A 72089-nucleotide genomic window follows, 5' to 3' on the forward strand; every position below is an offset into this window, starting at 1 on the left:
CTTCAGACGCCCGAGACCCAACCCGCCATACTCAATCGGAGCCACAACCTTGTCCCACGCCACCCAATTAATTTTGGCCTTTTCTTCTGATCCACCCTAGAAAAACATCCTCCTCAGTATTTCATGCTTATCTATAACGGCTTCGGGAGCTTTAAATAACGAGAAGTAGTAAGTCGGTAAAGAGTTCAGAACCGACCTAATTACCGTGACACGACCTCCAAACGAAAGATTTTTGGCCTTCCACCTAGACAAAAGCTTCTTGAACACCTCAACCACGTGATCCCAAGCAATAATGCCACTCATGTTTTTTCCAACTAGAATACCAAGGTGTATAAATGGTAACTCCCCAACCTTGCATCTTAGAGTTTTTGCCATCAGATCCAACTCAGCCCCAACTACCTTAGTTCCGAAAATCTGCTCTTTAGAAAGATTTATTTTCAAACCCGAGACCATAAAAAAGACCTCAAAATTCTGCCTAATTTACGTACATTCCCGATATCCCAATCACCAACAAAAACCACATCATCAGCGTAAAGGAGATGCGTAATAACTGGTACCGACAACCCACATTTCAACCCATTAAACCAACCCTTTCAGCAGCCCTCTTCTTCAAGCTCGTTAGCGCTTCCATTGCAATTATAAATAAAAATGGTGATAAGGGATCACCTTGTCTTAAGCCACGAGAATAGTGGAATCCATTTAGTAAAACTGAAGCCCGACTCGCCGAAAGAATGGCCAAAATCCACATGCGCCATCTCTCCGGGAAGTTCATTTGGTCCAAAACTAAATCCAGAAATCTCCAATTAAGCGAGTCACATGCTTTCTCAATATCAACTTTAAAGATCCATCCCCGTTTCTTAGATTTATTCAGCCAAGTCAAAACTTCATTAAGGATTAATGGGCCATCAAGGATACTACGGTTTAAAATAAAAGCTAACTTGCCAATCCCCTTTTTAACCTACCTACCAACACCTTCGATATCACCTTGTTTTTGCATCCAATGAGGCTAATAGGATGGAACTCATTTAGGGAAGCCGGATCCTTAACTTTCGGAATTAAAGCAATAAACGACGATAAACATCCGAAGCTAAACGAATTGGCGTAGAAAAATTCTTCAAAAACTTTGAGCAAATCCCCTTGAAAACAGTTCCAAAACCTTTTCAAGAACTTGAATTTAAATCCATCCGGCCCCGGTGCTCGGCCCCCCTCTCAATCCCACACCGCGTCTTTTATCTCCGACAACGTAAACGGGGTTACCAACGCATCCGCCTCCGACCCATCTAACCTGCTAATATTAGACAAAAGCACTCATGGTCTGTTTCTCACCGGTTCATGAAGCCGAACTTGGAAGAAATCAAACGCTAATTCTTTTAATAAGGCCGGATTTGAAACCCACACACCTTCCGCTTGTAAGCTATGAAGACGGTTACTACTTAAATTTGCATTTATAACACTCTAAAAATACTTGGTATTCTCATCTCGATCTACAGCCCACCGAACCCTCCACTTTCGTCTAAGATCCCGTTGTTCCAATTTTCGACCCCTTTCACAAAAGCCAAACACTCCAACCTCTCCTCTATCTCCTCCTCCGACATGGGTCTACTCTCCCCCACCAATTCCAACTTTTTAAAGTCTCTTTCTTGACAGCAAAAATCACAAACTAAAACACACATGCCCAGGATCAACCTCCTGACCTCCAATAGCTCTGGCAAAATTTTCTTCTCTCCGCAGAGTCATTCGGAGCATAAACATTGTATGTTACGCTACCGAACGATGGTAACCCAAGCGTTGTCGGTCCGATCACTGAGAAGGTAAACTGACACGAATTTGGTCGATTTTGATTACGTATGTTACGCTACCGAAACTAAAAAAATGAAAAATATAAAAATTGAGGTGGACCAACGACCGATTGGTGTGGGGGGGGGTTGTTTCGGTCGATAAACTTGCACATTGGTAAAACCCAAGCGATCGATCATGGGCTTTAAATAATACCGCGAGTGCAAAACTTGGTCTTTTTCTTTCAAGTTTATTATGGTCTTGAAACTAAAACAAAAAAGTTATGACCATTTGGTCAGTTTCCATTACGTTTATTTTGGTAACTGAACTAAAAAAAAAATTAATCAACCAATATGGTGCCGCCAGTGGCCCAATAGGCCACTTGCGGCACCAAAGTTCTTGTTTATATATAGTGGTAATCTCTCTCTCTCTCTCTCTCTTTTTTAATTTGGATATTAATTTTTAGTATACCCCTATTTGATATGATAATATTTGGTAAAATTAATTTTTAATAAAATGAGAAGTTATAACCCGTTTAAGGCTATCTGGGTTTGGTGAGACGCATACCCATGAATTCGGGTCAAATGCATAAGAAGCCTCCATTTACAAATAAAACAATCAGGTGGCTTAGCAACCAGAGAGCTTATAAAGGTTTCGTGTATATATATTTAAGATTAAGATATACTGGGTTTGTATCAAATACAAATGAAATTAACATGCTAATTGTGACAAACAAGTTGAGTAATTATATATACAAGTAGAGTGATTATATAATTAACATCTCTAAAATTTTGGGTTAAAAATGTCAAGCTTAGAAGTCAAGAGTCTAAAATGAAAATATTTGAATTTTAGTCACTTCGCGAGACGCGAAGAAATCACTTACTTTACTTCGCGCTACGCGAAGTAGTCATGAAGTAATCGTACCATGCAACGGCATGTGGCAACGCGTCATAGGACACATGTTACCACGTGATGACACGTGGCTAACCTAGATGTCGACTCATCAGACCTACTATGTCCTTTGCGCTATGTGAATGAATCCTTCACGATACACGAAAGACAAAAGTATTCGATGGCGGTTAGCTTGTGCTTTGCGCTACGCAGATGGACAAGATTGAAATGCTTCGCGCGACGCGAAGAAACATAATTTTAGCCTATAAATAGGCAGCCATGGGGTGATGTCCCATTCATCCATCCACACTTCAAAAACACTCACTTAACCTCAATTAACACGATGGAACATAAAGTTCATTTCTCGAAGTACGAGCAAGGAGTAGAAGTGTTGTTCGATTGTTTTCCCGATTACCCGACAACAAGTAGGATTGATGCCCGCATCAAGCCTATGCATTTGTTATAATATAGCCATACAAGGTAGGGTTCTGCCCGAGTATTTTATTATATATGGCTTAGACTATAGTCGGGGGTATATTCTATACGTTGATTATATTATAAGTGAAATATAGTTTTCATATGACAAATGTATAGTTAATAAAAGAGAATGGAGTAGATCCCTTTGTCACTTGGACCCATTAGGAGGGTATGGCATGTAAATATGTCCTTCACAGCAAAAAAAAAATAGAATGAAACTCAAAGAAAACGTTATTGTCATGACAAAACTTTTGAATAGAAAGAATGTTTCTTTTAATTTGTGGAACATGAAGTATATAGAAACTGAAAAAGTTTTGGTTGGAGAGTGAATTTTGGTGGAACCAATGTGTAAAATAGATAAACCCTCACCGTTGCTGACATGAAGAGAATCTTCACCGTATTAAGGTTCTGAGTGATCAAGACTGTGGAAATCAGAAGCCACATGGCTGCTGGAGCCGGTGTCAGGTAGCCAAGCTGTTGAACCTTGTGAACGACCATCAACATAGTTGCCAGTAGGTTGTCTTGATCTTATGGTGTTGGGATCACGGTTAGGACAAAGAGATGGTATGTTCCCGATGTCACACCTGTTACATGTACCATGTGTCATATTTTGAGCTGTTGCCCAATTTAATTAGCCACGATTTCTGCCATTGTTGTTGTAGGAACAAAAATTGTTTCGACCACCACGACCACGATTGGAATAATTGCGACCACGACCATAGGATACATAATTAGCTTGTGGTTGTGAAAATTGTGGCAGGTCATTGAGACCAATGGAAGACATAAGTTGTTGAAGAGCAGTAAGGGTCTCAGTAGGTATGGATGGAGCCGCAACATGTGATGGCGGTGTACAGGTAGTGGCGGCGGCAAAAGCTTGAGCTGCAAGTGGGGCGGGTCTCTTGATCATGTAGTCGTGATCACAGATTAAGCTTTTCAATTCAGAGAAAGCTGTAGGGAATTAACGTCCCCATATGGTGGATTTCAAGTTGTTGTATTCTTCACGAAGACCAGTCAAAACATGCATGACTAGGTCTTTTTCTTTAACTGGTTCCAATTTCAGCCAAAGCATCAGCATATTCTTGTGCGCGTGTGTGATACGCCCTAGTAGATTCATCACCGCCATCTGAATTCGTTGTAGTTGTTGTTTTAAGGTGCATTCTCGAGAGGATGTATCGGGGGCAAAGGCTTGTTCCAAAGCTAGCCATAATTCACAAGAAGTGGTGCCCTTAACATATTAAAAAGCACCTTCAGATATTGTGGATAGAAGTAGCATACGCTCATGGGCATCGTTAAACACCCACGTGTCATGGTTCGGATTTGGTTAGGTTATGGGAGGGTTGTTTTTGTCGGCTAAGGGGGTGGTAACAGTGGGATCTGGGCATGGCATGGAATAGATCTATCAACATAGCCAACAATCGATTTGTAACTAGAAAGGGTTGAATCATGGTTTTCCGGTAACCATAGTTGGTGGAGGTTAGGGTAAAACCAAACTTGTGAGAATTAGGGTGGGTTTTCTCAATTGTGGAGAAGCAAGCAAGCAGAGCCATCAGATTTTGTGTTAAAGGGTGGAGGGTGGCAGCAACTTTTTTGCGTCGGCTGTTTAGGGTTGCAGAGAAAGGCTCTGATACCAAGTTAATCTTGGTAATTGTATATTGTAATTGGTAATCTTGGTAAGTGTCTAATACCGTTTCAGTCTCATCTTTTTAGTCTTGTTTTAGTCCGGTTACCTTTATTCAGTTTGTGGATTTAGGTTTACAGTTTTAGTTCGGATTCAATTTTTTTTATTTCGGTTCGTTTTCTTAGATTCGTTTCGGTGGCCATTTTATTTGGTTTTTGGTTTCGTTTTTTAGTTTCATTTCACTCAATTTATCTAAATTTCGGATTCAGGTTTTTAGTTTCAGTTTGGTTTTTGGATTCTGGTTTTTAGTTTGGTTTTAGGATATTCAGTTTCTAATTTCGGTTAGTATTTTTTATGTTTTTGATTTAAGTTTAGTTCGGTTTCATTTTATTTTGGTTCAGTTTTCTTTAGTTTCGTTACACTGCAGTTTCAATTTTTATTTTTTATTTTTTTACGTTTTGTTATGGTTTTGGTTTCATTTCGGTATGGTTTCTATTTTTTTCATGTTGCTTTTGTTTCTGTTTGGGTTATAAAGTTTTGTTTAAGTCTAGTTTCAATTTTTCGAATTTTGGATTCATGTTTTTAGCTTCATTTCGTTTCCATTTAATTTTGTTTCTAGATTCGGGTTTCTAGCATTAGCTCAGTTTTAATTTATTCAGGTTTGAATTTTTAGGTTGTTTCAGCTTAGTTTCAAATTATTCAGTTTTTAGTTTCATTTCGGTTTAAGTTTATTCAACTTTTGGGTTTGGTTCATTTTTGGTTTTTTTAGTTTCATTTCAGTTGAGTTCAGTTTGTTCAGTTTTTGTTTTCAGTTTCGGTATTATTTTGGTCCGGGTTTCTATTATTTTGGTTTTCTGATCCATTACAGTTTCCGTTTTTTTAGGTTTAGTTTGCTCAGTTTTTTTATTTTGGTTGTTTTAGTGGTTGGTTTCGTTTCAATGCAATTTTTTAGGTGTTGGTTATGGTTCGGTTTCAATTTTTCTGGTTTTTGGATTCGGTTTGTAAGTTCGTTTCGGTTTTCTATTTCAATTTCAATTTCAGTTTGGTTTTAGTTTATTTGCTTTTCGGTTTCATTTTGGGTTTAATTTTCAAGTTTTTTTTTGTTTCATTTTGTGTAACATTCCGAAATTTCTAGAATAATATTTAATATAATGTTTACGTTGGGTGAACTAATTGAGTTAGCGGGATAAAATAAAATATGAGTTGTTATGAGTGGGGCTTGTGTTGTGTTAAGTAATATGGGTAATGGACTTGGGTTAATAAGGAAAGGAGAAAGACCATAGGCTAAGCCCATGACCCATGGTATAAGTATCATTAATATCCATTTATTTATTCATTCTCATCCATTCTATACACCACCCAAAACACACACTTAAACTCTCTCTAATACTTCTCTCTTTCTCTAACCGAAACCAAGAAGAAGAACCGATCCCGACCAGAGGTAATGATAGTATGATATTGTATGGATCCAAACCTGCTAGATCTAGTCGCGAAACGACTAGCCAACACCCTAAATCGTTAAAGTCACGAGATCCGGATGGAATCGGGTATAAACCGATCAAAAGATGAGCTTAGGGGTCACCCTAGCTCAGATCTGCATCGAAGAGACGAAAAACGGTGGTGAAACAAGCGAGATCTCGCTTTTCCGGCGAGATCCCGTTTTTCCGGCATGACGGCACCGGAAAGACGGCGTATGAGGATAAGGGTGTCAGAGAATGTTTCTGACATTCTCTGACCTAACCCTAATTCGTTAACGAAGGAATATCGAATTAACAGCATTTCGTTATGTCCATTCGTTAAGGAAGAATAACGAATTAGCAGTAATTCGTTATTCCCATTCGTTAAGGAGAAATAACGAATTAGCAGCAGATCGTTATGATCATTCTTTAAAGACCGGTTCGTTATAAAGACAATTCGTTATGAGGGTCAATTCGTTATAAAGTTAAGAAGTAACGAATGAACCTCATTCGTTAAGGGGATGGATAACGAATTAAGTTTGAAAGAGTGACAGAAAGGTCTCTGGACTTATAATAAAATGGATTAATTACAAAGAGGCCCTCGAGCTTTATAAATTAGAATTCTAATGAAAAATATGTTAAGACAGCTTAACCTCAGCCATGGGCTCTGTCCCTTAGACCCTGCTAGGGGCTGCCGCCCCTAGGACCCCGCTGCCAGGGGCGCTTCCCCCAACCCCGTTCATTAAGGGTTATAAATAAACTAGAAACACGATTTGGGTAGTGATAGTATGCACACAAGCTAAATGAGTTTGCATGAGGATGACACATGACATGGATTGAATGACTGGCATCTAAAGATAAAAGATATAATGTTTAAACACGATGATTTATGTTATGATTTAAAGGCAAGTTGGAACGTTTTGTAACCGACGATTGTAGTATTATGTAATCTGCGAAAGTTTTTATAAAACTCGGATTTGTAGAACTATGTTTATGAGTAAATCCGACGTCCACTGTAGGGCACCGGTAACGGGTCTTACATTTTGGTTTTAGTTTTTAATAGACCCATAAGAAAACTTGCAAGAATAATATTCAAAATAGTAGGTGTTACCGCAGGTGGTGTTTTCAACCACAACTTGTATGACAGAGGAGACCGTTAGCTGCGACTGCATTGTCTTGTGCTTGAGACTGAGGAGATCGTAAGCTGCTACTGCATTGTCTTGTGCCTGAAAATGGAGTTGGTGACAGGTGGCATACATTCTTAAGGTTGTAGTCATAAAAAACACACCAAATAAAACTCATATACACAAATGAATAGTGGGAAAAAAAAACAAACTAAAAATTGAGGTAAATTAGTGTAAAATTACCAGGAAACATGGTGGCATTTGGCGGGAGTTATTACCATGAACAACAAGAGAACTGTAACATGAAATATGTAATAAGTGTAAATTCACTACAACCATTATTTATGAAATGCAACATAAAAGTAAATTATAAAACTTCCAACATGTACCTGTGACAATAAATACAACTGAGTTTGTATTAACAGGTCTAGCTGTACGGATTTGCTGACAAGTAACACAAAGAAAATGTAATTAGAAGAATAGTATGGTTTTGTGCATGAATATATAACAAAACACTAAATTTACATGATAACTAAAGGAATATTTTACCTTAGTGGTTTTAACCGGAATGGCTTATGCCGACTTTTAGGCCCACCATCATCTGTCAATCTCTCTCTGTCATCGCGTTTTATTGAAACTAAGCAGCAGTGGATGAGACTGATTTGATAACGATTCATCAATCAAGTATTATGATGCACAATAAATCAATTAATTACATAACTGTTCAATTCAATTGGTTTCACATTGAATGTTAGCCAGAGATGAATTGTAACTTATCGCATGAAATGAATTGTAAGACGCCGTGAATTAAATTTTAACGGCGTCTCCTTTGGTGGCATCTTAAAGGGGTTAAATTACGGTCTTGTCCATCAAATATGATTTATATGTAATATAGATATAGATAGATATTCAACTCTGGTCAAGTTCGCTTATGAAGTTTAAAAAAAAAGAAAAAATAAGGTGACAGGTGATATTGAAGAACCAAGAACGGGAGTAGATTTTAAAGAATCATGAATGATTCTGATCAAATATTAAACATGAGTAAATGTACCAAACCCAATAAGTTTAACGCCAGGTTGTTATATTCTCGAGTATAAAAAAAACACCCCATTGGAAAAAATTAGTGACTCCGCCACTAATAGGTGTCCACTAATATAGTCCCTTTTATAGAGCAATGTTATAATAATAACTAGATTTTTCATAAGAAGTATAGAAAGTGTGTTTTCACCATTAGATCTAATAAAACACACCGCAACTAAATAAAAACACCTCACAATAAACACACTTTCCATATCAACCGTTTGATCAACATATCTAACGCACCATATTACTTCTTACACTTCTTATTATAATCCCACCCCCTTTTATATGTTAAAACTTTTTTGTCATACTTACTATAGGAGCTATATTGGATAAGTAAAGCATTGAAATTTGTGAGAGTTCATCCAAGGTTTAAAATTATAATCATTTGTAAACTAAGAGACCACATACTAGCCTAGGCTAAAACTAAAGTCACAACATAAGATTTTACAAATGTAGTATCACTTTGCAACGCCAAAATTAATGAAGTGTTGACGTCGGAAATCATATTCTAATATGAACAAAACAAGCATGAGTGTATATCTTGGCAAGAACACATCGACTATCGTAATACCCATTGGTAATCAACAAATATGGTTCGAAGTCGAGAAAAGATCAATAACATTAATACTTTTGATTGAGAAAGCAATGCTTTGATGCAAATGGAAGTATTCCATCTTCTTCCCTAATATTTCTTCTTTCTAAAAACAGTACATATGGCTTATAATTAACATACAACCATTCAAGAATAAGCCCACATGAATAAAACGCAAGTCCACGATTTCACAAAAATACTGTCGGGTTTTCCAACTATAGAACTCAGATCTAAACCAGCAGCAGAAACATGCAAACCTCATTTTGACCAGATGAATAGCAGCTTCAGGAATTAAGGTCTCATGAACAACATAAATCATCTTAATCAGAGTTTTCAACTTGACCAAAAATTCAATGCTGACTTTTTCTCCAGCTTCCAGTTTTCTTCAAGTTTCACCAGTGTTCTTGACATTAACATTTTTTTTTATTTTTTTATTTAAACTTCTTTCATTATATAGAAACATAGATATTACATCAACATAGCAGGTAGGCGGGCAACAAGCTGCGCCGCCACCCCTTTCTGAATTGCAAACCCTAACCTGCTAAAGACATACCCATGCCCCTTTGGAGTCGACACATTGCTATGCACAACCCGTTGGACCCTGGTTAGGAAACAGATAGCATGTTGGTTCTCTTCGCAGGCTTTAGCATGTTTCTCCACCTTCTTTGTTTCAGCCCTTTTCATTGCTTGCCCAGCTACAAACCCATTATCCCTCAAACCAGCTAAGGAAGATACCCTGTGAGGTCAACACAAGCGTGTTTTACCTCGGCCCAACCAAAAACGAGCAAATCTGCAGGTCGTAGAGTGGATCTCCCTTCCGTGGGGTCTGTAAGGAAGTTTACGGGGGCTTCCTTTTTAGCTGATATCCCAGCTCACCTTAAGATGTCCCAAAGAACATCCCGCACCCAATCATATCGGTATTTGAACCCAGGCATCTCCATGCAATGAACCGCATGCTCTCCGAATTTATCCAGGCAAGCCTTACAACAAATCGGACATGTTTCGTCTTCTGGGTACATTGGGACCATCAAACGGTACTTAAGAATGGCCCTATACTCGACCGCAGACATGCTTTGGCCCAAGCCGTCAATCGGGATAACGGTCAGAAAATCTTGGACATGAGGACCTTGTAAGCATTCAATAACCGCCTTCTGTCGGGGGACAATCAAAAACTTCTCCCAGGTTATGAGCGATTTTGCCAAAAAGGGTATTCGTCAAAGTTTTTTGAGGCTTTGGTGGGGTGGTGTCCTTATTAGAGAAACCGCCAATGTCAAAGTCTGGGAGAGCGCCGTTTGGGCGTTCCAGGCCTGCACGTAGTCTGAGTCCAGGTCGACAACTCCGCTATTTCTTAAGATGTGATTCTGTAGCTTCCAAGACTGAGCCCTCGACGCTACAAAAGCGTAAACCCCAACATCATGAGCCGAAAGAAGGCCTAAACCCCAAGCGTATCGGTAAAGATGCAAGTCGCCACTGAAGATCACCAAAGAACGGGCCTCCACATACAACTATGTCTTCGATGGCTTCTCGAAGCCCCTTATCAAAACAGGATACCGCATCATCCATCATATGGGGGTGGCATGTTCGTAACCCAAAAAGAAACTTAGCAACCCCATGCAAGACCTACGATCTGGGATCCCTAAGGCAAGGTAAGAGTTTCATAAGATCAACCGCACGAGATGCTCTCCGCCTCGCCAACTCCTTAATAAAGTAGGGATCTCGACTAACAGCCCCTCCAAGGAGCTTTACCCCTCTCTGGTCTACCAATCCCACTAGGGAAAAGCCCATCTTTGACTTTCACCCCATTACACACTGAAAAAAAACCTTGGTTTTCTTAATATTAAGTTGCAGCCCCAATGATGGCCCTTCCAAGCTGATAATGTCTAGGGCTTTAGCGACTTCGTTGGCACCACCAATAATAGTCCCATCATCCAAGTACCAAGCATGAAATGGGTGGTTACAGTCATTTTGTACCCGGAGAACAAGAGGGTGTAATGCTAAGGCAAAGAGGAGGGGCCCAAGGGGTCTCCCTGCTGAACCCAGTAGTAGTCCTATACAGTCATCACCAACGTACAACCTAGCCGGCTGGGCAAAAAGGAACTGGACCCATAGATAGATAGACGGGCAATGATGATGAACCTCCCGGAGAAGGGCTGTGCGGTCGACCATATTGAAAGCGTTGGAGAAGTCCACGGTAAGCATAGCTAAAGAACCGTCCGCATGAAAGGAGTTAAGAAACCGGTTCGTGCTGTGAAGCACCGCCTCTGCCCCATTAGGGGTCCCTACCCCAAACTAAAAGTCCCCTAAATACTAAGTCATTTCTTTCCCAACCATCTTCATAGCCACTTTAGAAACCAACCTACGCCATATAGCTCCCACAGCAATGGGCCGAATTCCATTATCCGGCTTAAATAAAGGGGTAAGAGGGGCGAAGCAATAAACTCAGCGAGCACCTTGGGGCACAGACCCCTAAGGTTGACGACTTTAGTGATGGCTGAGAGCAGACCCATGGAAGTCACTGATCCCTCACCACTAAGAGTGTCCAACAAGTGTTGCGCCCGCATCCCGTCTCTCCCGCATGAGGTCCCTTTAAGAAATGATCGGATACATCTAAGCACACAGTCCCATCCACAAAGAGTGTAGGCAGGGCGACAGAGCTAGAAGGCAAGGACGGAGGCGGCACCACTGGGTGTTTATCAATGAGGGCTTTCATGGTTGAATCTCCAAGAAGGGCAACCCCACTATCAAATCCATATTTTCTTTTTCAGACTTTCCTTGAATCCAACTACAAATATTGGAAAATTCCATTGTAAATATGCTTGAAGTTATACAAAACCTAAGCAATACACATTTGTATATATTGGTATAATCCTTTAACTAATATACCATACATTATAAACGAAAATATTCTGAAAATCACCGAAACCTGATGACATTGCTTGAACTTGATTGATTGCCTGAGAACATATACTAACACTGAGTACTTCAATATCTGATTGTCTGAAACCACATATTAAAATACTTAAGGGCTGATACACTCAGAAATCACAAAAGTAAATCACAAAATTGTTTGAACATCAATTAATAAAAATGCATTCATTTTTAAAAAATTATTTGAAATCACCGGTGCTTGATGATTTGAAGAAAACAATAATAGGGCGCTTGATGAAATCACAATCGATTGCTTCAACGTTGATTACCTGAAGGAACATCAATCACACACCCACTAGAACTTCATTGATTAATGCTTGACTATGGACTGCTTAATACCTACACAAAATGCCGACTTCACATCAAAATTACTCTACCATCATCAAAGTTGAAATAAAATTAAGACAATATTTTACAGAATTTCGCAGGAGGCTGTGTATGCTGACATTTATTTTAAGGGTGTAAAACCTTATGACTCAAGCCGCCACGTAGACCCAACAATATATAGATCTTTCAATTGAAAAATGCTCTGCGAAAGATGCCTTATGCCTGCACTGTAGGTCCCAAAACGACCACCGAACGGTTTTGCTCTCGATAAACGTTTCGAGACGGGCGCGGTAAATCAAACGACAGAACATAAATAATATAAAGATAAGATGAATGTATGATCTCGTTGTCGCTTAAAAGATTGATAACATAAACAAAGAACCGACCCACCCAAGGTGAGCTCTCCTTGGGTGGATGATTTACACAATACAAACACACACATAAATGACAAAATAAGGCTCTATTTATAGCCAAACAACTAACATTCTAGAAGATCTTCTCCTGTTGAAGTTAAACGCGTGTCCCGAAGCTCTCGTTTCGTGTCCGGTTTCTTCGCCGGCTTTAATTATTCATTTGACCATTAATATATAACGGGTTTCGTAATTTGATATCGCAAGTCACACTTTTTAGCCCTACAATCACCCCTTGGCTTGTGATATCAAAACATCGTTGAACCGTGTCTCGCATCTTCACGAATCAACCCGGTAAAGCCGAAGCCTCTTCAATCACCCCTAAAGGTATGATCCACAAGGGATAACGATCAAATGAACAAAGCTTGTTATTTCCTCTTTAAGTCCAAATTCGTATCCAATTTGTTTAAAGTTTCTCAACTTCTCGAACGCCTCGAAAATAGCATAGAAAAAACATGCTTTGAACACGGTCAAACAATGAGGAAAACCGATCAATTTTGACTTTTTTTCAGTTTGGTCAACCACGGACGACAGTTATTTCTTGGCCCAAAAGTTATCTTTGTTGAATCATGGCCAAAAATTAATTCTCAACAGCCCAAAACATTTAAACCAGCCCATAGTAGAACATCCCATGTAGTTAGTTCAAGAAGCCCAAGTAAAATAACAAAGTTGGCCAAAACCCATTTTGAGCCCTAACTCCATCATTCTTTTAAAAACTTGGATTAGGGCACAAACCTTAAAACTTTTGTTGAGAACATAAGCAGCCGCCACCAACATCATCAGCTGCCATTCCGGCCGCCGGAAAACCAAATCTGGTGATTGTCGCCGGATTTTTTTTGTGAACTCTACCTCCGGTCACCACTCCATCCCAACATCATCACCATCAGTCGCCATCTCCATGATCTAATGGCGCAGGAAAATCGATTCCGGCGATCGCGCCGGAAAAAATTAAACACCAACACAAGCCCGTCACTGGCCATGTTCGTTCTTCTTCTTTCTTTCTTTCTTTTCTCTGTTCACCGCCGCCATCCATGGTGACCCGCTGGAAAAATGCTTCAGATCTGCAACTACCGTAACCCGAGGCTTGCCGGAATTTTGGCGTGTGACTGAACGGTCCCGAAACGCCCTGATCGGGTACTTGTAGATCCCGAACATTCGAATCTACAAGGAGAATGCTTCAAACACGCTTATTTCCCACTTTATTTTCATGATCTTCAAACTTTATTTTCAAAACTTCTAACTTTATTTCAAACTTCAACGGGGTTTAACGTCTCGGTTCGGGTAATAGCGGATATAGAACTCGAATATCAAGAGCAAAGTTGAATCATAAGATTTGACCCGCTCTGATACTAATTGTAGGTCCCAAAACGACCACCGAACAGTTTTGCCCTCGATAAACGTGTCGAGACGGGTGCGGTAAATCAACGACCGAACATAAATAATATAAAGATAAGATAAATGTACGATCTCGTTGTTGGTTAAAAGATTGATAACATAAACAAAGAACCGACCCACCCAAGGTGAGCTCCCCTTGGGTGGATGATTTACACAATACAAACACACACATAAATGACAAACATAAAGCTCTATTTATAGCCAAACAACTAACATTCTAGAAGATCTTCTCCCGTTGAAGTTAAACGCGTGTCCCGAAGCTCTCGTTTTGTGTCCGGTTTCCTCGTCGGCTTTAATTATTCATTTTACCATTAATATATAACGGGTTTCGTAATTTGATATCGCAAGTCACACTTTTTGGCCCTACATGCACCTTCTATATTAATCTCTTCCACCTTCTATATTAATCTCTTCCAGACTTTCCAAACGTCGAAGTTCTTCTGGCAATTTCTCAACTAGAATATACAAAAGCGGAGATCTAAATATATCAAAAATTTTCATGTTACATATGCTGCTCGGGAATCTCCTAAGGATATACAATCTGTAAGGTGTAACTCCTCTAAATTCTCTAATCTGCCAAGATCCTTTGGTAGTTGCTCGAGAAGCTCACAACATCTAAGTTTAAGAGATATCCGATGTTTCAACATGCAAATGCTATCTGGAAGATGCTTGATCTCTTTCATTGTCAAAGTTAAGTGCTTTAGACTTTCTAACATGTACAAATCCTTGGGCACTTCTGGGATACCGCCTTATAGTGTAAGTTCTATAGAATGTTGTAAATTACAAATGCTTGCTGAGAAAGCCTCAAGGTTTGTGCAAACACATAGACCAGAAGAAAGAAGCTTCTCAAGAATTCCACTTGATGAGGGCAGATCTTCATAATATACACACTTAAACTGAAACTTTGGCAAATTGTTGTCGGGATGCAGTGGGCATGTATCTAGAGACTCTACAGTTAGATTTTACATGAAAACTGCATAATCAAGAGCAGTAGCAATCAACCTTGAACAACCTCTTAAGTTTAAAAAGACAAGCTTTTTTAGGCATCCCATAGGATCGTGAATTTCTTGAAGAAAATAACATTTGAAGATCTAACCTCTCCAGATGTGTAGTCAACTCAAGGTTAACATTGAGACCTTAGAACTGCCAAGGTTGAGGAACTTAAGCTTTGGAAGTTCAACAAGCATGTGCAGTTTTACTAACTCATTACAATATGCTAGTTTCAATGTCTCTAAATATGGGGCCGACCCAATGTTAAAGCTATTCACCTTAGAACCATAAAGTTCGAGGAATTTGAGCATTGGACATTCAACCGGCATGTTCAGTTCTACTAAGTCCTTGCAATAATCCAGATATAACTTCATTAAATGTCATACCCTAACCTAAGGCGAAAATGTCGGGGCGTGAGCTGATTGCTCACAGCTCTCAAGGTACCATCATGCAATAGTTTAAAGGTGACAATATCTGTTTAATTTAATTAAATATTCAAATAAATTCAAATACAAAGTACAACTCATTAAACAAACAATGAATACAAATCTAAGTCTTGATTATAATTCTTTTAACTTAATTCTTCACTACGTCTTCACCAAATCTTACAACTAGTTCAAACAATAACTTGCATATGCGTATAAAATAGATTTTTTTTCAACAACACATGTTGAGTGAGTAGAATACCAGATTTTGACACTACAATAAGAATATATAATAAATAAAGAAAGGTGCAAATTGTTGATAAACAGTTAAGCCATATCATATAAACAAATCACACAAATATAAAGATAGGGCTAAAACGTTGCCATGCGTTGGACATTGGTTACCAAAAATGGGTTGTCAGTTAAACCATTGTCATGCGTCAGACGCCGGCCACTATGATGGTCGCATGATGACCTCTCCGAATGTATTCGAATAAAGAAAGTAAGCAAATAACAAGTTAGACATAAACTGATATACACACAAGAATAAACAATTGCAGTTTTGAATGCTAGATAATAGATAACTACTGTAAATACGTATATGTCCTCAAAAAGGTTGAAAAGAGGTAAAAATGGGAGTGATTACTCACCTGATCAAATAGGCAAAGCGATAATGATTTGATAATAAAAAGAGGTAGATCAAGCTTTTCAGGGGCGAGAAATCCTTAGTAACAATAATTGGGAGAAATAAATATGATTTGAAAACATATCTAAAAACTAGATAGAGATTCAGAAAGTTGCTGATGATTGGGTGTGTTCTTGCGAAAGTTAATTATTACATAGTTTTATTATTGATTTTATTATCAAAGTTTTATCGTAAATAATATGATTTTATTATCTAAAATACATAAAATACTTAAATACATATTTATAAAATTTTGGACAGATTATATAAAGAGATTTGTTTTAAATGTTTATTTGAAACTAAAAATACGTTTAAAATATACATTATTAATAATAATAATATAGAATCGTTTATAAATACTCGAGCTTATAACCATATTTTGATATCCTAAATAAAAAAATTATACCATTTAATTTAAAAAACCTTATCAAACCCTTTATTATAAAAACCTTTATTAATTTAATACATAATATATTCACATATATACATATAATTATATTTATATAGTTCAAGAACAAACCCTAGAATCATCAATCGTTTAATCTCGTTCATATACGATCAATTACCAATAGGGTTAATGATCCAGACTCTTAGACAAACTAATCCATATAAAATAATTACCTTAACGATGATTAAACAGTGGTTAAATTGGAACGAACAGGGTCGGCCAAGAACGATGACGGTACAATCCGATCGATATAATCAAATTAGTTATAGGGGTTAGATTGGCGCTGATATGAGGATAGTGTACGCAGTTTTAATTGTGTTATGGTGCTCGTTAAGGAGTATATTCATGAATGCGCTATGGCGGTTAAGTACAATTAGGCATTACGTATCAGTTTGATTAATTTTACAAATTAACGAGTGTTGGTAGGCCGTAAATGGAAAGATTAACAAGATCCTTGATTCAATTACCAAGTATACAACGAGAATTGCGGTAAAAGATACGATCTGGGTAATTGGGTTGCGAGTTTGGGGTGATAAACGGGTTGGGTAAATGGATTTATGGGTTAAAGGTTTATAATATTCATATATTGCAAATCAGTCCCTTTACTATTGAGGTGGATCCAAAATAGGGTTTAAGTTTAGTTTTGGGTTAAATTTGAATATAAATCAAAGTTATTTTATATATATTAAATTGATATAATAAACAATATTAATACAATAATAAAAAACTCGATAGACGTGATTATTTTCTCGGTATAATTTCTCGAACATAAAAGCAGGTCGGGTATCAGATATAACATATAAGTTTGAAAAATTAGAGTTGTTACAGTCTCCCCTACTTTAGGGAATTTTGTCCAGAAATTAAAGAATACCATAACAAAACCATTAACTTTTGAGGAAAAGAAAACTTTTAAATATAATTTAAAAATTTATCATAATACAGAACTTTGGATAGTCAAAACAACGCTCCAAATGAAAATCCGATGAGGGCACTTATATATAAGATGTACCGGCAGCGTATCCACCATGTCCTTATCATCTTTACATTTGTACCGTTATCCCAACTACTTTTGATTATATATCATGACACACAATGGTACACATCATGATTTCCATGCGAGAACTTCGATAATTATGTTTTGGACCACAATTACTTTCATTGTCGGATGGTCCACATAACTCGTCTCATCGTGTGGGTTACAAAACATTTGAAAGACATAACATGGTGATAAAGTTTTTAAACATTTTCCTTGTAAACTAGAATGTCATATTTATATAAAACATTGCTAAAAATGAATTGAACGGTTGAGTTGATTTAATTAAAATACTAAAGTTTCTAAAATCTCCTTTGATATAAGGATTTATTTATATAAGGATATAAATCTTAAGAGTTGGAAATGAAAGGATTCCTTGCAGTGGGTATTGAGATGGGTTAGGATTGAATTAGGATACACAATTTAAACAAGAGGTACGGTATTGTAAATGATTGTCTTTGGAAAGTAAGATTAATTTTATTGCCTGAGATAAAACGCTTAAAACTTATGGGTTATTCAAATTGTATTGTTTCAAAACCAACAAAAAATTGCTATAGTGTATGATTGATTTGACAAAAATATCTTTAGATAAAAATGACGAAAACAACAAAAGTCTTCTTTGAGAAAACTTACTTACGATTGATTTGATTCATCTTGATTTAAAAGACCTTGATTAATTGAATTTACAAAAATTTGAATAATTTGGGGTTAATTTATTTGAGATTGCTTGATTAGGTTGAACTTGTATGTGTTGCAAAAGCGGTGTTTGATTTGAGTTGGTTTGATAAACTTGAGCTAGATGAATATGAATAATTCGAGGACACACATGGCGTAGATGATTAGGGTTTCCATAGTGGTAGAAAGCACATGCAGCAGGTGTATTGGGTTAAGTATACGACATATACCGTTGTGGGACGTCTTGTGCACTAAGCGATGTAGGGTAAGTATTTGTAGGGATGATCGAAGAGATTACATTGGGTGTAAAAACGACATGAGGATTGAGTGGAATGATGAAAGTTACTAGTTGAGCATAACGAGAGGTAAAGTTTCTTGCTCAGGATACTTTGATTTTGCCGAGATTGATGATTGATTTGGTTAACAACATAGTTTATCTTGATTTGAATTGCGCTTGTTTTTGTTGTTGTTGTCATGAGGATGAGTATGGGTAAATGAATTTAAACAATCAGCAAAGAAGTTAATGAACATGATTGAATTTGTTGTATTAATGTTTTGAAATTGAGTTCACATTCTAGAGATTGCAGCAGTTAACTCCTTGGCTATACAAGCAGCCATACATCGGTTATAAGAACCAAATGATTGATGTCGAGGATGACGATGATTTCTTTGGGAAGACATTCTATGATGATAAAAAATAAAGATTTATAAGGTGAATGATACGTTGAGGAAATCATATAAATAATAAAAGAATAATTGTTTTAGATAACTTATAATAACTTAGCTTTTATGAATAGGGATTTGCGTCGTATCAAGAGGAGTAGAGGTAAAAGATTGTAAGATGAGGGGTGCATTGCGTAAATACATACGAGTTGATGTAGTCAAAACGATTAATGCGTGATAACTAGATGAGGAGATAAGGTCAGTTTAAAAGTTAATTTTTTATTTGATTAAGTCAACTTAACAAACAACTAACGAAACAAAGTTTGTGTGTTGGCCTCCTATGAGCTTTCCATGGCAGTTTGAATGCCCAACAAAACTAACAAATAAAAGTAACTGAGTTGAACCGCCATGAGCATTAAATGACATTTTAAATGGTCCAACAAATTAACGAATTAACAATACAATAGAATTTGTCGGGCCATGAGCATTACATGACGTTTTAATCGACCAAACTAAATAACGAATAAACGAGAGAAAAATATGAGTAGTTGGAGCATCCCGTGAACCACCACGTATGATGAACTCCAATAAAATAACATTCAAAACAAGTTGAGGAACGGATAGTAGGAGTGCCCATGGATACCATGGATTTTTCACCTAACGAACCATTTAAATAACAAAACACAATAATCGAAATTTACCGAATTAAGCAATGAACCACCGTGAATTCGGTTTAAAATCAACCTAAGGTGTCGGTCATATAACAGTGGTGTTTCACTTCGGCCTAGAGGAACTTGTCATACTACCTAGACTTAAGGTGAAGGAGTAAAAACAAAATTAGGGAATTCTAAAGGAATTTCCCAAATATGAAAGGCAATATGATTTAATTTAAATTATTTAAGAAAAATTATCTTTGAAGGTTGAGGCATAGCCTCGGAGTTATGTGTGTGTGCATGAAAATATAATAATAAACAATCATTAACTAATTATCTAAGAAAGCTGTAAATAATAAATTTTGAACACATAAGGCAAACAGATAAGCACGTATGAGGCTCCTAAGCATGTTATTAAGGTACCACTAACGACCTATCTTAAACCTTCGGCTCTATACCAACTAGTCACACCCCAACTTAAGGCAGAAATGCCTGGGCGTGAGATGATTGCTCACAGCTCTCAATGTACTATCATGCAATAATTTAAAGGTGACAATATCTATTTAATTTAATTAAATATTCAAATAAGTTCAAATACAAAGTACAACTCATTAAACAAACAATGAATACAAATCTAAGTCTTGATTATAATTCTTTTAACTTAATTCTCCACTAAGTCTTCACCAAATCTTGCAACTAGTTCAAACAATAACATGCATATGCGTATAAAATATAAATTTTGTCAGTAACACATGTTGAGTGAGTAAAACACCAGATTTTGACACTACAATTACAATAAGAATTTATAATAAATAAAGAAATATGCAAACTGTTCCTGTGAGATAAACAGTTAAGCTATAGCATATAAACAAATCAAACAAATATAAAGATAGGGCTAAACCGTTGCCATGCGTCGAGCATTGGTTACCAAAGATGGGTTGTGTGACAATCGTCAATTTCAGGTTAACTCCGTTAACTCAACTCCGTCAATTCAAACTTTAAGATCGTTGAATCTATAACGCACACTTCATTACATTTAAACTAGGGTTTAAATGACGCTTAACACTTACTACATGTGTAGTCTTTCGGGATTTGCACCGAAACGCAAACGAGTTGACGCAAACGATTGATAAATAAACGACAAACGTAAAAGCAATAATTATGTGATTATTATGTGTTAGGATTATGTGCTATGTGATAATACTATGGTCATGTTAACTTATTGGGCAAGTATGATGGAATGTTCTAGAAAAACAACACTTGGAAAGAAGAGGGACTAGAATGTAACTTGATTATCTATAAATATAAATTAAACACTAAACCCTAACTATTATTATTATTATTAAACCTCCGATCGGCCTCCCCTTGCTCCCCTCTCCACGGCTGCCGTCCACAAAGATCACACACACACACATCAATCAAGAGATTAATCCAAGAACTAGGTGCTAGGAAGGTATACTTGATCATCCCTTACCTCCTTGTTGTGTAATTTTGATGTTTAATGGGTTGTATGTAAACCCTAAGTAGGCCGATTATATGTATGTATGTGATCAATATGATTCTTGTTAGTTGCATAATAGATTGATAACTAGATTGATGTTGTTGCATGATTCATTGTTGTCTTTGATTTGGATTAGAACACAAACCCTAATCTTGTATGTATGGTGTGATTGATATGCATGGATAGTAGTTATAGTGTCTAGAAGGTTATATGGATGCATGATAGTTCATAGGTTATGATTATGTTGAGTTTTGATGTGAACAGATTCTGGACAGAATGTATATACGATGTTTAACTGACTGTAACGAAGTGTAAACGTGAAAATTGATTGAGATTGTGGGTACTGCAGTAAACTAGGTTGAGTCTAGTTTCTATAAAGTATAAATTCGTAATTTTTGGATAAGTGGAAGTATACTTTTATGATTTTACAAAAACGTGATGCAAAGCTGAGCTGTTAGACCTGCTGTTAGGTTATGTTGTAAATGTTATATCTCATGAACTACGAGACCAATTGGGTTGGTTCCACTTCTGGAAGATGACTCACTGAGTTAGGAACCAAACCCAAGTGGTCTTGCATTTATTGGATTTTTCGTTTAACGGGAATCGCAAATAACATTCTGTTGCGCATGAATCTGACTGATATGAGTTTACTGTAGTGTTTTGATCATTATGAGTAATCTAGATGGAATAAAAATAAGATAAAATATGTTCTGGAAACCTAAGACATGTATGCTTCTGTGGTAAATTTTGGTGAATTAATTGAGATGATATGATCAGTGAAATAGTACAATCTTTCAAGTAGAAATTCTGTCATAACGAAACTAGCTGCTGAGTTGTATATGAATGCATGAAATATGATAGTTTTATATAATTGTTGTATTTTGACCAAAATACCCTTGTGGGGAATAGTTGTTGGTTGATTGCCATGAATTGACCAAATTGCCCTTTTGGGAATAATGGTTAGTTAGTCTTTGTTTGTTGACCAAAATGCCCTTACGGGAATAATTGCTAGTTAATTGTGGTGTGTGACCAAGTTGCCCTTACGGGGAGAAATTGCTAGTGATATACATTATTAGTACGTGACACGAAAGTAATTGCTCACTCACGTATCGTATCACAATTGTACTTGTTTAAGCCACACACGATTCACAAACGAAACACGAAACATGTTACGTGCATAGGTATTATGTGCCGAGTCTAGAGACTCGTTAAATGTTCCGATACTTAGAAAATCTCTTTGTTATTTTAGAACGCTAGAGAGTTTTCTACGACGCGCATCACTTGGTGATCTAGATCGGATATTCTTCGCAAACAGTGAGTTCACTTACCCCACTCTTAAACTGGTTTCATACGTTTTTCACTTGGGGGAGATAACATACTCCGATAAACATATTTTCTGAGATAAACGCATATGTAAGATTTTGTTATAAATTATATATCACTTGTAAAGGCTAAGCGGCATACGTAACATTTGAAGTCCCACACATCGGACCGGTTAATATTTGGAATAGCGAGTCTCTATTGAGTAGTACTACTGGGTTTGACAAACCCCACCCGACGCTAAGCTCAACTGGAGGTTGAGTGGGTGTAATTTTGGCTAACACTTACCATGGTCTGGAGGACCTGGTGACGGGCACTTGATAAACAGTCAGCTTCGGTCGCGAACCACTTAGCGATACTTGTTGTATAGATTAGCTACCTATCGATATATAATTTGACATAACACTATCTGGTAATGCAAAACACTTTAACGTTGTAACGTGGTTACACAACACTTAAACGTCGTAACGGGGTTACGCCACACTTTAACGTTGTAACGTGGTTACACAACACTTAAACGTCGTAACGGGGTTACGCAACACTTAAACGCCGTAACGTGGTTACGCAACACTGAAACACCGTAACGAGGTTACGCAAAACGCTAAACGATTTATATTATATAACTTGTGAACTCACCAACCTCGTGTTGACCCCTTTTAGTATGTTATTCTCAGGTAGCCGAGGCGGGCGCGCGGTTTAGGAGCATGCATTAATTGAAAACACCTTTATTCTGCAAACTTAATTTTAACAGTTACATTTGGTTTTAAGTCGTCCTGCGTGACGAAACCTGTGAATTAAGGTTTTACGCTTCCGCACTTATTTGCATTTAAACGTTTTTATGGTTTGATTATAACTGATGATTCCGATCCTGCCAGTTCACACCCTCTGACGGTAAAAATCCGTTAGTGGATTTTGAGGGTGTGACAGATTGGTATCAGAGCCATTGGTTATAGCGAACTAGGAAGCTGCATGCATACTAGACTATAACCGCGACGACCCATTAGTTATAATAATACGCACTGCATAGGTTTGTGTAGTCTTGAAATCTTATCTCTTTACCTCTTTCGCTCATACGCGCGCGCATACACGGCTTACCTGTAGGAATGTCGACGCCACCCTCATCATCATCCGATTCGATGACGCATGCTCACGGGAAGGAACCTCAGTTACCTACCGCCTCGCCACCCCGCGTAGTCCCGGAACTCGCAGCTCCCGCACCGAAGAGGTACCGCCTATCCGGAGGCCTTTACGAAAACGACGTTAGCTGGGATTGGTACCCTAACATGATCAGACGTATGGTCTATCGCGAACAAGTTCCCCCGTTGCCTCACCCGAACCACCCTGCTTATCCCAACACCCTACCACCCATAACCGAACACGTAGAGAGAGTTCTCGCAGCTGTTGTTTCATGCTTGGAGCGTGATGTGGGTTACATGCGCTACACTAGAGAAAATGTTGCCAGACTGTTTAAAGACGGAACCGAGACTAAGGAGGAGATTGCCCGCATGGCAGCGGCAATGAAAGATATGCAAGAGACTAGTGAGCAACAAACGAAGGTTATGATGAAGATGCAAGCCGAGATGATAGACTTGCAAGAGCAACTCCAAGTAGCAAGGACCCGAACCGAGATAGCTTTAGAGCGCTGCAATGTCTTGCAAATGCAGATTGCTCAGAACGCAGCCGAGCCTGAGGCCGAGCCTGAGGCGGAGCCTGAGACCGAACCTGAAGAAGATCCCGAAGAGGAGCCTGAAGAAGATCCTGTGGAAGATCCCGAGGTAGAACCCGAAGAGGAACCGGAGGAAGAACCGGCTGAGCCAGAGGCACACTCAGAGGTGTCCACAGACGATGTACAAACGTCCAGATCCTTGGATTGGAACTGGCTAACGCGATGAACTGGGAGGAGTTCAAAACATGATGCGAGAGGAGTGCTGTCCGAGGGAGGAAATTTCGAAGTTAGAGTCGGAGTTTTGGTCGTTGAAAATGGTGGGTTCAGAGATTGAAGCCTACACTACTCGTTCGCACGAGTTGGCAGTGATGTGTCCGCGGATGGTGGACCCGCCGAGCAAAAGGATAGAGATGTACATTGATGGGTTAGCACCACAGATTCAGGGTATGGTGACGTCTTCCAGACCAGCCACGATCCAACAAGCGATCCGTTTAGCTCACAAACTAACGGATCAGGCTGTGAACCAAGGTGCGCTACCACCTAGGGGTTCGACCACTAAAGCCCGTGACAACCCGAGTAATGACCACGTCAGCAACAGTAACAGCAACAGCAACCCGAACAGCGGGAAGAGAAAGTTCGACAACACCAGATCTTCATCCTCGAACCTCCCACCGCAACAACACTACCGTAAGCCCGAGTTCACTCGGAGCTTTAACACTCAGAATCACAACAACAACAACAACAACGGTAGCGGGCAGGTTTCGAGCGGATATGCTGGGAAATATCCAAAGCGCAACAGGTGCAACTTTCATCATGTTGTTCAGTGTGACCGTGTCAAGTGTCAAAGATGCGGAAAGATAGGTCACCAAGCGAAGGAATGTAGAGTTGACCTTGCGGCGAAGGGTGCTCCTAAACAACCGATGACGACTAAGGGATGTTTTGAATGTGGACAGGAAGGTCATTTCCGGAAGGATTGCCCCAAGCTGAAAAAGAATGACAACAATGGGGGTAATGGAAGTGGCAGTAATGGTGGAGGCAATGGCAAAGGAAGAGCGTTTGTGATTGGATCGGGTCAAGCCCGCAATGATCCGCATGTGGTGTCCGGTAAGTTCCCTGTAAACGATTATTTTGCTTCTATTTTGTTTGACACTAGAGCTGATAGGAGTTTTGTGTCGAAAGCCTTTAGCCAACTTTTAGACCTTACTCCAACCCCGTTAGACGCTAAGTTTCCTGTTGAATTAGCTAACGGTAAAACTGTAGTAACAACTCATATACTTGCGGGATGTAAGTTAAAACTGTCAGGTCATGTCTTTGACATCGACCTTATTCCTTTTACGCTTAGTAGTTTCGATGTCGTTGTCGGCATGGACTGGTTATCCGAGAACCGAGCGGAGATTATATGCCATGATAAGATAGTTCATATTACCACCCCTTCCGGCGAGATCATTTCGGTCCGAGGCGAGAGAAGCGGCACGACCACTAGCATCATCACCCTTATGAAAGCACAGAAGTATCTACGAAAGGGTCATCCGGCAATTTTGGCGCAGATTATTGAGAAACCCGCGGAGGAGAAACGAATTGAAGACATACCAGTTGTACGGGACTTTCCGGAAGTTTTCCCGGAGGATTTGCCCGGACTCCCTCCCATTCGTCAAGTCGAATTCCAAATCGAGTTGACACCCGGTGCAGCACCCATAGCACGAGCCCCGTATCGACTCGCACCGGCGGAACTTCAGGAGTTGTCCACTCAGTTGCAAGATTTGTTGGATAAGGGTTTTATCCGACCTAGCTCATCGCCATGGGGAGCCCCTGTCTTGTTTGTCCGAAAGAAAGACGGGACTTTCCGAATGTGCATCGACTACCGGGAGTTGAACAAGGTGACGGTCAAGAACCGTTATCCTTTACCCCGAATTGATGATTTGTTTGACCAGCTTCAGGGATCGAGTTACTACTCGAAGATCGATCTACGATCCGGTTACCACCAGCTGAGAGTGCGCAAAGAAGATATCTCAAAGACGGCTTTCAGAACACGGTATGGTCACTACGAGTTCTCGGTTATGCCTTTTGGCCTAACCAACGCGCCAGCAGTATTTATGGATCTCATGAATCGAGTATGCAAGGCGTACCTCGACAAGTTCGTGATTGTTTTCATCGATGATATTCTCGTCTACTCCCAGAACGAGACTGACCACGAAGAGCACTTAAGGGTAATTCTGGAGCTATTGAAGAAGGAACAACTGTATGCTAAACTCTCGAAATGTGAATTCTGGCTTCGCGAGGTTCACTTTTTAGGACATGTGATCAATGAGAATGGTATCCATGTCGATCCCGGTAAGGTAGAGGCCATCAAAAACTGGGAAGCACCTAAGACTCCGACTGAGGTGCGACAATTCCTAGGGCTGCCCGGCTACTACCGGCGTTTCATCGAGGGATTTTCAAAGATTGCTCAACCCCTCACCGCTTTGACTCACAAGGGCACTAAGTACAACTGGGGTGACGCGCAAGAATCCGCTTTTCAACTGTTGAAAACCAAGCTTTGTAGCGCCCCTATTTTAGCCCTCCCCGAGGGAACGGAAAATTTTGAGGTACACTGTGACGCATCTATACAAGGTCTCGGTTGTGTGCTGATGCAACTCGAGAAAGTTATAGCCTACGCCTCTCGACAACTACGGGTTCACGAGAAGAACTACACGACCCATGATTTGGAACTCGGAGCTGTGGTGTTTGCTCTTAAGATATGGAGGCATTACTTGTACGGTACCAAGTTTACCATTTACACCGACCACAAGAGTCTCCAACATATCTACGATCAGAAGGAGCTGAACATGCGACAGCGTCGTTGGGTCGAGCTGCTTAAAGATTACGATTGTGCCATCAAGTACCACCCTGGCAAGGCCAATGTGGTGGCCGACGCCCTCAGCAGAAAAGAAACAGATAAACCCAGACGGGTGAGAGCATTGCAACTTACGATTCATACCAACTTACCCGATCAGATTCGCGATGCACAACTTGAAGCTTTGAAAGATGATAATCTTCCATCGGAACTCATGCGGGGCATGAACAAACAACTTGAAGCCAGATCGGACGGGGTCCGATATTTTGAGAACCGGATTTGGGTTCCACGATACGGAGAGTTGAGAACTCTAGTGATGGACGAAGCTCACAAGTCCCGATATTCTATCCACCCTGGCTTAGATAAAATGTATCACGATTTAAAGGCACTTTACTGGTGGCCAAACATGAAAGCCGACATTGCCACCTACGTGAGCAAATGCTTGACTTGTGCCAGAGTCAAGATTGAATACCAGAAACCATCTGGTCTACTGCAACAACCGGAACTCCCAATGTGGAAATGGGAGCACATCTCAATGGATTTTATTACGGGTTTGCCTAAGACACCAACGGGATGCGATACCATCTGGGTGATCGTTGACCGGTTGACTAAATCGGCACACTTCCTAGCAATTAAGGAAACAGACAAAATGGAAAGACTAACTCGCGTATACATGACGGAAGTGGTGTCTAGACACGGAGTGCCTGTCTCAATCATTTCCGATCGAGATTCTCGTTTCACCTCTCACTTTTGGAAGTCGCTGCAAAGCGCACTGGGCACCCGTCTCGATATGAGTACAGCATACCATCCTCAGACGGATGGGCAAAGTGAACGAACTATTCAGACCCTGGAGGATATGTTGCGTGCATGCGTTTTAGATTTCGGAAAAAGTTGGGAACCCCACTTACCCTTGGTAGAGTTTTCGTATAATAACAGCTACCACGCAAGTATTAAGGCAGCGCCGTTTGAAGCGCTGTACGGACGGAAGTGTCGATCACCACTCTGCTGGGCAGAGGTGGGTGACAGCCAAATCACTGGTCCAGAACTGGTACTCGAAACCTCGGAAAAGATTGTTCAAATCCGAAATCGCATGGCAGCAGCACGAGATCGCCAAAAGAGTTACGCCGACAAGCGCCGAAAACCTCTCGAATTTCAAGTGAACGATCGGGTGTTACTCAAAGTCTCACCTTGGAAAGGTGTGGTTCGCTTTGGGAAGCGAAACAAACTCAACCCACGATATGTTGGTCCGTACCGGATAACTGAGCGCATTGGTCCAGTGGCGTACCGACTGGACCTACCAGCAGAACTCGGTGGCGTACATGATGTATTCCACGTATCAAATTTGAAGAAATGCCTATCTGATGAAACCCAAGTAGTCCCTTTGGAGGAACTACAAGTTGATGAACAGTTACGTTTCATTGAGGAACCAGTCGAGGTTTTGGATTGGGAAACCAAAACGCTCGAACACAGCAAAATTCCAATCGTTAAGGTTCGCTGGAACTCGAGACGTGGACCGGAGTTCACGTGGGAACGCGAGGATCAAATGATGAAAAAGTATCCTCACCTTTTTGAAGGGCTAACCAAACACAGAAAACCGCGAAACCCGGCAAACCGTCAAACATCACCGGAGGTATGAATTAAATTTCGGGACGAAATTTCTTTTTACTAGGGGATGATATGACAAACTGAAATTTTTCTTCTTACTCTTTCAGACCCTCATCACGACTTGACTCAAATTTTCGGGACAAAAATTCTTTAACATGGGAATGATGTGACAATCGTCAATTTCAGGTTAACTCCGTTAACTCAACTCCGTCAATTCAAACTTTAAGATCGTTGAATCTATAACGCACACTTCATTACATTTAAACTAGGGTTTAAATGACGCTTAACACTTACTACATGTGTAGTCTTTCGGGATTTGCACCGAAACGCAAACGAGTTGACGCAAACGATTGATAAATAAACGACAAACGTAAAAGCAATAATTATGTGATTATTATGTGTTAGGATTATGTGCTATGTGATAATACTATGGTCATGTTAACTTATTGGGCAAGTATGATGGAATGCTCTAGAAAAACAACACTTGGAAAGAAGAGGGACTAGAATGTAACTTGATTATCTATAAATATAACTTAAACACTAAACCCTAACTATTATTATTATTATTAAACCTCCGATCGGCCTCCCCTTGCTCCCCTCTCCACGGCTGCCGTCCACAAAGATCACACACACACACATCAATCAAGAGATTAATCCAAGAACTAGGTGCTAGGAAGGTATACTTGATCATCCCTTACCTCCTTGTTGTGTAATTTTGATGTTTAATGGGTTGTATGTAAACCCTAAGTAGGCCGATTATATGTATGTATGTGATCAATATGATTCTTGTTAGTTGCATAATAGATTGATAACTAGATTGATGTTGTTGCATGATTCATTGTTGTCTTTGATTTGGATTAGAACACAAACCCTAATCTTGTATGTATGGTGTGATTGATATGCATGGATAGTAGTTATAGTGTCTAGAAGGTTATATGGATGCATGATAGTTCATAGGTTATGATTATGTTGAGTTTTGATGTGAACAGATTCTGGACAGAATGTATATACGATGTTTAACTGACTGTAACGAAGTGTAAACGTGAAAATTGATTGAGATTGTGGGTACTGCAGTAAACTAGGTTGAGTCTAGTTTCTATAAAGTATAAATTCGTAATTTTTGGATAAGTGGAAGTATACTTTTATGATTTTACAAAAACGTGATGCAAAGCTGAGCTGTTAGACCTGCTGTTAGGTTATGTTGTAAATGTTATATCTCATGAACTACGAGACCAATTGGGTTGGTTCCACTTCTGGAAGATGACTCACTGAGTTAGGAACCAAACCCAAGTGGTCTTGCATTTATTGGATTTTTCGTTTAACGGGAATCGCAAATAACATTCTGTTGCGCATGAATCTGACTGATATGAGTTTACTGTAGTGTTTTGATCATTATGAGTAATCTAGATGGAATAAAAATAAGATAAAATATGTTCTGGAAACCTAAGACATGTATGCTTCTGTGGTAAATTTTGGTGAATTAATTGAGATGATATGATCGGTGAAATAGTACAATCTTTCAAGTAGAAATTCTGTCATAACGAAACTAGCTGCTGAGTTGTATATGAATGCATGAAATATGATAGTTTTATATAATTGTTGTATTTTGACCAAAATACCCTTGTGGGGAATAGTTGCTGGTTGATTGCCATGAATTGACCAAATTGCCCTTTTGGGAATAATGGTTAGTTAGTCTTTGTTTGTTGACCAAAATGCCCTTACGGGAATAATTGCTAGTTAATTGTGGTGTGTGACCAAGTTGCCCTTACGGGGAGAAATTGCTAGTGATATACATTATTAGTACGTGACACGAAAGTAATTGCTCACTCACGTATCGTATCACAATTGTACTTGTTTAAGCCACACACGATTCACAAACGAAACACGAAACATGTTACGTGCATAGGTATTATGTGCCGAGTCTAGAGACTCGTTAAATGTTCCGATACTTAGAAAATCTCTTTGTTATTTTAGAACGCTAGAGAGTTTTCTACGACGCACATCACTTGGTGATCTAGATCGGATATTCTTCGCAAACAGTGAGTTCACTTACCCCACTCTTAAACTGGTTTCATACGTTTTTCACTTGGGGGAGATAACATACTCCGATAAACATATTTTCTGAGATAAACGCATATGTAAGATTTTGTTATAAATTATATATCACTTGTAAAGGCTAAGCGGCATACGTAACATTTGAAGTCCCACACATCGGACCGGTTAATATTTGGAATAGCGAGTCTCTATTGAGTAGTACTACTGGGTTTGACAAACCCCACCCGACGCTAAGCTCAACTGGAGGTTGAGTGGGTGTAATTTTGGCTAACACTTACCATGGTCTGGAGGACCTGGTGACGGGCACTTGATAAACAGTCAGCTTCGGTCGCGAACCACTTAGCGATACTTGTTGTATAGATTAGCTACCTATCGATATATAATTTGACATAACACTATCTGGTAATGCAAAACACTTTAACGTTGTAACGTGGTTACACAACACTTAAACGTCGTAACGGGGTTACGCCACACTTTAACGTTGTAACGTGGTTACACAACACTTAAACGTCGTAACGGGGTTACGCCACACTTTAACGTTGTAACGTGGTTACACAACACTTAAACGTCGTAACGGGGTTACGCAACACTTAAACGCCGTAACGTGGTTACGCAACACTGAAACACCGTAACGAGGTTACGCAAAACGCTAAACGATTTATATTATATAACTTGTGAACTCACCAACCTCGTGTTGACCCCTTTTAGTATGTTATTCTCAGGTAGCCGAGGCGGGCGCGCGGTTTAGGAGCATGCATTAATTGAAAACACCTTTATTCTGCAAACTTAATTTTAACAGTTACATTTGGTTTTAAGTCGTCCTGCGTGACGAAACCTGTGAATTAAGGTTTTACGCTTCCGCACTTATTTGCATTTAAACGTTTTTATGGTTTGATTATAACTGATGATTCCGATCCTGCCAGTTCACACCCTCTGACGGTAAAACTCCGTTAGTGGATTTTGAGGGTGTGACAGGTTGTCGGTGAAACCATTGTCATGCGTCGGACGCCGGCCACTACGACGGTCGTATGATGATACTATTAATGATGGACCTCTCCGCAATGTATTCAAATAAATCAAGTAAGCAAATATCAAGTTAGGAATAACCTAATAAACACACAAGGATAGACAGTCGCGGTTTTGAATACTAGATAATAGATAAATAGTGTAACTACGCATATGTCCCCTAAATGGTTTAAAAGAGGTAGAAAGGGGAGTGATTACTCACCTGATCAAATACACAAAGCAATAATGATTTGATTATATAAAGAGGTAGATCAAGCTCTTCGGAAAACCAACGAGAAAGCCTAAGTAACAATAATTTCGGGAAAATAAATATGAATTGAATAACAAATCTAAAAACTAGATAGAGATTCAGAAAGTTGATGATGACCGGGTGTGTTCTTGCGAAATTTAAATATTGCATAGTTTTATTATTAATTTTACTATCAAAGTTTTATCGTAAATAATATGATTTTATTATCTTAAATACATAAAATACTTAAATAAATATTAATCAAATTTTGGATAGATAATATAAAGAGATTTGTTTTAAATGCTTATTTTAACATTGTATCACAAGGTTGAAAATATTCAAACCGAAACCCAACAGCTAATGCTAGATCCATCACTTGAGAGAAGTAGTTGGATGATGTGAGTTTGAGAAACGCCCCTCATTTGAACAAGTTTGGCGTTGTTGAAGCACAAAGTATCATATGAAACGTTTCCCTTTCCTTGAAGTTTGTCCTCCCATGTCGCTTACGAAAGACTCGAATCCCCATCGAATGGTTTAGCATAAAATGGCAAGGGTTCGTCTCCTGTCATATGCGGAGTGCAACCACTATCTAAGTAATTCTCTTGATAGTCCTCCTTGATTGACCATGCATGCACTCAACATTTAATTAGACATGGGTTCCCGAGACATTTTTGTCTCGTGAAGGTCAACCGTAAATCGACCAAAACTTGATTTTATTTCCTAAAAAAATTAATTTCTTGGTGAAGACTCACCGGATGAAGACAGTCCTTAGGAATCTAGGCAAAAACTTTTTCCTTTGTTTTGGCAATTTTAGACCTTTCTTTCTTGATTTTAAAACTATTTTTTGGTGAATCCTTAGACTTTATAGTCCTGGATCATTTTTGATTTTATCCTTTTTAGTTTTCCAGAAAGGTTTGTTTTTACGTTTTTTTTATTAACTTTGGATCTCACATCCACTTCACTGGCTTCACTATCAGCTTGATCAGTCCTTGAATCAGGGCTACTAAAAACTAATCCGCCTTTGAATATCAAGTTGTTTCTTGAACCAGTGCTTGCAATGTCTAGCAAGGTGAGAAGAATGACCACACACAAAACAAAACTTTCTCCTAGGAGCACTATAGAACTCATCAGAACTATAATATGGTTGGTGCGGTGAGAAAAGTGATCCATGGAAAGGAACATGATTGTAAAACACATTTGATGTGTGACCCCGATCATCAAAAACACTAGTGTAACATGAATCAAAATTATTTTGTTGGTAGTGATCATAGTAGTTGTTATCAAAATAGTTGTATGACTGAGGACTTTGTGATTGATTAGTTGTTTGAGAAAATGATCTTTTATTTGATGACACATATTTACATGAAGTACTCATTTGATTATCATTTTCAAACACTTATCCTAGGCTTACAACTTGATGTCAACAGGACTTTTATCGTTGACACAATTTTCAACAAAAGTTTCATAAGGACAATTTCACATTCACAATTCATGTATGTTTCCACCGACCCACTTTCTTCTACACAACCTGTTGAACAAGATAAATCACTACTAGAACTAACTGATGAATGAATGGGATCAACAGTTTTGTTTATTAAATCTGTTTTTTTTTAAATTTATGTCATTTTCTTTATTTTTATCTTTTATGGAAGAATTTGTGACAATCTGCTTGAAATCTCACATCCAAATAATCCCTAAACAATCGTTGCTTTCAGATTGGAGTATCCATACTTAACAAATGACACGACAAATCAATCACTCACAAGTAAGAACCCATTTTTATCTTTTTCATGTTATCCAACATTGCATTTCCTACTAAAAAAGAAAAATGTGACTCTTTTAGCTAGTTCATAGGTAATTTGCTTTGTTTCAGCTTCGGAGTTGAAGACTATGAGGATGAAAATCAGCAACCAATTGGACCAACTGTAAGGAACGGGGGACAAGACCCCAAGGGTGAACGTGAGCCAGGAAAGACAAAGGGTTTGCCTGATCAGCGCAGGTTTTGGTGGCTCTGGTACGAGTGTCTCACATATTTTATATTCGGATATTGAGGTAATATATGCATATACATGCCATAAACTTTAAAGCTTATAGAGATACATATATTTGTTTATTTAAACATTATATGGCTTTGCAGAATATATGTCGATGTGAATTGTTATGGTCGTTTGATTCGAGGAATGCTCAATTAACTTCACTTCAGGTAATTTCAAACCTCACCCGAATATATTTTTGGTTTTGTGCATACTTATCAAAACCGTTTTCCTGACCTTGTAAGTATTTTATATTCATAGTTGTTTGTTTATCTTAAATGTTAATCTATTTATTTCTTTTAGATAGCGCAAGACACGACGATTGCTACCGAAACATGATGCCACGATTCTGTTTAATACATTTTGACAATTATATTGTAAAATTCTCGTTTTAATGTATTTTGGTCTAGTAGAATATTGTATTTTGAAGTTTGTATTGTAAACTTTTGGATATAATTCATTTTGGTTTATTGTGTTATTTTTGGCGGATTTTGATTGTTAAAATTGTGCGATTTAAATAGATTTGGGATGTTAAATTCCGGATTTCGCCTACAATTGCAAATTAACGTTTATTAAATGATCTTTAGACGCGGTTTAAAAGTGCAGCTAATAATAATTTTCTAGAATACTTGATGTGGTTTGGGAGCATTTAACGCAGTTTAAAGTGTGGCTAAAAGTGATTTCTAGAAATTCGAGTTGCTTATTTGCCCTGTAAGAAGTATTTGACGCGATTTTCAAAACCGCGCCTAAAAATAAAGAGAGCTTTTGCATCACTATTTTTTGACGCGGTTAAAAACCGTGTAAAAAGATCTTTTTTACCCATCTAAAGCTAGTAATATATAAAATTGTTCAGCCTTTCACTTATCGTTTCAACTTTAGTAAAAGTACTTCAATTTAACTCATTATCTCTCAAAACTTTAAAAACATAAATATGAGCCACTTGTTCAATAAAAATCTAGCTCAAAGTACTTTAAAATGTAGGAAATATATAGATAACAATATGTATATTTTAGACCATATCAACCACCACCAAAGGGGAAAGAGAACGGGCTATCTTTCGTTCATTGTCCAATGTTAACTACAACAAACTATACCGTGTGGGCTTTGAGGATGAAAGTAGTTCTAAGAGTTCACAAAGTTTGGGACACCATCAACTCGTCTGATGAAGACAAAAAATGACATGTCTATTGAATTGTTGTTTCAATCCATACCCGAAACCTTGATCATGCAAATTGGAGATCAAGAAATTGCTAAAGCCATGTGGGATTCGATCAAAACCCGACAATTAGGCGCCAAACGGGTTAGAGAAGCACGTCTCGTCAATGGAATTTGACATTATGAAGATGAACAATTCAGATTCCATAGATAACTTTGTTGTCAAGTTATCGAGCATTGTCTAGAAATCCGCGGCTCTCGGTGACGTTATAGATGCAGCATGGTTGGTAAAGAAGCTTCTCAAAAGTCTCCCAAGATCTAAGTATATTCAGATGGTTGCTTCGCTTGAGAAAGTGTTGGATCTCAACAAAACGGGGCTTAAAGACGTTATAGGTCGACTCTGAGCGTATGAGGAGAGAATCCGAGAATAAGAAATTCAAGGGGTAACCAAGGTAAAATTTTATTAGGTAAATATGATCCATCTTGTCATAGAAGTTTTGAATCTAATAGGGGCGGGGACGAGGAGGTAGAGGTCGCAGTGGAGGCTGATTTAATGACCAAGACCGAACCCTTGTACCGAACAAGGGCCATCAAGTCATTGGAAAATAAAGGTGAAGAAAGATAGGTCAAAGATTTTATGTTAGCGATGTGACCATTTTAGTCACTTTGCATTGGACCGAGTTCAAAAGGGTCAAGAAGCAAACAAAACTGAAACCTGTGAAAATTTTGATGATGCGGCATATATGCATCAAGTTGTGTTTTAAATGAATAAAACCTAATACAGAAGAAATACGAGATCAAGCGGGTTGAAGATGATGTTTGGTATCTGGATAATGAGGCAAGTAATCATATGACGAGAACATAACCGAGAGGGCTAAGTTCGGAGATCAGTCATTATTTCAAATCAAGGGAAAAGGCTTAATTCTTTTCAAGGAAAATCGGGTGACCAAGACTTGCTAACCTAGTTTATTACATTCCGGAGTTAAATATAATAAGTCTCGGTCAGAGTCCGAATAAGACATTCAGATGAAACGCGATCTTCTGACCATGTACGATGAGAACATGTGGTTACTCATGAAGATAAAGAGATCCGCAATCTGACTCTATTAAATACGAATGAAGATTGGAGCTCCCGTGTGTTTACACTCAAGGATCCAAGATGATGCATGGCGTTGGTATGCAAGGCTTAGGCACATAAGTTTCGAGTTAATGAAATCAATGGCCAAAAAGAATCTAGTACGAGTTTACCACATGTTGAACATGAAAATCAATTGTGTGAATCGTGTTTGGTGGGTCAAAAAATGAGGCGTTCGTTTCCGGCCACATCCTCGTTTAGAGCATCCCAACCTTTGGAGTTAGTTCATGGCGATTTATGCGGTCCAATAACCCCACCCACTATCTCCGGTAATAGGTATGTCTTTGTTATTATAGACGATTACTAACGATAAATGTGGACGTTTTTATTGAAAGAAAAGGTGAAGCGTTTAAAAGTTGTAAGAGATTTAAACCCTAATCGAGACAGAGGCGCATTTACCAATGAAAACTTTCCAAACCAATAGGGGAGGAGAATTCACTTCACGTGATTTCAATTGGTTCTGCGACGAATGGGGAATTATTCGGCATTTAACCACCCCGTACACGCTACAACAAAATTGCATGGTAGGAAGGTGAAACAGAACTTTAATGGGGATGGTACGGAGTATTCTAAAGGTGATGCATGTACCGAATTATATATGGGGAGAAGTGGTCCGACATTCTATGAACGACTTAAAAAGTTCAAGTTGAATTTACTAATCCGGTATATTTTCCACGTTTATAGGAGTGCATCTATGTTTTTGCTTTACGAATATGATATTTTTTGGGCATTTATGATAATATCAAGTCTTATTCCTATTTTGGTATTTTTCATTTCGGGATTTTTAGCTCCGAGTAGCAAAGGACCGGAAAAGCTTTCTAGTTATGAATCAGGTATAGAACCAATAGGCGACGCTTGGTTACAATTTAGAATCCGCTATTATATGTTTGCTCTAGTTTTTGATGTTGAAACGGTTTTTCTTTATCCATGGGCAATGAATTTCGATGTATTAGGTGTATATGTATTTGTAGAAGCTTTAATTTTTGTGCTTATCGTAACTGTTGGTTTAGTTTATGCATGGCGAAAGGGAGCATTGGAATGGTCTTAGCTCCCGAATATTCAGACAATAAAAAGAAAATCGGAAAAAATTGAGATAGTTATCAATTCCATCGAGTTTCCCTTATTTCATCGAACAACCCAAAATTCAGTTATTTCAACTACATTAAATGATCTTTCAAATTGGTCAAGACTCTCTAGTTTATGGCCGCTTCTCTATGGTACCTTTTGTTAACCTTTTTAATCAATCAAGTCCCAACCCGAGCCTTGGTTGATCAAACTCCATATGAATGGCTCAAGATAAAGAAACCGATTATTGAACACGTTGAGTATTTGGGTGCATGTCGTATGCTAAAGTTGATACCGTACATCTAAAGAAACTTGATGACAGGTCGAGACAACTCGTTTATCTTGGGTCGAAGACGGGTTCAAAAGCGTATCGTCTCTTCGATCTAAACACCCAAAAAATAGTGGTTAGTCGGTATGTTTGTTGTGTTTGATGAAAATAAAGGGTGGAATTGGGCAAAAAAAGTCGAGAAGAATGACAATGAGCCGGCCATGTTTTCTATTGTGGGGGCCGTGATTGACAATGGAAATAGTCAAATCGAACCCACTATTGAAGAAACATCCTAAAGCAATCCAAGTCCAAGCTCTAAACCGACAACATCGGGTCAACCCAAGTCCAACGACACACCCGAACCAAGTTATATCGGGCATAATTCCTCACCCTTTTCTAATCTGAATCAGAAATTGGGGGGGGGGGGGTTGAATGTTGGATTAATTTCTATTCCGGTTCACAAGTCAGTGAACCGGGCCTAAGAAGTTTTAACAAGCCAGTTAAAATCTAGGGGTGTATTATGAAACATTCTTCCATTTCCTTGGTGGCCAAATTCACATTGTTGGCCAAGTTCAATTTGTTGGCTAAGTTGACCTTTTTTCCAAGTTCACCTTGGTGGCCAAGTTGAGTGGTGGACACATATTATGCTTGGTGACCAAGTTTGGGTTATTAGTATAAATACATGTACAAAGTTAGGGCTAGGTATAACAACACACCAATCACCACCATCATTACCAATGATACTATAGTTAGTTTTTTTAGCTACATTTTTTGGTTATAATATAAGTCGGTTATTTTTAAGTTGTGCGTTAATTATCGTTTATCATTCTTGACTGATTACTTTTACATTAATAATCAGAAAAGAAAGTCGTGGACCTGAATGTGATTATATCTATGAAACTCATATATCTTCTTGCTACAAATAAAAGCAGCTAAAACAGCCGAGTGAATACCCCCAAATAGCGCAAATAACGGCAAAATCAGATTGAGAAAAATTCGATGAATAATAAGTGACAGTACTGGGCCTATAATTTTTCTTTTTAATTAAAAATAAAAACTTGAGATGATCAGTTCGTATCCTACCGGAGTGTTATCTAGACATGGAAAAATGGGTGGATTGGGTAATAGGTAAGCTTTGCACGGGTCAAACCTCACAAGCAAAACTCTATTTTATGTATGTATCCCTTTTGTTTAAATCTTTTAGGCTAACCCGTACGACTCATTGTAGACAAAAAGATAATCCAAATCAACCCATCTTCTAATGAGATGATTTTGGAGGTGTTATGCATTTTTGAATGCACAGTTGGGATCATTGAAGTTAAAAAGAACTCAGATTGTCAAAAGAGAAACATTGAAATGCATCAATGTCTTCTAGAGAGACTATGCTGGGTTCATAATCATTGATAACATAAAGCCACACAAAAATGTGAACCATAATTAGCGATTCAGAGCTATAAAATACATTGTATTGCTTAGAGCATGTTTTTATCGCTATAACAAATATTTACAACAAAGGGAAAATATCCTACAAATGTATTCATGCAGTGGCACATCAGAGAATTTTTCCCAGGTCAGTTTGGCGTTCGGGTCGGGTTGGAGAACTCCCCTGAAAATTTATTGTTATTAGATCCACAAATTCAAGTTTCACCTAAAGTCTTGAACCTAAAACTAATTATCCATAAGACTAACAATCAAACAAGCAGCAATGAACAACACTCAACTAATAATCATAATTTTCTAGACTAATAAACACTAAATAAAGTAATAAACAATCAAACAACACTTCCGTAAAATTTATATTTCAATAAACAATCAAACATACCCGTTTTTTTTAACAAATCGCCCTGATCAGCCTAATATGATTTCTGATTTTGCCTTATCCAAAGACTTTAGGAACAATCTTATTACACTGGTATTTGAAGCACAATAATAACACTAGAAGATAAAGCAATCAAAGTATCAAACAACGAACAATCTTACACACCGGGATTAGGAAACTCGATATGATATCTGAATTTTTTTCCCAATACCGGTACTCCATGCCCCTTCTGCTTGACAAACATGTACCAGACAACTCTATCTAGTACAAAAAAAAAATATATATCTATGACTCCGGTCATGGGTTTTTAAGCCCGCCACTGCCTATGTGATACGAGGCCATGTATGTAGAGATTTCTGTCAAGGATGTAAAACCATACGACTCAAGCCGCCATGTAGACCCAATAATATACACATCTTTAAGCTGATAAATGCTCCGTGGAAGACGAGTTATGCCTGCACCTTCTATATTTAACAATTTCAAACATTCTAAACATCCAAGATCCTCAGGCAATTTCTCTACTTGAATACAATAGGGAAGACACAAATACTTTAAACACTTCAACTTACAAATGCTGTTTGGAATAGCTTGTAAGGATATACATTCCGTTAGGGATAACTCCTCTAAACGCTCTAATCTGCCAAGATCCTTGGGTAACTGCTCAAGAAGCCAACAAGATTTAAGTTGAAGAATTTTCAGATGTTTCAACATACAAATGCTATCTGGAAGATACTTAATCTCTTTTATCCACAAATGTAGCTCATTTAGACTCACTAACTGGTACAGATCGTTGGGCACTTCTGGAATACTACCTACCAGTGTAAGCACTCTTAAATGTTGTAAACCACAAATACCTGCTGAAAAAGACTCAGGATTCGTGCAAGCACATAAACCGAAAGAAAGAAGCTTCTCAATATTTCCACTCGACGAGGGTAAATGTTCAATATATTTACATTTAAACTGAAATTTTGGCAAATTACTTTTAGGATGCAGTGGGCATATATCCACGGACTCCGCAGTTAGTGCTAATGTAGCTGCTAAACCAAGACCACCTAATTCATGTCGTCTGTTATCAAAATCCTTAAACCTTTGGCAACCGGTTAAGTTTAAGTAGACCAAATTCTTTAGGCATCCCACTGGAGCGTAAATTTCTTCAAGAAAATAACAACCTCCGAGATCCAAAATCTCAAGATGTGGAGTCATCCCAAGGTTAAGGTTTTTCACGTTAGAATCACCAAGGTGGAGAAATTTGAGCTTTATACATTCAGTGGGCATGTTGAGTTCTTCAAAGTAATTACATGCTCCAAGATTTAATTCCTCGAGATTCCGAACCATCCCAAGATTAAGGTTCCTCACCTTAGAATAACTGATTGTGAGGATTTTGAGATTCGGACATTCAACCGGCATGTTAAGCTCAAGGAAGTCATTACATCCTTCAAGATTTAACATCTCAAGTTGTGGAGTTAGCCCAAGATTAAAGTTTTTCAACTTAGAACCATTGAGATTGAGGAATTTGAGCTTTGGACATCCATAAGGCATATTGAGCTCGACAAAGGCATTACATTCTCCAAGATCTAACTCCTCGAGATACGGAGTCAGCCCAAGATTAAGGTAGGTCAATTGAGAACCAATGAGTTTGAGGAATTTCAGCTTCGGACATTCATTGGGCATATTGAGCTCTACAAGGTTATAACATCTGTTAAGGTCTAACTCCTCGAGATATGGAGTAAGCCCAAGATTAAACTTGCTTAACTTACAACCACTAAGTTTGAGAAACTTGAGCTTTGGACATTGATAGGGCATGTTGAGCTCTACAAGGTCATAACAATTGCTAAGATCTAACTCCTCGAGATATGGAGTCAGCCCAAGGTCAAAAGTACTCAATGGTGAAAAATTGAGGTTAAGAAATCTGAGCTCATCAAGAACCTGACTTAAGGGAAAAAATGAATATCAATATGATTGACACAATATAGCGTAATAACAGATCATGCAAAACAGCCAATAAACCGTCAACAATTCTACCTTTCTTTCTCCCCCCTCCCAGAGTTGAGAGATGCCACTATACTGCATATCAAGGTAAACCAACTTATTTGCTTGAAATGTTTTTGGTAAACACTGAAAGGGATAACAAGACCAATGTAGACATTGTAGAGTATTTGGTAAGTATTGGTCAACTTCATTACTTATCAATTCCTTATGTACGTCATCCACGTAAAGAAATCTAAGCCCGTTCATCTTTCTAAGACCTTTCATAATCATAGCTGAGTGGAGCTTCACATACAACAGTTTTACACTTCTTGTTGCACATGTACCCTGTAAAGAAAAATCTTAAGACAGAAATTTTGTCATGACAAATATAAATGTGTTAAATTAACATTAATCTTACCAAGTCATTAACCAATATATCTTCAATTTCCTTTTTAATCCATAGTCGGTTATGTCTATAAGGCTTATCAGGGTGCAAACGACGAACAATATTCATGCCAAGTTCTTCTAAATGGTCATGCAACTGCAAGTGGCCATCATAAGATATAGTTATCAGCGATTTCTGCTCAAGAACTCTTAAACCAAGTTCTGCATGAAATCCACAACTTTCAAGTAATCTAATTGCTTTCTTCTTTGCCATACCCTTTAGTATGCATGCAACATCTAGGAATATTTCTTTGTAGTCATCCTCTAGACCATCATAGCTTATTTCCAGTTTTTTCAAAGTTTCCTTCAAGGGAATTGTTCTTAGTCTTTTTAGTGCATGTTCCCATTCACTTTCAGTTCTGTCACAAAGAAATGAACCCAAAACTTTGATTGTTAAGGGAAGTCCAGCAGCATATTTTACAACCTTTCTAGAGAGCTCTTCATACCCTCGAATTGGAATCTCTTTCCCAATTGCATACCTACTGAAGAGGCAAGCTGCTTCCTCGTTCGATAATAAACAAACATCATGAATAAAGTTCACTCGGTGTGCCTTCAACACTTGCTCATCTCTTGATGTGATGATGACTTTACTTCCTGGCATAAACCAACTAGGCTCACCTGCTAAGGCCTCAAGCTGGTCTATATGATCCACATCATCTAGAACAAGAAGAACTTTTCTACTACACATCATCTTTTTCAACAATGTTTTCCCGTGAGCAACACTTTGTATATGAATGCTTTGATCATTAAACAGGTCTGTATAGACCTGTTTTTGCAATTCCTTCAAACCAGAAAATGAGTCTTTTGAAACTTCTCGGACATTCTCAACAAAGCTTTTACCTTCAAACCAGTCAGATATATGATCAAAAACAGCCTGGGCCAAAGTTGTCTTGCCACCACCTCCTATCCCCTTGATCCCTACCATACATACATCATCGGAATCAATTTCTAAAGATGACACTACATTCTTTACCCGGTCCTCCATGCCTACTAACTTCGCATCAACGCTCGAATTAATGAAATGTGGCTTAAGTAATATATCTTTAACAATTAGTTGGATGAACTTAGCTTCATGTCTGTGTTAACGAAAATTCTATTAGATTACTCACAATCCAACTAATTTCAATTATATAATATACAATATTTTTATAAAGTAATAACGTAGTGATACAAGATGAAGGAATTACCCATCAACAGTGTTCTTCAACTCCCACCCAGCTAGACATGCTGCCTCTTTGAGAGCATCTCTCCATCTTTCAGCAGCCTCTTTCTCTACATGTTTTGCAAAGGCTTCTCCTACTGACCCGCTTTGGCTGCGGACTTCAGTGGGTTCAACGTCATAGAAGACTGGGTAAGCAGTCTGCTCACTCGTCCTCTGGCACTCCATAATCTTTACGAGCTCGTCTAAGCACCACGATGAAGATGCATAGTTTTTGGAGAAAACAACGATGTGAAATCTAGACTCTTCAATGGATCGCATGAGCTGATTGTTAATCTTTTTCCCTTTCTCAATTCTCTCATCATCTTTGTAGGTGGTAACGCCTCTACTGTGAAGAGCATGATAAAGATGATCAACAAAGTTCGTACGGGTGTCTTCACCCCTAAAACTCAAAAATACATCATACTTGAAGCTCTTTTGAATGGATGAAACTGAAGTGTATGCCATTGAATGTATGCTTCAAGAATCTAATAAAATGATAGCTTTATTAACTGTGGAAAGTTATATGAAACGATAAGAGAAAGTTTATACTAAGATGACAAGGGCTTAATATTAATATATTTTATGATTGGCTGAGGAAAAAAGATTCTTAGTTGTATTATAAAATATAAAGGCCATAAAGACAAAATGTATACCTAACCCACCTTCAAAAATATTGAGTGCGCGTGAAGACCATTTACTAGTGGATGCAATATATATGCTAATACCTTTTCAGTAATTCATAGTATTTTCTTGTAGGTCCCTTGGACGGATCAAATAACAAACAAACTAGTGGTTAAGCAAGATATCGGATCTTGTAGTGTTACATTTATTACTAGCTAGCGGAAATAACTAGCGGTTAACCAAGATCTCGGATCTCGTAGTGTTGGGTTTATTGCCCGATGTAAAAAGGTTGAGAGGAGAGGAGTGAGTAGGTGAGAAGATCAGAGTTTGGTATTTTGTAAAAGGTTGGTATTTGCATGGGTAAATACAAAAGATTAAAATAGAAAAATGGGACCATACAATCTCCCTCTAGTCTTTAGTATTTATTCCGTTAGCTCTTGTCTTTCGCCGGTCTCGTATTAAAATCTTTCCTCATAGTTGAATAGTTGATTGTCAACAAGATAGTGTACAATCTTGTTGAACTTCTCAACTATTCCGTCAATGTTTTCGCGTCAGACATCTTCAACTGTTCCAAATGGGGAGTTGTATAGATTCAGGAGGTCTTCTTTGCTAAGCGCTGCAAGCTCATGTTCGTCAAAGAAGCGGAGGTGGTGCATGTTTTCACAATGAATTACCACCTCTTCTATGTTGTTGTCAAACTCCCAGCAGATGAAACACTCTAACAAGTTGGGAAAGAATGATTCCCCATGATAAATTGCTCGCCCATCCTTGTAGGTCTTGTATTGCCACATCTTCTTCTTTTTTCCTGTGACAGGATTAACCTCCGTGGGATGCCAAAAGGACTTACTCTTGTTGAGCTTGAAGTCAGGTTAATCCTTCTTCCATTGTTTGCTCAGAAACCGATTAAACCATCCCTTGAGCTCCTTCTATGTCATATAATGACCTACGATTCTTCTGAAGTAGTTCACATTAAGGTCGAACAAAGTATGCATATCCCGGAGATGCATGTAAGTGAGATCTCCATTTGCTCGTCGAATGACCCATGTTTTAATGTTCGAGTGCCATTTGTAGTAGACAATTGGAGAGTCATCAAGATAGGAATAGATTCGGTCTCGCACGCTAGCTCGATTGCTGATGGAGTATAACTTGTTTTTTCGATGTCTCAGAGCTTGAGACTTTTCTGCAGCATTAATGGTTTGAGCAGGAAGAGCCATCACGGCTCATTACAAACCGGAATATCTGGATTCGGAGAGTAGTTGATCTCGTCATCGTCTTCTTTTTTTTCTTCCACGGCTTCTTGAACTAAATATTCGGTACCTGCACAAGAATCAACATATTTCAGCCTCCAACGCAGCGTCCGCATCTCTGACTTTCCTTTCCGGATCGTCTCTGACTTTCCTTTCCGGATCGTCAGAAGCTTCGTTTAGCAAGTCTTCAGATTGTTGTTCTACCAGTGGTACCATCACCATCACTTTCATCATCACCATCACCGCTATCATCACGCTGCTCATCATAGTTGTCACGAAGAACATCATCCTCATCATTCTCATCATCACATTCATCATCATCACCATCAGAGTCATCATCATCAGACTCGTCACCATCATCGTCATTACCATCATCATCACCATCGTCACCTTCAACCACATTCTCTCCAACATCTGGAGTAATCACTTTTGCAATTTAAGTAGCTACAACAAGGGCACTGACCTGACTAGTACTAACAGCAGTACCAATGACAGATGTGCTCACTAAGGTTCCAGCAACCATGATTTGTTCATCTCCAGCATCACCAACACGGCTTCCACTCTCACCCTTCTTTGAAGATCCGAAGACAATCCCATCCAGACTGCTTTGATCTCCACCCTTCTAGCATCAACAACAAGGTTAGCAAGAGCATATCGTTTCTTGTTTCTTTGCTCAATACTTTGTTGTCCTTGCACCCATCGTCTCCACGAGATGACTTCTCAACTCCTCAACATCATCACCAGTCATTCTCATGACATCAGTGGCATCGAGATAACGATTAACAAGACCGTCATTGATAAGGTCTTGATCGTTGTTGGGGCTTCGCTTTTCTTCAATTTCTTTCTATAATCGCTCAATCATCGATCTGAGCTCCACATTCTTACCAATCAGGGTTCCCACATTCCTTGAAGAACTAGAATCACCCTTCAATAGACTAACCCGTGAACCAAGAACTTCACATTCAATCAAAGCACGGTCCACACTTGACTCTAGCTCCATTCTAAGATTTTGAGCAAAGTTGGAGAAGGAAGGAAGATCAGTTTCAAGATGTGAAACCCTTGATTTAAGTATGATAATGTCGTCATTATGCTCAGCGTTCATCAGAGACTCTTGGCTAACCTATTGTTGTTGATTGTCCACCCGCTTTTGCAGATTTCCAATCCATAGTCTTTGGCTTTCGATTAGGGCCCGATCAACCTCCTTGTATTGCTCCAGTTAAGCAACCTGAGCAACCATCTCATCTCTTTCCTTCCCGACCCTTTCACTAACAGCCTGTTGATCTTTAATGAACTTGATGAACAGGTGTTCATGCTTTTTGTTTGATTCCTCTAGGGCATGAATCCTATCGAGGATAAGATCTCGAAATACTGGAGATTTCTTTGATTTTCCACTTGACAAGGGAATGGTAGATATGATAGGGCTTTTGATGGTTGAAGGAGGTGTAATGTAAAAGGATGTATGTATGGGTGTTTGGGTTGGAATAGTGATGGTTTGGGTAGGTAACTGTGTGGTGATGGTTAAGGGTAGGTTAATGGGCTGGCTTGAGGTTGGTATGGTTTGTGAGGTGGTTTGGGTGTGAATTGAGGAGGTGAAGGTGGAGGTCCAGAAGGATGTACCTTTGACGGGGAAAGTGAATTGGTAGGTGAGTGGACTAAAAGGTGAGGATGTCCTAGGTGGTAAAATGGTTTGATATGCGGACTCGGTCTCGGTTTGGGTGGTGGATATGGGTATATTTTCTAAGATGGAAGGTAATGGTTCATCTAATCTAGATGGTGAGGTCTCGGGAGGAGTAACGGGTTCATCTACTAGTCTCCTAGAGGTGGTAGGCTTTGCTATGGTTTTGGTTTTTGTCTTGGTCTTGGGTTTGGGTTTGGGTTTGGGCACATGTACTTATTTAGCTTTAAGTGTTTCTAATGTGCGGGCTAGGGTGGTCGGTGAGGATCAGTTTGTGTTGTTGTTAGTGGTTGTGTCATTAAAGTGGAAATCGAAGGAAAGATTACCTTAACAAACATGGGCATCTTGAAACATCTGGATTTCTTGGAGTCTTTAACCTTCTTCAAACGTTTAAGAGGGCGCCCTGCTCCTCTTTTTCTTCTTTAATATCCTCCTTTGACGACTCACCAGTAGAAGGCTTGCTGACAGCCTTCCAATTCTTCTTCTCATGATGTTTCTTGGTTCTGTGTTCACCTACGTCAGTTTTAGTATTTGTGGCCTCACTATCAACCACATCATGATCACTTCTTTGACCATCGTCATCACCATCATCCTCATTATCTCCATCTCTTTCTTCCTCTTCCGTCTCTTCACTATCTGGTTTAGTTTCAGCAAACGCGCCAAACTTCATACCAGGTTCTTGTCCTCGGTACTTATAGCCACTTCATCCAATGGGCTCCAAAAACGCCTTGATGCTTAGACAGACAGTGAGCAACCACATGGAACAAGAGTTTCTAATAGGCAGGTAGATGCCTCTTCTCACACGTACTCCATGTAACGTCATATCCAACGTCCTTCACAGACTGTTCCATGTCTTTCTTCTCAAAGAGTTTTGAATAATAATATGGGGCATCTTTAATAACCAAGGCTCTTCTGATGACATCCTCCATGATCGCCAATTTTTGTTTTGCCGCCTCGGTTGTTATTGAGTTCCTTTTCTTAACCGTCTTTGCATTCACCCAAAAATTCTTCTACCCGTGTATCTCCGAGTTGGCGGAGATAGCATTCATTAGAGGGCATTCCCGAAGCCCTTTAATCATGGAGGTAAACACCTTGTGCCTCCTTTTCTTCGGAAGATCTAGTGAGCAATACATGTTGTGTTGCTACATTAAATATAAGACAAACAGTAGAATTGACCATTGAGTTAAGACATATATATTTACACACATACTAACTGTTTAAGAAGACAAAATGATTAAATATTTAAGAATAAGCTAAGATATAACATAATATCATAATTTGAAATAAAATAAGAACTAAAAACAAAAATAAAAATAAAAAATAAGTAAAATTAAAATGGAATAAAAACAATTTTGAAAATATGTTTGAAAACTGCCAAGGATAAAGGATTCGAATCGAGTTTGAATGAAAAAGGATTCGAGTTGGATAAAACTGATGAAAATACTTATAGTGTGAACCATTGGAATTGAGTATAAAACGAATTGAGTTTTAAATGAATATAATCTAGTTAAGATTGAATCTATCGATTATGGAGATTCAATTCGATTCAAAATAAGTTAGACTGGATTTATATTATAAATGTTCGATTAGATTTGAATTATAAATAATTCGAATTCTTTTAAGTCTGTTAAAGTTTAATTTTGTCCAAGTGTCAACCAATCGAATCGAGTTTGAAATGAATTTACTCTCAAACTAATCGAATCGAGCCAAGTCTGGAGCTCGATTCAAATGGTTTTGAATTCAATTCTAATGGAATCAAAGTTGTGATACCTGGCTATTTTAAGCATAATTCATTACTAATATAATCAAAGATTATGAATAATAAAATTTATTTTTACTAAAAATAATGTTATGTTAGTCTAAAAACTCCAAGAATATATGAGTTATGTTTTATTACGTTAAAAAAAAAGTTAAACTTTGCCTCGTAGCAAACACTGAGCGAAACGAACGCTAGCGACAGACGGATAAAAATTGAAAGTCTAAAATTAATTAAATCAGTAGAAATGACCCAAAATAATATATTGTTAATAAAAATATTAATAATAGGTCATAACTTATTGTTATTATTATTATTTTAAAGGCTTTGGTTCGTGAAACTTAGAAAGTAAACGCATAGGAGCCGGTATAGCACACCATAATAGCACCAAATCCAACGTTCAACAAAACTTGATAATATTATCTAGTATTGTAAGGAATTTAATATCGGATTATGCTAGTAAGTTATTAGAATTTATGACGACCATTTCCTTAGTTAAAATTTATAATATGTAGAATATACAGCGCCAAGTGTCGGTAGATGTGGTGAGTCGGTGTGTAACATGTGTCGCAATAATCATGACAAGTGTCATGATTTTTTGACAATTGCCGACGTATGAGCATGCCTCCCTTCTACATGCAAGAAGTGTCCCGATGACTCATTACTTGATTTACTATATATAGAAGGTTCGGGTGGCAGTTTTGACATACCGAGAAATTCGGCCGGTCACGACACGTACACCAAAAACCACCCAACTTCCTATCTTTTTCATTTTTCGTCATCCGAGAAGTATTATGCTAGAAACCATCCAAGTTTAAGTGTTAAAGTTAATCTAGAGCCACTTTTCGAGCTACGTTAAGGAGTTACAAAAGATTAACTGCAGTAACACACTAAGAAACCATCATATTCACCCCTAATTCTAAGGACAGAAGTGTTCGGACGTTATTGACGCATTACCCGCTAAAGGTGAGGTTTCTCTTAAAGCCCCTTGTTTTTAAATATTTTAAATATTGTTTGGGTGAAAGACATATTATATTTAAATGCATGTTATTTTAAAAACTGTATTATAGTGGAATGAATTAAATTGGTTAAATAACTGTTAACGGACATAGATAAAGGCATATAAATATTGACAGATCTATTGGGGTGACGCGCCCCACTTTCATTCATGTTGGATTGAAATTGGGAGTATTTTGAGTTTGGTATGTTTCAAGTTATCAGTTTGATATTCATACACGCATTGTAAGCCTAGCTAGTTTACAATTAATACGATTTGTTTAAAAAATAATATGTAAATTTTAAAGGTTTTTAATTACCATTGTTAAAAACGGTGAGAAATAAATACTACCGTTGCTTATGGTAAAAAAATTGGTGTATAATGATCGCTAAACCATTATACCGTGAAATTATATAAATAAATGTTCATTTGAGAACTCACCAACCTTTGTGTTGACAAAATTTTAAACATGTTTTTTCAGGTAAATGAGATGGAAGCTTCATGAAGGAATTTGGGAAAACTGGTGTCGTGTTCGAACCCAAAAAGTTGGACAAAAATATTATTTAAATTAATGTGTACTAAACTCATGTACACTGATTTTATTTTATAAATAAATGTCCAACTTGTGTAAATATTCGTGTTCGAATATTATTTGCTAAACATCGCATGTCACCGCCCAAATTAGCCTAATTAAGTCTTCCGCTGTTAAATTAATGATTTTGGGGTGTGACAGAAGTTGGTATCAGAGACAATAGTTATAGCGAACTAGAAATTTTAATGAAAATTTTTTAGACTATAACCCGAATTAATATTCAAAACAAATATTTTTCCCACTTCACGAAGCAAGGTAAAAAAATATAATAATGAAAAGAAAAGTAAAAAACTTTATAAGGAAAAACAAGAAATAGTTTTATTAAACTAAAATGATAAATATTACATGTTAGATATATTTTTTTTTGTGATTACTTAGTACGGATTATGTCACAAATGCCTAAATTCACACACTAAAACCGAGATTCGTAGCGCGGACAATGCGTTGGGGGACGACTTCCACTTACCTCTGTTATTGCAGCGAATGTGCCCACATTTCCATAAGGATGTCCATCCACTAACCTTAGACTTGTCATCTTCCTATGCAAGAACCTTCTACAATTGCTGCTGACAAGCAATAAGTGGATAAATGATGACGATTTGACCCTATATCTTCCCGATTCTTGAGATCGTGTAACTCCGCTATGGATGGTGCTTCAGTTACAACTCAAGTGTTAGAACCCGTTTTGGGGTACTCGAGCTTCAGTAATTATATCTTCTTGCTCTCGGTAGACATCGTAAACTTTAGATATTCTAGAAAGGAAAATTTTGAAAACTTGTGATTGGTACTGAATCGTATCCATACCAATTTTAATTTTAGTAGTTATTTTATTAACTTTTAAACAAGTAATATAATTTTCTTATTTAAAATGCCATAATAATCTTTTAGGTTTATTTGTTAATTATTATGCGGTTGTGTCTATTTCCTATATTTATTCACACGTATTTAATAATTATTAATGAATATTGTTTCACTTCCGTTATCCGAAAATAATAGAAATGACAATTTACCACACAAAACAAGACAAACTCTTGCCATTAGAAAATTTAAGTTTCCTACTTCCTTTGAAAATTTGGCACAACTGATCACACATCATGTTAAGACTGCTTTGGAGCCACATAATGTTTACTAAGATACGGAACAAGGTCAAGGATGTGGTACAAGTAATGGTACTAGCAACGGAGATACTATTAGAAATCCTTTAAGAAGCAAAAACTTTGAAGGAATTTGTTATGATTCCAAGAGTTATTGTAACTAGTTTGATGCATAGCCTATATTGATTTGAAAACTAGGTAAACAAGGAATCCGTTACAAGGATGTACCTACAAAACTTTTCAGAGTTGTAATTCGAAGACTCTCCTGAACTAAATATCTTCTAGATAACCTCCGATAAATAAAGCAAATAGAGCCAGTCATGGTGATCGGAGATTGTACGAGTAAGCAATGAATAAAGTATGCATCATTTTTATTTCATGATGAGGCTTTATTCCAATATACCACTCAAGTTCAGAATCTGGGAAAAAATGCTACCTGTGGTTAACTTGGAATAATCTCAAGGAGATGTTGCCAAAAGAGTGTCATCCTAGGAATGAGCTTTAGAATACTGAAACTGACTCTTGGAATTTAACCATGAAAGTTGTTGAGTTTAGAACCAGTACTTCTCGTTTAACGATCTGGCAAGAATGGTTCCACGCATGATTATACCTGAATATGTCAGAATCAAGAGATGCATATATAGTTTAGCACCATAGATCAAGAACATGGTTACGTCTACGAATCTAACAACAATTCAGATTGCTAGAACTATGGCAAAATCACCGCCCTATGATGCCGTTCGCAATGGATTGTTGTTTAGAGTTATATTGTCAAGGGATCTGTTGAACCTAATTTAGACAAAGCTTAAGAACCAATACTAAGTACCCAAGTGTAAATATTTGTGAAAATAGTCATCTTGGTGTTTGCACGAGATATACCAAGTTTTATAGGTTAGACATCTTATTAAGAAATTCTCTATAAGACAACCGGTAGCTGGCGATAAGCGAAATAAAAGTTGTTTTGAAGATAGTGATGAGTGACATATCGAAAAGGATTGTCGAAAATTCAAAACTTAGAATACTAGAGAAAGATCAAAGAAAGCTCAAAAGATTCACTAAAAATGTCACCATCACAATTATGATAAATAACCATTATATTCTTGACTTTTTGATACTAGAGCATATTTGAGTTTTATCTCTAAGCGATTAGAGTCACTTTTTAGCAGAATTTTTTACATTAGATACAGATTACTTGATAAAATTATTTAATGGAAATACAAACCTGTAAGGCCCCTGGTGCCCTGCTTTGGACGTTAGATTTACTCATAAACACAGTTCTAAATATCAAAGTTATTTAAAACATTCGCGGAATATTAAAACTTTCATAAAACCTTACATATTAATCATAACTTGTCTTAAACAAACATATTGTCTTTCAAAATCAAAAACATTAATTATAAACTGCCATGTGCCCCGTTCAAGCTAATTGCTTCATCCTACTAACCTGCGTGCATACTAAAAGTCAGCGTAGCTGAGTGAGTTCTAGTTAATCATACAACATACCACACATTCATAATTACATACTTTCATACTTACGTTTATAATATACTTACTTACCTTCATACTTTCTTTCTTTCATTTTCACACCTTACGTTTTAAAGAGCATTACGCCCTGTAACCTTCTCATATATTATTAGTGTATGCAACCCTCTAATCTTCACATATATTCTTAGGGTATGCAATACTTTTACCTTCGCATATATTATTAAGGTATGCGACCCTTTAACCTACACATATATTTTAAGGGTATGCAACCCTTTTAACCTTACCTTACCTTTCAATATCATCTCCATTATTACATTCATACATATAACATCATACATATCCCAGTCATACATACTTCCTTATTCACATCCTCATATCATATTTACTCTACTACACTTTCCTTAACAATACGTGCAATACCCGAAGGTCGTTCATGTACCGTCAAGCATACATTCATAATTTAAATATAACTTTCACATTTATCATTGAGACATAAACTTACCATTTAAAGTAAGTGTATTAACATTCACATTGAGTATGCACACGGCCCCAAAAACATAACAAGGAAATGGTGCTAGAAACTCACTTGAACTCGGTTACGTTCACTGTTAATGGTTATTCCTTTCTTGAGTTGTGCACGACTAACTGTATAATAATTACATGTATCAATTAACTATCACTACTCATATCTTATTTCTAGTTTAATTATAACCCTCAACGAACGTCGGGGGCAGCGCCCCCTGGCAGCGGCAGCGGGGTTCTAGGGGTGGCAGCTCTAGCGGGGTCAAGGGGCAGAGCCCGTGGCTGGGGTTAAGCTGTCTTAACACATTTTCCATTAGGATTTAAATTATTTTCTAATTCGCCAGCTCATTCGTTATAACGAATTACGCCTCCTTCGTTAACTGATTCGTTATCTTACATGTCTGATTCGTTAGCTGGTTCGTTATTCTAGTTCGCTAGCCTAATTCGTTATCTTAACGAATTGGGTGAGTAACGAATCACTTGATTCGTTATCTGATCATAACGAATTGGGAAAACTGATTCGTTATTTGGACATAACGAATTCGTGAACTAATTTGTCATCTTGCCATAACGAATTGGGTTAATTAATTCGTTACCTTTTCCTAACAAATTACACCAATCTTATCCCGACTTTGACTCAGATTTCAAAGTCAAAATCGATAAGAACATACGCGGTCAACCTTCTCCAGATCTGCAATTAATCGTTTCGCGATGAAACAACACGAATTGGGTATCGTTGGACTCGGATTCATCCCGCCTACAAACCCCAATCCCTCAATAATCCAAATACTACGTTTTATAGGGTGCGATTATACATAAATACTTATGGCTTGTTTACCCTCGATTAATCTATCAACTGTTAACCAATTTCAGTAGGATTTGTTGTGTTGAATTCGTTTTTGTCATTCTCATACAGATATAAGGTTTCCCAAACAAATTCGAACCTAAATGAGCGATTTCTAATTATAAACGTACCTTAAACGAGTCAAACTACGAATACGGTCAAGTCTTGATGTTGATTTGGCTTGTCACGACGTTCCAACACCAACAAGCTCGGGTTTTCGTCTTCGCATCTTGGTTCGGGTTATAGGATAGTGTTTGTGTGTGTTTTTCCAATGTGTAGGCTATGGTGTAGAGATGGATAAAAATGGAAAGGATTTGGGTTTAAGGGGCATTTATACTCCCTTAAGCCCATGGACCTATGGCTCATTCCATTTCTTATTTCATCTCTAAAGTCCAAGCCCACCTTCTATTAGTTTTCTTATTTAAACCGATAAACGACACACTATAAAATAAATGAAATTTATTTTATAAATTCTTATCGAAAGTAGGATGTTACAAAACCGGTATAGTAATCCGTGACTAATCTCCTGTTAGAAAACCATAACCTCTTTAATGATCTATGTACCTATTGAATCAGACATTCTCAATATAGGCATAGCTAAGGATTAATTATTTGAAAATCATGCTGAGATCGTGGGTTCGGAAAGGCTAGTATGTTTACCACTCGTAAACGGTGATACTCTAGCAATCCATGGTGATTAGTGTAATACCAAATTGAAGTTCATTACCAAGTTAATGCAAGATATTGCGTTAGCGATACCATGTGCCTTGAGATATACCTATAATTCAAGATTATCTTGAATTTTTTTTCCCTAAAAATTTGCCTAGATTACTTCCATCAAGACAAATCAAGTTTAGACTTGATATTGCACAAGATGTTGTACCAATAGCTAGGTCTCTGTAAAGATTTGCGCCATCAAAAAAGTAGAAACTATCCAATCAACTTTGAGAACTAAATAAAGTGACCATTAAAATTTGGTACCCGTTATAAAAAAATTAATGATATGTTTGATTAATTACAAGAAGCTAGCTCCTAATCATAGAACGACTTATGTTCCAAAGACATTTTTCAGAACATAATATGGCCATTATAAGTATTTGGTCATACTGCTCAGATTGACAAGCACACCCACTATGTTCCTGGATTTCATGAATATGGTATGTAAACCTTACTTGGATAAATTCGTGATAGTATTCATCTACGATATACTTATTAACTCACGAACCAAAGAAGATCCTACGCAACATTTAAAAATGATTCTTGAGCTATGGAAAAATGAAAAGTCGTCTGTAGAAATTCTCTAAGTATGATTTCTGGATTTGAGAAATTTTCTTCCTTGAACATTAATCAATGAGAAAGGCATACACATAGGTATATTAAAAATTGAAGCAATTGAGGATTGCCAAGGTCTCCAACCAAAGTGCGGCAGTTTTTAGATATAACTGAGTATTATCAGAGATTCACCGAGAACTTGTCTAAGATAGGTCAACCTAGATGCTATTAACCTAGAAGGATAAGACGTATGACGAGACCAAAAAGCAAGAGGAAGCTTAAAGACAATAGGTATATAGGGAACCTATTTAGTATCTCCCAGAAGGAACATATGGATTTGTAGTTTATTATGACGTTTCATGCTTTGGTTTTGGATGCATACTTATCCAGAAAGACAAAGGTGATGGCCTATACATCACAAAATCACAAATTTCATAAAAAGAATTATTCGACGCATGATTTGGAATTAGGAACTGTTGTTCTCACAAAATTTGGAGATGTTATCTTTATGATACCAAGTGTATGATTTACACTGATCATAAGAGTCTTCAGCTTATTATCAACAAGAGACAACGATATTGAGTAGTTACTTAATGATATAAAACTGCAATATTCATTACCACACAGGTTAACAAATAGTGTAGTTGATAATTGAGTAAAAAGAAAATAAAAAGGCTATTACACGTATGTGTACTAGGATTAACAATCCGAATAATTCTTACAACCTGAATTCGCGATGCTCGATACAAATCCTTAAAGAGAGTAATTCAAAGGTTAAAAGTCTAAGACAAATTGAATGTGAAATGGCATCAAAGGCTGATGAAACGTTGCACTGACTGGACCAAGTTTAGGTACCTTGATATAGGAACTTGCATAGATTGGTACTAGACGAACGCATAAGTCTAAATGCTCAATTCATCAAGAACCTTTAAAAACCTCCAAAGATCGTATTAGTAAACCAATATTAAAAGAGACATTATAGTATATAACAATGAATGTTTAGCATGATCAAGGGTTAAGACAGAATATCAGAAGCCATATGAACTTATAAAACAACAAGAAATTCCTCAATAAAAATGAGAGTCTATTTCCATATATTTCATAAACGAATTCCCACAAACACCCAAGTAAGGACGACACTATCTGATAATTGTAAATCGATTCGTTCATTCTCTGCATATTAGGAAAAAGGTAAGATGCAGAAATGATTGATTCCCGACGAAAAGAATACTAGAGTAATCTTGTAAGGTAAATTTACAATTATGGTTCTAGAACATAATTGTGAATTTACATGTGCATTTGAACTCTAATATGGCTTTCTATGTCAACGATTGGGTTAACTCTCTAAGAATCTATGAAATACTCGCCTACCATTGGCTTATTTTCTTTAAGCAATTATCTTCCAGTGTTACAATCCCACTATTGGGAGTCCTATACGGAAATAAAATTCGTCAATCATCACATTACTAAGCTAATGTAGAGGAAATTTGAGTCTTCATTATAATATACCCTTCGAAATCGCCAATCGACCTAGTCCAGTTGTGTGTAGACCCGGATTACCTCCAAGAGTTAGTAGAATAAGCGACACATTCCATGTGTCTAATATAAACAAATACATATCGACAAATCACTGATCATTCCATCTGACGAAGTCCTATTAGACAAAAAAAACTTCGATATATTGTAAAACATGCTGAAATCATGGATTCGAAATCCAGTAATTCAGGCAAAACAAAATCGAGCTAGTCAAAGTCATGTTGAATTCGAGTCAGGGCCTATGTGATAACATGTGAATGACGAGATTAGATGAAAATAAAATACTCTCACCTCTTCCCCGTAGAATCAACAAAAGTGTTACCTTCTAAATTTCGGGACGAAATTTCTTAAAGGAAGGGAGAATGTGACACCTGGCTATTTTAAGCATAATTCATTACTAATATAATTAAAGATTATGAATAATAAAACTTTATTTTTACTAAAAATAATGTTATGTTAGTCTAAAATCTCCAAGAATATATGAGTTATGTTTTATTATGTAAAAATAATAGTTAAACTTTGCCTCGTAGCAGACACTGCGCGAAACGAACGTTGGTGACGTTGGTGACGAACGGATAAAAATTGAAAGGCTTTGGTTTGTGAAACTTAGAAAGTAAAAATGAATTATTATTGTTAATAAAAATATTAATAATAGGTCATAACTTATTATTATTATTATTATTATTATTATTATTATTATTATTATTATTATTATTATTATTATTATTATTATTATTATAAAGGCTTTGGTTTGTGAAACTTAGAAAGTAAACGCATAGGATCGGTATAGCACACCATAATAGCACCAAATCCAAAGTTCACCAAAACTTGATAATATTATCTAGTGTTGTAAAGAATTTAATATCGGATTCAACTAGTAAGTTATTAGAATTTATGACAATCATTTCATTAGTTAAAATTTATATTATATAGAATATGCAACGCCATGTGTCGGTAGATGTGGTGAGTCAGTGTGCCATGTGTCAACACCTGAACCTACGACCCTTGAATGCATGGCACCTCATTAGACATGTGTCATGTGTGTAACATATATTGCCATGTGTCGCAATAATCATGACAAGTGTCATGATTTTTGACAAGTGTCGACGTATGAGCATGCCTCCCTTCTGCATGCGACATGTGTCCCGATGACTACACTTAATTTACTATATATAGAAGGTTCGGGTGGCAGTTTTGACATACCGAGAAACTCGGCCAGTCACGACACGTACACCAGAAACCACCCAACTTCCTATCTTTTTCATTTTTCATCATCCTAAAAATATTATGCTAGAAACCATCCAAATTTAAGTGTTAAAGTTAATCTAGAGCCACTTTTAGAGTGTTTGGACGTTATTAACGTAATACCCGCTAAATGTGAGTTTCTCTTAAAGCCCCTTGTTTTAAATATTTTAAATATTGTTTTTGGAGAAAGACTTATTATATTTAAATGCATGTTATTTTACAAACTGTATTATAGTGGAATGAGTTAAATCGGTTAAATAACTGTTAACGGAAATAAATAAAGGCATAGAAATATTGATAGATCTACTGGGGTGACGCCCCCACTTCCATTCATGTTTGATTAAAAGTGAGAGTATTTTGAGTTTGGTATGTTTCGAGTTATCAGTTTGATAGTCATACACGCATTGTAAGCTTAGCTAGTTTACAATTAATACGATTTGTTTAAGAAATAATTTGTAAATTATAAAGGTTTTTAATTACCATTGTTAAAGAACGATAGGAATAAATACTAACGTTGCTTATGGTAAAAAATTAGTGTATAATGGTCGCTAAACCATTATACCATGAAATTATATAAATAAATGTTTATTTGAGAACTCACAAACCTTTTTGTTGACAAAATTTAAACTTGATTTTCAGGTAATTGAGATGGAAGCTTCGTGAAGGAATGTGGGAAAATTGGGTGTCGTGTTCGAATCCAAAAAGTTGGACAAAAATATTTTTTAAATAAATGTGTACTAAACTCATGTACAATGATTTAATATTATAAATAAATGTCCAACTTGTCTAAATATTCGTGTTTGAATATTATTGGTTAAACAGCTTGTGTCACAGCCCAAATTAGCCTAATTAAGTCTTCTGCTGCTAAATTAACGAATTTGGGGTGTGACAAAATTAGATTCGAATGATTTGTTTATCAACTTGATTCGTCTCTTTTTGCCTTAGAGAAATCTCCAGATGGTTACATTTGATTCGAATCGAACTAGAATTCGATTCGAATGGTTGAAGAATCCATTCAAATCGTTCTTATTTCGAATCAAAAATCACACTATGTCCAAATCTTTCATTTTCCCATTTTCTGGGTTCATGCAACCCCGATGATGACTTCTGGGCAGTCCTCATACATGTTCAAACACTTAGCATAGGTCAATTAGACCAAAAACAGTCCGAAAAAGACCTAAAATCCTTAAACTATACAAACACACATAGATGTTCAATTAAATCAACACAGATGTTCAACATAACATCGATGTTAAGTTCATAACATCCGTGGATGCAAACAACATTATATAAAGATCCTTTGAGCTTATGAAATAGTCAAACGGGACTGCTAAAGAACAAGGTAAAAAACAAGATGGATTCCACCATGGAAGGTGCTTTACCGTAGTGAAGGATCCATTTTGATGATATATCAAGTGTAGATTACAAGAAAACAAGAAGATTTGTTGTTCTAGGTTTTTAAGAACAAGGGCGGTAGAAGGATAAGGATAAGGTAGAGAGATAAAGTTTAGAGAGTTTAAGAAAAAGTGAGTGAATGAAATGAGAGATATTTTGGTCGGCCTTATTTATAGAGTCAACCTATCTCGCGATAGGTCAAAACATCATGAGTTTTAAACGATTTGACACTCCCAGCTCCCGAACTCCGAAAATGTTTACAAATTTAAACCCAAAAAATATTTAACCACCAAATCCAAACACTAAAATATATACGAGATATATTTTTGTCGGTCAATCACTTAACAACTTTTGCAATGAACCTTAACATACACCCATAAACTTTACATGAAATCAAAAGCAAAACTAATTTTAAAGGAAAATAAAGAAAAAGAATAATAAATAATAATATAAAATAAATTAATACATACTTAGGAATTTTTAAGTTAAAAATTAAATAAACATTAAAAAACAAAAACAATGTGAAGTAAAGATAAAATTTATATTATATCTAATATACTCATTATAAATATTAGAAGTTTACATATTTTTGGTGATAAAGATTACGACATAAAATCACAATATTCGTTAATGTCCTAGATCACACTTCTATTTCAGTATTATTATGCGAAGAAACCAAAGTTAATTATAGATATAATTTGTCCACTTTAAACTTAAAAAGTATTTAGGTTTCAATATGATATGTTAAGGTATGTATTGAGCACAATGCTTATGTGGTCCTCGTTTAATCCGACAAGTTACTGACTCCTCATACCTCAGGTATAGTTTGTGTTTACCAGATCACCCCAAATTGACTCCGACCCCTTAATGATTGATCAAAACATTTTACACTCATTTAAACTTTTTGCAAACTTTTTCAAACAATAAAGGTTGAACCATGGACTTACTTTCCAAGTTCGGACTCACATGCCTTCATATAAAGTGTTAAGACTTACTTGTTTGCCCCACGTTACGTGGTTCTAATATGCCCCTTTTTGTTTGCTAATTATCAACATTTTGTGTTGAGAATTGTCAACATGTTGTGTTGAATTTAAATTCTTTTAAGCACTTTTCAGTTTTCTGGCTTTTCATTTTGATTTTAAATATATATCAAAGTGAGAACAATTTTTACTGTGATCAATTATTAACAGGCTCGTGTATGACTGACTAATAACATTTTTGCCATCATCGATATTACTTAATGTGGAGTCATGTTACTCATGTATCCACTTCATAAACTTGTAACCACTAGTAAATGCAAGAATTTAAGTTTATATCACTCTGACACTTACTCATTTGTCAAGCCTATTTACACATCAAGCAATGATCTTGTGTGCTTTTAATCTACTCTATTCATGTGCTAGGATCATTAAGGACAATTTCTTATCGATTTTCAAAGGTCGGATCGATTTCTCAAAATTTTATAATTTTATATTATCTGACTCCGTCTAAGCAGGAGCTCCTTATAAACAGTAAAACATTTTTAAAATTTTCATAAATAATATAGTAAGATACTAAATAAAATATATGAAGTAAAATATAAAATAGAATGAAAATCTTTTTGGTGTGTTAAACTTAACTCATTTTCTCCCTCTAAAATTGACATTTTTTAAAATATTTACAATTTTAAACACACAAAAAAGAAACGAAATTTAATCAAAAGAAGTCATACCCAACAAATCTACGGGATATAGAAATCAGGCATGATCAAAGGCTTTAGTGAAAATGTCGGCAAAGTTGTAATTTGTGTGGACCCTTTAGTGCAGACAAGTTTCCGATCATAACATTTACGATTGAAATGCATTCAGATGTCAATATGTTTTATCTTAGAGTGTTTGGACCGGGTTTTTAACAATAAAAAATGTTGCTTCGTTATCACACTTGATACGGGTATTAAAGAAATTCAAATCGTAATCCAGTAGCTGATGCTAGATCCATATCACCTGTGAACAGCAAGCGGAGGTAGCAATGTATTCAGCTTTAGCAGTTGAGGTGGATACAGTGACTTGCTTCTTGCATTTCCAAGAAATTAACTGATCTCCTAGGAACTGACATCCCCTTGTTGTTGATATTCTGTCACGATTGCATCCCCCATAATCACTATCAGTGTACACATGCAATACTAAGGAGAGTCTTTGGGGTCCCAAAGACCAAAGCGAGGATTTCCCTTTAGATACCGAAATATACACTTGACAACGGTTAAGTGAGACACTTTTAGATCATATTGTTATCTTTCATAGTGACAGACAGAGAACAAATGTATGGTTTGTTGGCAATAAGATACATCGGGGAGCTAATCATAGACCGATAAAGGTGTTGATCAACTAGCTTTCCCCATGGATCTGGAGCTAACAGTTGTCGACTAGCAATCACAGTAAGGAAGGAATTGGAGTCCTTGAACCCAAACTTCTGAACAACTTCACGAACGTATTTATCTTGATTTATCAAAATTCCGTCTGACTTCTGTTCAACTTGAAAGCCCAAAAAGAAAGTCATTTCCCCAAAGAGCTCATCTGAAACCGACTTTGCATGACCTTGGCGAACTCTCTACACAGCTTATCACATGTTGCCCCGAAGATAATGTCATTAACGTACACTTGGACAAGAATCTGATCATCCGTTACCTTCTTGATAAATAGTGTTTTATCAATAACATATCTTCTATAGCCATTCTTTAATAGTTGTTCTGCAAAGGTATTATACCAAGAACAAGGTGCTTGATGAAGGCCATAGAGAGCTTTATCAAATCGGTAAACATAGTTTGGATGCTCAGAATCTCTAAAAACTAGTGGTTGCTTGACATAGATTTCTTCTTTAAATTTCCCATACAAGAAGGAAGTCTTCACATCCATTTGATACACTTTGAAGTTCATTTATGAAGCATAGCCAAGAAGAGACGAATTTCCTCTAACCTAGCAACAAGATAATAAACCTCATCATAATCAAGACCTTCACGCTGAGAAAAACCTTGCACTACCAGCTGGGCTTTGTTTCTTATGGTCACCCCTTTATCATCCTTCTTAATCCTGAACACCCACCTCGTACCAATCAGCCTTTTGTTCTCAGGCATCTTAACTAGCCTCCATACATTTAGCTTCTTGAACTGTAACAGCTCATCTTACATTGCTTCAACCCTGGAACATTCCTTGAGAGCTATCTTGTAGTCTTTCGGTTCGACATGTGAAATAAAACAAGCAAAAAAGACATATGTTAATGGTACTAGATTTGCTCCTTGTTTAGATTCCAGCTGAGGGAGTACCAATGATGTTTTCAGCTTGGTGAGACCGATGAATGGTTAGTTGACTGGTTCCACTTGAAGATCAACTGTTAGACTCTCGATGGGATGGAATATGTGTGGAGGATTGGTAAGAACATTATTGGCTGGTTGAACAACATCAGGTTGATCAACCACACATTCTTGAGCAATGGGACCATCCTAGAGATTCTCAATGAATGGAACAATAATTGCAGGAACAAGAGTAGATGCAGTATTGTCATAATCACCAACAGTAGGTTGCTCAATAGCAGCAACTTGTATATTATTATTTGAACGTTTGTTGCAGGTCCTGTCTGAATAGGTTCCACATTGTCAGCTGACATGAATGAATTATTTGAGTCGGAATTAGAAGCATCTTCAACAACTACCAGATCAGTTGTATCAATGGTTTGAGGAGTAGAATTATTGACATGAGGAGGAGGGACTACTAGCAATATATATATCTGTTGGAGGGCCATCAGACATATTGATCAGACAAGCTGCTGACAAGAGTTTGCATGAACAGTGGTTCAGGTATAGAAGTTGGAACTTGAGTGCTTGTTGATGGTGGGTAAGACATGCCACGAAATTGATTGAACAGGTAGTCATAATCAAACAACCAGTTAGTCCCGTGCGAGCATCAATAGAGTTAAGATCTTGCCAGTCTACATTGAAGGATTCCACAATCACCTTTGTCTTCTTGTTGTAGACACGATATGCAGTTTTGTTAGCTGCATATCCGTCGAAGTAACACTCATCGACTTTTTCAGCAAATTTTGGATCTTGGTGAGCACCTGTATGGACTAAAGTGCATGGGCACCCAAATGTCTTGAAGTAGTTGACTTGCGGCTTGTTCTTATAGTATACTTCAAAATAGTCTTCTTTAAGTGTTTGTAGATGATCACACAGTTTTGTATGAAGCCTGCGGCATTGATGGCTTCACCCTAAAAGAATAATGGAAGTTTCGAGTCTAACAACATGGTTCTTGTAGCTTTGATCAACGTTCTGTTGTGACGTTCAGCAACCCTATATTGTTGGAGAGTGTAAGGGGCACTGAACTGGCGATATATTCTGGTTGAATGAAAGAAGTCAACCACAATCCCGTTGCTTCTAATGCACTTCATCTTCTTGTCTGATTTCCTATCCACAAGATTAATGAATTTGATAAAAAAACTGTGCGGTTTCATCCTTGTGCCCTAAAAGGAAATCCCTACTGAAATGAGAGAAATCATCTGTAATCACAAGACAATGGGCTTTTTGGCCGATTGCCAATGGATGAATAGAACCAAATAAATCCATATATAACAGCTGAAGAATGAAATCTATGGTATTGACAGACTTGAGCATGTGAGGAAGCTTGTGTTTCTTGCATTTAGAGCATGAAAGAAATTTTTTAATGCAAGAGGAAGTTTTGATAGGCAAGCCCCACACAAGCTCACCTTTGACATGTTTGTTTAAATTTTTAAAGTTTACATGGCCAAGACGTCTATGCCATAGTGATGAGTCGTTCTCCGAGGCCTTAGATATTAATCATGAAGCAGTTTTACGTGAGTAAGAACTATTCATGTCCAATGTAAAAGTATCATTATGCCTCAGAGTACGCATCAAAATCCATTCCTCAGGGACTTTGAAACCTGGTTTTAAGATCAAACATTTATTTTCTGTGAAAAGTGTGGAGTACTGCCGATCACATATTTGTGAAACACTAAGTAGATTATGGTTGAGCTGCTCCACCAGATTGACATCATCAAACATCAAATCCTGTTTGATACGTTTCCTCTCTTCGTGATATTTCATCCCATGTCACCAGCAAATGAAACGTGTCCACCATCGAATGGTTGAACGTCAAATAGTAAGGACTCGTCTCTAGTCATGTGTAAGGTGCAACCACTTTCTAAGTACCAAATACTGTTGTTAGGCCCTACACACATTAGCAGTTAATTAGACACGGGTTCCCAAGACTTAGTTGTCTCGGGAAGGTCAACCATGAAGTCACCCAACTTTATTTTATTTTCTGAAAATATAAAGCTTTGAGATGAATCAAAATCAGAAGAACAGTCCTTGGGAACCCATGTAGTTTTCATGTTCCTGTTGTTAGAATACTTTTTGAACCATCTTCTTCTTGTTTTCAACATAAAATCGTCCGATCCTTCGATCTTTGGACTTCTTTTCTCATTCCTTTTTGGTGGGTTCTTTGAATTTTTCAGTCTTAGAACCCCTTTTTGATCTTTCCCTTTTGGATATCCAAAAATTTTTCAAGTTTTCACACTATTTTTGGATCTTATGTCCATTTCACTGGCGGAACTCAGAATGATCAGTCCTTGCTTTATGTTGGGTGCAACTTTAGAATGGGACTAATTATACTGATTGTTCATTTCCTTTTGTTGTTCATACCTTTTGTTGTTTATGCCAGTTCTTGCAATGTCTTGCAAGGTGAGATGGGTTACCACAAACATAACAAGATTTTCTTCTAGGGATCCTAAAGAACTCGTCAGAGCCATGATATACATGATGTGGTGGAAAAGGTGATGCTTGGAAAGGAACATGAAAGTTTTCAGATCTTTAACCTCTATCATCAAAAGTATTTTTTTGTAATATGAATCAACATAATTTTGTTGATAAGGACCTTAGTAATTGTTATTAAAATTATTGTACAGTTGAGGATTGTTCAAATGATTAGTGTTTTGTGAAAAAGAATTTCTGTGAGGTGGAATATATTTACTCGATGTACTTGCTTTTTTATTCTCAAAAATATTTCTTTTATTAAAGTCATCCTCAACTTTACATTCCTTTAATGAACAACTAGTTATGTTCGTTTCATCAACCACCTTAGTATTCACATTACTTTTAACGAAAGTTTCATCATAAATAGTCTCACAATCACTATCTGAAACAAAACCATCATTTTCATTAAAATAATTTTGAGAAGTGCCAACATCAACACTATCACAAATTACATGATCGTTTACAGATGATAAATTGATAATAAAGTGTTTTTTCATGGAACCAAAAGTATTATTATTACAAACCGAGTTGACAAGTGATTGTTTTAGATTCACATTGAAATTAGAAAGTGAATTTAAAACTCTTTTCTTTCCACAACTCATGTCCTTTTCCACAAACCCACTTTCTTCTATATGACCTGCTGAAGAAGATAAATCACAAAATACATGTCTTTTGTTTCACCCCGATATGTGCCCCGATAATCCCATTAAGTTTATCAGACGCCAATTCAAATCTTTCTACGGCTATCTTTCTTTGAGCAAAGTCTAACTCTAGATTCTCAATTTTAGCATTTAATTCAACTACAAGTCGTTCATGAAACTCAGCTAGTTTGTTAGACTGAAACAGTTTTTCATTTAATTTAGCCATATCATTATTATGATTTTTATTTCTAGTGGCAAAATCTTCTCATCCTTACTACAATCATCATTCTGACATTTAATGCTTAGATTTTCATCTATCAAGACAACTTTATGAGTCCTATAGCTCTCTATTATGTTAATGTAAGCTTGCGAACATAGTTTGTGTACCTCGGGAATGTTTGAGACTGTTTGGTATGCCTCAGCAGTAGATCTCGACGAGGGTTGGTCTTCATTTACAAACGCCATCTCAGCACAGGTCAGTGGGCAGCTCAACGAATTGGCCATCTTCCCAATCTGGTTTGGTTGCGTCAGCTGACAAAGTGATCATGGCCTTTGATCCAGAGTTCCCTTTTGTTCAATTGCCTTGACTGATTTCGGGGAACTATTGGTTTTGAAAAAGAGATTTGATGAGGCCTTTAGTCACTTCTTCTTCCACCTTCGCAATCAGAAACCACAGTAATCTTGATGTTGTTGGCTGATTTGGATGGGTTTGTGCACTCCCTTGCGAAATGCCTGGTCGCATTGCAGTTGTAGCATCAAAGTGTGTCCTTCCAGTCCCATTCCGTCTAAATCTTTAAAGTTGTATCTTTCATACTTCTTCTTGAAGTTTTATGCACGATGAACAACCATGGCCATCTGGTACTTTATGTCCATTTTCTTGAGATCTTTGTCGTTGATCTCGGAAATGTCTCATTGTTGAAACGAAATAGGTAGATGCTTTCATTGCAGTAACTCCTCATGACTTTCAATAAAAGCAAGAAACAATGCAACATGCGATTCATCAATTTGAGGAGTAGGATGAACTACTTGCAGGCTTCTTAATTCCATGAGCTTTTAATGCTTGCTCAACAGCCTTGTACACCGCTTCTTGAAGGAGTTTGGACGGTGCTTGTGGACTTGCAACAGTCTTGAATGCAGAGTTCTGTGTTGGTTGTGCTGAAAACATCTTAACATGTCAACTGAATGAATGCTGGGATGTGCTTGGCTAAGAAAAAATTGTGCTGACTCCAAACCCAGTAGAGATTCTAGCATGATTTAGAGAACTGACGTGGTTACCCAATCTGAGTTTGTCATCCACTTCAAATGACTAATGACAAATCAGAAATGTAAGTTCGTTGTTTTCAATCTGATCATAATAAATGTCGGCATTCTTCATCTTGGTGATTAACGTTTCAAATCAATGAATAAGATTTCCGACAGTTTCTCCTTGTTAATGGTTGAACATATTGAATTCACCCTTCAACATGGCTTTCTTGTTGTTCCTCATCCCAACATTCCCTTCAAACTTGTTAAACAGGGCATCCCATAGACATTTAGCAGTTGTAACAACTCGGGTTTTGAACTAATGTTTTATATTCGATACCCGACCCACTTTTACGCTCGGGTTATTTTATCAAATAAAGCGCCGTATTTATCAAGTTAGATTAATTGTTATAATATTATTATAACATATTTATAACTTTTATTTATATACACAATTCACCCTAAACTATAGTTTTACCTCTTTATGTTTCCATCTATAAGGTTGAGGGACCATTTTTGCAAATCTGTATAAAAACATATATTAAATTATAATCTTTTATCCAAACCCTTCAACCCTTTACCCATACCCGTTTTCATGTGATCCGTAACCCGTTTAAGTTGCTTGTACCTTAATTATCGCCCAATTTATGAAATTGATTTATGCATCTTGATCTTATTACCATATACGACCCACCGACAATTGTAATTAAGAAACAATATCAACTATTATACGCATTAACTAAGATTGTTTAGCCGACCTAACCCGTTATTAATTAGACACCAAATCGATCGTTATAATTCAATTATTTCCGTCTGCTCCACCCTTGATACATCGTTTATCAAACCTCGATAATCAGTTTTGTTACAATCATCGTTTAATGTCATTCGCGAATTTGTTTAGGCCGACGGGTTGGTTATCGAATAAACTGTAGGTTCCCTGGATGGATCAACACGAGATATCTCGATCTACGTAGGTGCGGAATCCCTGCGTAGGTCGTTACGAGCGTAGAAGACACGAATAGATCAAACACGATACGATAAACAAACACGTTATATTATAACCAAAACACGTGATACAATATCACTATTACAGACACGAACTCTCGTCCTCACGTTACAGCTCTCGTAACTTCGATAATGATCACACGAACTACTTTTCTAAGCTAAGCCGTAACCTATATAAATACACGACAACTTCGCCTGGCATGTTCAGGAGAAGTTGTCCATAACTTCGCTTGACTAACAAGTTCGCCTAAACAGCGAACTTGTTAGTAACTTTGCTTAAGACATATAAAACATAATTAATCATTACAGACTCGATTACAGACACTAGACTATGAACTACTGATATTATGCACCAACAGACTCCCCCTTGGCAGTAGCTTCATGTCTTTATCTTTAAGCACTTGTCTTGTAATCTTCATGCATGCACTCCCTCTCTTACGCAGACCGTGACTACTCGCTGATATTTTCTCGCTTCGTAACAAGCTGGAATATAAAATATCTTATTTTCATTTAACACCTGCAGATCAGCTTTCGATAAATTAACAAGATGCATCGGATCATACACTCTTAGCACTTCTTGTTCGTCTTCGTCTTCCATCACGGCTTTAGCAGTCTGGTAATCAACATACCACCATTTAAGATCTTTCAACACATCTTGAGGCATAGTCTTCATTGGAACCTCTTTCATGCATCGAATCGGTTTGTACTTCATTACCATCCATGGCTTGCCATCTGCTCTCATTCCTCTTTCCTTATCTTCCACTAGCTTTCCCTTCTGTGGCTTTAATAACTCAAACTTCTTTTCTTTAATACTTTCTTTCCACACGATCTTCCCAATAACTCTGGCCATGTTGTCGTCGCTTCTATTAATCAACCCCAATCTAGCCAAATCCTTCACCTCACATTCAGGCAATGTATTGCGAGATCTCAATGTCCTCTTAAAGTATTGGATCCCATCATATCTTTTCACCACGAACACTTTTAACTGTTCATCATATAGCCAACAGATAATTCCTTTCTTTGATTCAGCATAGCCTTTGATATTATAACTTTTCTTGAACATGGTTGGAACAGCAGGCTTCTTAGTTTTGATAAACCAATGAGCATAGCCTTCCTTCCATCTAGGCTGCTCCTCCCATTCTGTATCATCATCTACTGTATCTTGACATACATCTGACTTTTCAACTTCAGGGATCTCGTGTTCAACATTCTCCTCAACTATTTCACCTTCTTCAACATCATCTTCTATCACAATTTCTGCACCAATCTTTTCAATCTCTTCGACTGGTAGAACATCATCTTCACACATAAATTCATCATCCAACATATCATCATCCAACTCCTTCAAGGCATCGATCACATCATCTCCCATCTCCTCGTCATCTACCATCACCACCTCATTACTACCAGGACCGCCAGCTGCACCTGCAGACTCCCCCTGAGCTATGGAAGTCCCAAGAGCTTGAGTAGTTCTTGGCAACTCACCACCTGAACCTTTCGATGCATTGGGATCATCGTCTCTGTCATTCTTCTTCTTTGTCCTGAGCTTGTCGCCTTTACAGCTCGTCTCCCCCTGAGATGCCAAGAACTCCTTCATAGCATCTATAATTTTTCCATGTTCAACCAGTAGGGACGACTGCAGCTGATTCTCTGTTACTAGGCGCTGAATAGCCTCGGTCTGGATAAGATTCACCCTTGATTGTTCTGCCACGACCCGTTCAAGTGCAGCTATTCTTTCCGAGTCTGATAGAGTTGCGAAGTTATTCACAAGTTCGCCTGTTTAATAACTTCGCCTATATTTACAAAATCAAACCTCATAATTTGAACATTTTGCAATTAACTTTTAAAACTTCCTTTAAAGAGTTAAAAGATACAATCAAGACCAAGTAACCAGTTATAAAATCATAAAACTACCTAAGTACGAAAAAATTTTAAAAATTAAAGTACAAGGGATCAAATTTCAGTCTCGACAGGGACTACTACGTTTTAGAAAAGATCCGAACAGGAATCATACTAATTACGTGACTGTCACATAGATGCTGTATTATGACATAAAGAAACAGGTTGTAAGCTGGTAAATAACTTAAGATGGTTTTCATCGTTTCTGTGATACGAGTTAGGTTCAATTATGCCTCAAAATTTAAGTGGGCAACAACTCAGAAATTATGATGCCTCCTATCTATTCTCAAAGCATATTTGGCTTTCCCCAAGTCACCCCGAATTGACCTCGACCCATAGTGTCTGATTAAGTTTGTAAGTACTCTTCATCTGCTTCCCGTTCTCTTTCTTACTCCATGATTGAGAAGTCTTGACATTGTCAGCTCTAGAATGTTTCAATAACTTATAAGTTTTTTTTTTTTTTTTTTAATTTTTTTTTTCGAATAAACATTTACATAGACTTCAGAGTAGTAAACAACTGCAAGTCCCGAATCTGGATCACTGCAGTTTCTTCACACACTATCTTTACGGGAATTAGAACACTTACGGGCTCGTGTATGACTGGGTAATCGCTTTTCTGCCTATCATTCGGAAAGATATATATGAAGACATGCAGAACTCTTAAGAAGTTTCCACATAAAATCGAGTAGATTTAGTTAGTATCACTTCTACTTTTACGCACCATAAAAAGCTACCATGACATACAATGACTGTTCTAAAGCCTTTTAAGCCTAATAACTTCACTAGTTAAGTACACAGAATCAGTATATCTATCATTTTCCAAGGTTGGATCAATTTTCTGTTAAACATAGCAAACGAACTTCTTACGAAGTAGTAGACTTGAAAAATAATTTCATTTCCCTTAAAGAAAAATTTAACTTCTATCGCCCCGACCAAATCAAAGTCTTCAGGTCAACGGCTATCCCGAAGATCCAATGGATCAGCTGGACCGACCACATACTAGTATGTGTCCTTCTAACTAAGTATGATCGACTAATTTTAAGCGAAAGAATGAAAACTCATCGTAAACCGCCCCGGTCACTTTCAGTCGTCTGGTTAATGGCTATCCTCATATTCTACAAGTAGAAATGAGGACCAAACATATCCTAAGACATGTCCATCAAACTGAGGTAACCGACATTGTTCTAAGCGATAGTGACGTTTTTTTTTTTTTTTTTAAATATGCACAAAAAGCATGGTTACTCGGGATTGATCATCCCATTCAACTCAACAAGGTTTTGAAATCTTGATTTGTCAAACGCTTTAGTATATAAATCAGCGAAATTATCAAGCGTATCCACCTTTTCAAGCACAATCAGTTTCTTCTCAGCACAATCCCGTATAAAATGATGACGTATGTCAATATGTTTAGTTTTACTGTGCTTCACGGGATTGTTAGTTACTGAGATAGCAGCTGTGTTATCAATGCAAATAGGAGTAAGTGAGAAATTCCGACCATAGTCGCGCAACTGTTGTTGAATCCAAAGAACCTGGGAGCAGCAGTTGGATGCTGCCATGTATTCTGCCTCACATGTTGAAATTGCGACTGAAGTCTGCTTCTTGCATTGCCACGACACCAATCTGCCACCTAGAAACTAACATCCTCCAGTTGTTGACTTCCGACTCTGATTGCACCCTCCATAATCAGAATCTGTGTAAGCGACTAGCTCCAAGTCTCCTCCCTTCGCGTACCACAACCCCAGCTTAGGTTTGCCTTTGAGATACCGCAAGATCCTCTTCACACCCTTCATGTGAGATTCCTTTGGGTTTGCCTGAAAACGAGCACAAAGACAAACTGCAAACATAATATCAGGCCTAGAAGCAGTTAAGTACATTAAAGAACCTATAATAGCCCGATACTGAGTTGGGTCCACATCTGCGTCATTGTCAGAATCAGCATCCAATTTATGGTTGACGCAGATTGGAGTATCGAATGGAGTGCTGTCCTCCATCTTGAAGCGTTTGAGCACATCATGGACATACTTGGTCTGATGAATGAACATCCCATCCTTCTTCTGATCAACCTGCAATCCTAAAAAGAAAGTTAGTTCACCCATAGCACTCATTTCAAACCTTTTCTTCATGACGGCCTCAAACTGCTGACACATGGAGACTTTTGATGCAGCAAAGATAATGTCATCCACGTAGACTTGCCCCAGCAGGAAGTCGCTTCCTTCTCTCTTGAAGAACAGTGTGCTATCTATCTTTC

General features: G+C 37.5%; 1 protein-coding gene across 1 annotated transcript; it reads right to left on the reverse strand.

Moving 5' to 3' along the window:
* Positions 1-15014: 15014 nt before the first annotated feature.
* Positions 15015-43438, reverse strand: LOC143589188 (disease resistance protein RPV1-like). The gene is made up of 5 exons (XM_077070023.1): positions 42960-43438; positions 41747-42848; positions 41383-41673; positions 39775-41286; positions 15015-15244 (listed from the first exon to the last, which is right to left on the reverse strand). Exons 1-5 carry the CDS (start codon positions 43436-43438, stop codon positions 15191-15193), a joined length of 3438 nt encoding a protein of 1145 aa, XP_076926138.1. The 3' UTR covers positions 15015-15190.
* Positions 43439-72089: the final 28651 nt, after the last annotated feature.

This window comes from Bidens hawaiensis, unplaced genomic scaffold (genome assembly GCF_021521415.1).
Source record: "Bidens hawaiensis isolate Kalapana, Puna unplaced genomic scaffold, B.hawaiensis_p1.1 tig00001576_1, whole genome shotgun sequence".
NCBI lineage: Eukaryota > Viridiplantae > Streptophyta > Magnoliopsida > Asterales > Asteraceae > Bidens > Bidens hawaiensis.

What these genes read in the sequence shown, in the direction of transcription:
- LOC143589188 (XM_077070023.1), bottom strand. Translation starts at nt 43,438, where the DNA reads ATGGCATACACTTCAGTTTCATCCATTCAAAAGAGCTTCAAGTATGAT. An exon ending in ATATATTGGTTAATGACTTG is followed by an intron (nt 41,674 to 41,746) that starts GTAAGATTAATG and finishes TTTTCTTTACAG; the next exon opens with GGTACATGTGCAACAAGAAG. An exon ending in GCATTTATCAGCTTAAAGAT is followed by an intron (nt 15,245 to 39,774) that starts GTGTATATTATT and finishes GAACTTCCAAAG; the next exon opens with CTTAAGTTCCTCAACCTTGG.